General features: G+C 51.9%; 3 protein-coding genes across 4 annotated transcripts; 2 read left to right on the top strand and 1 right to left on the bottom strand.

Annotated features, from left to right (window-relative positions):
* The first annotated feature begins 7,743 nt into the window (after positions 1-7,743).
* LOC101618266 (ephrin type-A receptor 10) lies at positions 7,744-22,910 on the top strand. The gene is made up of 12 exons (XM_012722105.1): positions 7,744-7,989; positions 10,604-10,775; positions 14,296-14,404; positions 17,547-17,629; positions 17,767-17,892; positions 18,786-18,971; positions 19,336-19,397; positions 19,608-19,811; positions 20,115-20,264; positions 20,485-20,678; positions 21,222-21,377; positions 21,506-22,910. Exons 1-12 carry the CDS (start codon positions 7,744-7,746, stop codon positions 21,618-21,620), a joined length of 1,803 nt encoding a protein of 600 aa, XP_012577559.1. The 3' UTR covers positions 21,621-22,910.
* A 6,322-nt stretch (positions 22,911-29,232) lies between these two features.
* Positions 29,233-36,066, top strand: LOC101634907 (chromosome unknown open reading frame, human C1orf109). Of its 2 annotated transcripts, XM_012722779.1 has the most exons (5): positions 29,233-29,492; positions 29,657-29,934; positions 32,505-32,684; positions 34,634-34,752; positions 34,910-36,066. In XM_012722779.1, the coding sequence occupies exons 2-5, from the start codon at positions 29,660-29,662 to the stop codon at positions 34,945-34,947; spliced, it is 612 nt and encodes a 203-aa protein (XP_012578233.1). In that variant the 5' UTR covers positions 29,233-29,492; positions 29,657-29,659; the 3' UTR covers positions 34,948-36,066. The 2 variants fall into 2 exon arrangements, with proteins under 2 accessions (XP_012578233.1, XP_012578234.1); XM_012722780.1 differs by having other exon boundaries at positions 29,233-29,934.
* Positions 36,067-38,959: 2,893 nt separating this feature from the next.
* CDCA8 (cell division cycle associated 8) lies at positions 38,960-50,883 on the bottom strand. The gene is made up of 11 exons (XM_004678812.2): positions 50,776-50,883; positions 50,505-50,617; positions 50,241-50,369; positions 48,547-48,587; positions 45,206-45,278; positions 44,120-44,205; positions 42,771-42,835; positions 42,199-42,294; positions 41,116-41,242; positions 40,304-40,390; positions 38,960-39,284 (listed from the first exon to the last, which is right to left on the bottom strand). The coding sequence occupies exons 2-11, from the start codon at positions 50,599-50,601 to the stop codon at positions 39,240-39,242; spliced, it is 846 nt and encodes a 281-aa protein (XP_004678869.1). The 5' UTR covers positions 50,602-50,617; positions 50,776-50,883; the 3' UTR covers positions 38,960-39,239.
* Positions 50,884-68,460: the final 17,577 nt, after the last annotated feature.

Below are 68,460 nucleotides of genomic sequence, written 5' to 3'. Positions count from 1 at the left end.
TATATATATATATATATATATATATAGTGTAATTGTTATTGGGTGTCAAGGCTGTCTTGATATAGATGAATTTAAAAGTCATGTTAAGGAAATATTCTGCTATTTCTGTTTTATCAATAAAAAACATAAACTTCCAGTGCCTGGGTGTTGCTCCGTGTCTGGCCCTATGCAACATGATTTCTGCACTAGGTCAACCGAAGCAGAATGATCTTCATCTTTCAAAGGATGAATCTGAGGTTTGAAAAGCCAAGTGACTTGTTCAAAAGTCACCCACCTAGTGACTAGAGACCTGTCTTTGAACCCAAGTCTGTCTTTGAACCAGTCTTGTGCTTTTATTCCCCCTGGCCATAGAGTGCTTTCACTTTTTGCTGAACTTTAAAAAACAATCAGGAATGGATGCTAATTTTATAAAATGCTTCTTAAGCAGCTTTAAGAATGACCACATGTTTTTTTTTCCTTTGACCTATCGTTATGATGGTAATAATTAATGGTCTATTAATGGATTTTTCAATGGGCATTCTTTTCATTCCTAGGTTACACCCTAATAGATATGAATGTATTATTCTCTTAATATTTTACCAGGTTAATTTGCTTGTATTTTACAATTTTTACCATCTACATTTACAAGAGAGATTAATGGTTTTTATGGTATTCGCTGTCAAGTGTTAGATTATGGTAATGCTGACTTTGGAAAAAGCCTGTAAGGACCTCTTCCTTTTCTCTGTTCAGGAACAGTTTAAATAATAAAATTAGGGCCTCCCTGCTGGTGCAAGTGGTTAAGCCTCAGCACTATGAAGCTATGGGCAGCTACTGTAGCACGAGCTGGATCCCCAGCCGGGGAGCTGACCCATACATGGCGCAGCAGACCTCTCCTGTGCTCTGCTGCTCCCCTCACCGGTGTATTCAGTAGATCTGCTCTGTCTGGTGAATCTTCTCACCACCTGCACCTTTGGCCAGCTTGTGTATGCAAAAATAAATAAAATAAATTATTTTAAAAATAGCAAAATGATGCATCCTTTGAAGACATACAAAACTGGGAATCTCCCTGAGCTCTCACCTTTGGGGGCAGGGCAAATGGAAATATGTTCTCTGTCTTTTCGTTACTTCTTCTTGAATCAGTTTTGCTAATTTGAACCTCCATAGAAAACCTTTTGGTAATCTTTTTCTAATTCATTTAGCCCAGAAATGTATATTTTAAAACTTTCTTCAGTGTCTGGAGTTAGCTCTATTTTTTCTTCCTCAGCGTTGTATGCTGTGACTGCTTTTTCTTAATTATCCTTGCCAGAATTTAATTTTAGTGGTTATAACAAAATCAATTCCACTGCTCTTTACTTTTGTCCTTATTTTATGATTTTACTTTTTAAATACAATGCCTGCTTTCCAAATATTGCATCTCTGCCATCCAGAGCAGAAAAAGAATGATTTCTTCTTCCTAATATCTTTTTAAGTTTTATTTTATTTATGCATACAGAACTGAGGTACAGGCCAGAGGTACAGGGCAGTGAGAGGATTTACCAGAGACAGAGTGGGGGTCAGGACAGGCAGATCGACAAAGTACACTGCTGAGGGGAGCAGTGGGTGAGACAGGAGAGGTCTGCTGCGCCATGTGGGTCACCTCTAGGACAGGGATCGAACTCATGCTGAAGTGGCTTTAGCTTCTTAGTGCTGTGCTTTAACCCACTGCGCCACCAGGGAGGGCCCTCTTTAAGGATTTTTAAGCAATCCTTCCAAAATCCTTCCTCTCCTTAGCTGATTTATGCATTTGTTATCCAGAACAGGATTCCAAGCCCAACCCTAAATCAGTCTTTGGCAATGGGGACCAATGTACAAACATATCTTAGAACAATCAGAATTATCCTGAGTCATCTGTGAAGAAACAGTAGACCCCAAATCAAAAGCTGGGCTCAACCAGCAGGGAAGAGGGACACTGTTGTTGAATAGGTTTATTTCCATTAGTGCCGCCCTGCTCATGGCCCCACTTAAGTGCTGGCTGCCTCTCATCACAAATCTACATGGGGAGAACAGAGCCTGGGTTCAGTTTTTAGCTCTGTCCTCAGGGCTTGCTAGGCTTTCATCTAACTTATCTCTGTGGGCCTGAATGGGGCCTTCGCCCACCTCTATGTTCTGGCCATCTGATCTTTCAGCAAATGTAGTTTTCAAAAAGTGACATTTCTAGCCCTTTCCTGTCTTTGCCCCCGTCTACAAGGGACGATGTGCCACCTCCTAGGATGTTGGCTACTCCTCTCCCCTTTAGACCCATGTCTTTTCTGGGAGCTGCCATCTCCAAGTGGATTTCTGCTGAGAAGCACTCCCTGGTGGTAGGAAGAACACTTTTCCTCAAAAGCAACTGTGCAGTAGAGTGACGGCTGTGCATTGTCCACTTGGCAGAGACCTTGCTTTCTTTTAAGGGTCAGGCAGTGGGAGGAAAGATAAAGGATCTTTTAAGTTATTTTTAGGATGGGAGGCAATGTTACTCTGTGGGCAGTGTAGCCTGGGGGGGTTCCGACAATGGCACTTTTCAATCCAGTTCCACTGGCTTTATCATAGGTGGAAATATGCCATTCCACGCTCCTCCTCCATTGTGGCAGTTAGTCGTCAAGTCTCGTGTGTGGTGATGTTGTGGGCTTTCACTTCTTTCTGCATCTTTATATCTTCATTCAGATTTGGGAGCGATTGGAGGGGCATTGCCAGATGAACACCATTTAAAGTGTATCTTTAGAAGAGAGAGCTGTCAAGGCCTGGGCTCCAGTTCCTCGACCTGCTGCCACCTGCCATCTACTTCCCCTTCGTCCCCCAAGTCGCCAGGAGCCTCCACGTTTTTAGAGCCAGTGGGTACTCTGAGTCATCACCTTGCCCCATCTCTGCACGTGACCCTGCTGGCCACCAGGTCCTCATGGGCAGGCTTGTGCTGAGCACGTCCGTGTTGTGTCAGGGGTACGACTAAGCTCTTCATGGTCACGCTTCAGAAACTCCTCAGAGCACCCCGAGAGGCATCATGGTTGTTTCCTTTCTGCACATGAGGGAGCGAGGCTCTGCCTAGCAGGCCAGTAGCTGGCAACTGAAAGTGTCCAGGGAAGCTTAAATGTGCTTCTCCCTGGGATTCAAGAACTCTTGCTCCTGGCTTCCTCGTTATGTCTCTGGCTCATCCTTTTCAAACTCCCTGTCCTTTGTCCACCTCTCGAGTGTCATTGTTTCTTGGGCTTGTTTCCTAATGGCGTGTCCTCCTCTCTGTCCTGCGTTCTCCCTGGGCAGTGTCCATCCCCGAGGGTTGCTGGATTCCATCTCCCAAACACCTTTGGAAGTCCTTTCCAGCACCTCCTCTCAGAAACCCCTGTGCTCAGCACAAAAGGGAAGCCCCCAGCCTTCCTCCCAGTAACCTGTTGTCCCTGCCTCAGTGGAGGTGACCAATCACCCCTTTCGTTGGCTGCTTCTTTAAGGATCATCCCAGGTGATCTCCCCCAGTGGTCCTCAAACTTGCTGGAATCTTGGAGAAACTTGAAAGGAAATGACTACTTTCTTAGTCCCACTGAGACTTGATTTAATTGCTTGGGGTTGTGGCATGGACATCCAATCCTTTATTGTGGTAAAACATACAAAATGTACCATCTTAAAACCATGTTCAGTGTCCAGTACAGTAGTGTCAGCTACATGCACATTGTCCTGCAATGGATCCTTGGAACGTTTTCATCTTGCGAAATTGAGGGGACAATTCCTTTAAGTCCTTTTCTCGCCCCTAGCACAGCCACCATTCTCCTTTTTCGTTCTAAGCGGGTGCTCTCATTAGCTCCCTCACACCAGTAGGATCACTTGGTATTTGTCTTTTTGTGACTGGCTTGTTCACTTGTCATACTGTCCTTAAGGTTCATGCACATCGCAGGTTATGAAGGATTTCCTTTTTTGTTACTGAAAAAGTCTGAATAGTATTCCATTGTTTGTCCTGTCCACACTCCACCCACCTCCACCGCCAGTATAATTGAGCCATCATTGACTTACAACATTGTATAAGTCTGTGGTGTTCAACACAATGACTTTATATACATACATATTCTGAGATGATTGTCACTATAAGGCTAGGGGTGTGTGTGTGTGTGTGTGTGTGTGTGTGTGTGAGCGCGTGCGTGTGTAGATAACATCAAAGGTCTACTTACTTAGAACAACTCTCAAGTAAATAATTCAGTATTGGGGCCTCCCTGGTGGCGCAGAGCTTAAGTCTCTGCGCTGTTAAGCTCCCACCAGCCACTGCAGCATGAGTTCAGCCAGGGAGCTGACCCACATGGCGCAGCAGACTTCTCCTGTCTTGCCTGATGCTCCCCTCAGCAGTGGACTTCATCATTCTGCCTCTTCTGCTCCCCACTCTGTCTCTGGTGAGTCCTCTCGCCCCCTACACCTCTGGCCTGTACCCCAGTTCTTGAATACATATATAAATAAATCTTTTTAAAAATTTAAGAAATATATAGTATTGTTAGCTACATTCAGCCTCTATGTATTAGACCCCAGAACCTATTTATCTTTTAATTGAAGTCTGACTTTTTGAGAAACAGCTTCCCATCCCCCTCACTGGCCCAGCCCTGACAACTCCAGTCTATTCCTACTTCAACTTTTCTGGATACCACATACAGGTGAGATCATGCTGTGCTTGTCTTTCTCTGGCTGGCTTATTTTACTTAGCATAATGCCCTCAAGAGTTATTGTGTTGTATCAGCATGATCTTCTCTTCTGTGACTGGGAGAGAATACATAGATGTGGATGGGGTGTTGCTCTATTTAGCTTGCTAGCTATGTTTTCTCTAGTTCACATTTTCTTTCCATTCATACACTGATGGAAACTTAGGTTGTTCCATATCTTGGTTATGTAAATACTGCTGCAGTGCCAATGAGGGCATGTGCTATCTCTTTGAGGGAGTGACTTCATTTCCTTTGGATGTATACTGAGAAGTGGGATTGCTGAATCATCTGGTCATTCTAGTTTTTCTTTTTTTTAAGATTTATTTATTTATTCATACAGAACTGGGGTACAGGCCAGAGATGCAGAGGATGAGAGGATTCACCAGGGACAGAGTGGGGAGCAGAACAGGCAGATGGACGAAGTACACTGCAGTGGGCGGGTCAGGAGAGGTCTGCCGCGCCATGTGGTCACCTCCGGGGCAGGCGGGGATCGAACTCATGCGGAAGTGGCTTAAGCTTCTTTGTGCTGTGCTTTAACCCACTGCGCCGCCAGGGAGGGCCTGGTCGTTCTATTTTTAAGGTTTTAAGGAACCTCATTTGTCCATAGTGGCTGCACCAATTTACATCGCCACTGCCACTGCGTGCACAGGGGTCAGCACTTGTCTTTTTGACAATAGCCATTCTCACAGGTGTGAGCAGGTACTTCATTTACATCATGATTGCTTTATTGGCTCCCCCATCCACTGTTTACAGTTGCTTCTACCTCCAGGCATCGGGAATAAAGCTGCAGTGAACAGAGGCTGCAAATAGCTCTTCAAGATTCTGATTTCAATAGGGGGCTGTCCCCCCAGAAGTGGGATTGCTGGGTCCCATGGTAATTCTATTTCTAAATGTTTCAGGGCCCCCATGCAATTTTCCGTAGCAGCAGCACAGTCGGGCAGACCCACAGATAGCACCATGGCTTCACCTTCTCTGTCCTTGCGCATTTGTTATTTTCTGTTTCGTGTCATTTAGTTTGGTAGCGACCACCCTCCATGCCATGTAATGCTCTGACTTGTATCCCCTGACGTGTTCTTGAGCATCTTTTCAAATGCTTGGCGGCCATTGTCTGTCTTTTTGGAGACATGTTGACTGTGTCCTCTGCTCAATTTTACATCTGGCACCTGCAGATTTTTTGGTTGTGTCATAGGAGTTTTCCATAAATTCTGCATGTGAATCCCTTATCAGGTATATGACTAGTAAATATTTTCTCCCAATCCATAGGTTGCTTTTCCACTCTGTTGTTTTTGCCACACCGAAATGTTAAGGTTTAATGTCCCATTTTTCCATTTACGTTTTTGCTGTGCTTTTCACATTGTATCCAAGAAATCACTGCTAAATCCAATATTGTGAAACTTCTCCCCATTTGTCCCAGGGTGTTATAATTTCATTTTGAGTTAATTTAAATCTATAACCCCTTTTGAGTTCAGTTTAGTAGATGGTGTAAGGCAGGGGAAACTCCATTCTTTTGTATGTGGAAGCCCAGTTTCCCGCACACCATTGTTGAAGAGACTGTTCTTTCCCACTGTGTACCCTTGCCACCTCGTTGAAGATCACTCGACCGTGTAAGTGAGGGCTATTTCTGGGTTCTTTCTTCTGTTCCATTTGTCTGTATTTCTGTCCTTATGCCAGTGCAATGCTGTTTTTGGTCACTGCCATTTTTGAAGGCAGGAAGTGTGAGACCTCCAGCTTTATTTTCCTTCTCTAGATCATTTCAAATGTTCGTGGTCCTTTGAGAGACCATATATATTTTAGTATTTTTTTTTCCAATTTCTGCAAAATCTCCTATGGGATCTTGATAGGAATTACTTTGAACATGTAGCTTGTTTTGGTTAGTGTGGACATTTTTACAATACTGTCTTCCACTCAGTAAACAAGGATGTCCTCTCTAAATTCTTCCCCCCCCGAAGCAAAAAGTAAAACAAATTTTAATTGAAAATGGATTATGGGTAAGATTAATAGGCCTGAGAGTATGAAATAGCCCTCTCTAAATTCTTTCAGAAATCTTTTGTAGTTTTTAATGTAAAGATCTTTAGCTTTTTTTGGTCAACTTTCTTGTTAATTTTTTAATGCTTTTGATGCTATTGTAAATGGGGTTGCTTTCTTTCTTTCTTTTTTTTTACTTTTTTTTAGATTTATTTATTTATTCATACAGAACTGGAGTACAGACAGGCCAGAGGTGCAGGAGCAGTGAGAGGATTCACCAGACACAGATTGGGGAGCAGAACAGGCAGATCTATGAAGTATACTGCTGAGGAGAGCAGCAGGCGGGTCAGGAGAGGTCTGTGGGGCCATGTGGTCACCTCCGGGGCTGGCGGGGATCGAACTCATGCTGAAGTGGGTTAGCTTCCTAATGCTGTGCTTTAACCCACCAGGGAGGGCCCAAGGGGTTGGTTTCTTAATGTCCTTTTTGGCTCGTTTGTTCGTGTGTAGAAACAATTCATTTTGTATTTTGGTTTTATATTCTGCAACCTTGCTGTATTCATTTACTAGTTCTAACTGTGTGTGTGTAATCTTTGGGTTTTCTCCATAAAAGATAATGTCATTGTGGACAGAGATAATGTTACTTCTCTCTTTTCATTCTGGGTGCCTTTTTTTTTTTTTTTTTGTCTTGGGTATCCTTGTCTTGTTCCTGATCTTAGCAGGAACTGTTCATTCTTTCAATCTTGAGTAAGATTTCAGCTGTGATCTTTTCTTATATGGCCTTTAGAGAGGTCATTTCCTTTTATTCCTAATTTGTTGGGTATTTTACTTCTTGACATAGTTAAGTAGGTGACCTTCCAGCCTCTTGTGATCTCTAATGTCTCCAAATCACAGAAAGTATAGAAAGAGCCTGGGGGCTTGGAACCAGCCATGCTGAGGGAAGTTGGAGTGTAGGGGTGGGCAACACTTGAGGTCTGTGCTTCTCCCCACCACCCCTTTTCCCAGCCAGTGAAGTGCAGAGCTATGGGGCGCAAGAGGCCTCCTTCCCACAGTCACAGACTGAACCCCTCAGGTTCCACTCAGGGACTTCCCTGCCGGCCCCACAATCCCTGTGGCCATGCCCCCCGGGCTTTCAAGCCCCCCTGCCCTGCTCATGTCCCACTCCACTGCCCCTTGGCCCAGCCCCAAGCCTAGATCTGTGCCCAAAATATCACCTTACTTACTGTCAGGCCCCTGGGAGGAGGATGAGATCCGCAGGGACCGGGTGGAGCCCCAGAGTGTGTCCCTGTCCTGGAGGGAGCCCATCCCTGCTGGTGTCCCTGGGGCCAACAGCACGGAGTATGAGATCCGCTACTATGAGAAGGTAAGTGAGGCTGGGGGGGGGGGGGGGGGCGCAGACTCTGGTCTGCCTGCTCTCCTGCTGGGCTAAAGTTCTTCCTGAGGTGTCCCCCAGCCTCCTGAGAGGCCTCCCAGGCTCAGGCCTTCTTCCCGTGCCCTCCATACCGGGGACCCTGCTCTTCCTCTCTCCCTCTGGTCTCCAGGCACCACCAATCATCTCCATTTTGACCACTTTACTAGGTGGCTTTCTCTGGGACTGATTCAGATTTTATGTGGTCAAAGCCAAACATGCAATTTGCAGAACCCCTCTTAGGAGAAAGAATGCAGGAATACCGTGTTTCAAGTTTTGCTTAGACATGGCACAACCATGGGAGCACCCTGCTAGGTCAGGAGGTATGCTGGGGCCAAGGTGTGCTGGCAGGTGTCTGACAGACAGCTCTCCAGAACCATGCAAGTATGAATTATTGCTCCAATTTTACTTTTACATAAAGGACTTGTAACCTATCGCCTACAAGTATTAATTTGAAATATACCGTGCTCCTCACTGTAAACACCACATAACCAAGTGATTCCCACAGGACGCTTTGGCCGGTTTCTGCTGAGCTTCTCTGTTTGCCGTCAACCTCTGACTACAGATCAACCCTGATTTGACAAATGGCGTTCTAGCCCAATCTCTTTTCTCCATAAATGTATTATCTTTAAATCTGATACGTAAGCTCCTGCTTCTCACCTTGGAGCAAATTTAGTTCATTAAAGCGAAGCTTGTCTTCAGCTTCAGCACTCCACATTTCAGATGTCACTCACTCCTCAGGGATTTGAGGGATTTCTCTGCTGAATCATAGAGTGACCTTTGAAATCTGCAGGTATGTTGAGAACTGTGTATTGGGGGAGCAGCCAGTTGAACAGGAAGAAAGAGTGTCTCCAGAGTCACTGGTGGGTGCGTGACCTGGGTGCTATTGGCTGAGGTGGAGAGCCGCTGAGGAAGAGAGCAGGTTTGGGGCAAGATGGTGAGCTTGGTTTTGCTCGGGTCAGCCAGGGGGCCTCGGGACATCCAGGTGGACTTGAAAGTTTGAAACCCAAAGGAGCGGTTTGAACTGGAGAGTGAGAGTTGGGAGTTTGCTGCATAGAGATGGCAGCTAAAGCTAGAGGGCCCCAAGAAGTGACACAGGAAGGGAATGTAGGTGAGAAGGTGACAAGACAGAGCTCTGAGGAACCCTGATGTATGGGAGGCAGCAGTGAAGGGACTGGGAAAGGGCTCAGCATGCATTGTTGCTTAGAAGGGACTCACAGAATGGAGACTTAGGGTCACAGCACGGACAATTCCAGACTGAGAGGGTTGGATGCTCCAAGGCCTTAGGGGGTACGTTTCTAGGGAACCAAAGCCCTTGAGGAAAAAAGCTAGATTAAAAAAGGGCAGTATTGGGCCCTCCCTGGTGGTGCAGTGAGTTAAAACACAGCACTGAGAAGCTAAAGCCACTTCAGCATGAGTTCGATCCCCGCCCCAGAGGTGACCCACATTGCACAGCAGACCTCTCCTGACCCGCCCGCTGCTCCCCTCAGCAGTGTACTTTGTCGTTGGCCTGTTCTGCTCCCCATTTATCTCTGGTGAAGCCTCTTAACCCCTGTACTTCTGGCTTGTACCCCAGCTCTATATGCATAAATAAATAAAACCGTAAAAAAAAGAAAAGGGGCAGTATTTAGAAGACTCTTGGAGTGTCTCTCATGGAGCCCAGTGACGGCAGTATTGCAGGCCTGCGAGCACCACCCCCCTCCACCCCTCTCCCCAGCAGTCCAGCCTCCTCTGCACGGTCAAAGCTGCCAGCTTGCCAGTGCTGCTCCATCCTTTCCCCAAACCCCTTCCCTGGGTCCTGCAGCCTTTGTCTCCCCACCTTTCAGGGGGTTGTTGAGGCTCCTGGAAGGGGAGTTCTGATTGGCCTGATGTGGCTCAGAGTCTGCCCTGTCCCTGAATATCATGACCTAGGTCTGGGACCACAGGCTATCAGGGAGGTGACCTTCTGGGGACTGTGAGCATGACAAGGGCTCAAATAAGGGGGTGTGGGCAGAGTGGAAATGTTGGGCACAGCTCCGGTACACACCATGATCAGATGTGTTAGGGTAGCTTGCAGTGGCACAAGACCCAGAGGAGTTCAGGAGGCGCCACCTGACCTTTCCTTGGAAACACTGCAGGAGGCGCTTCCTGAGAGCCAGCACAGTGGCTGCCCAGGGAGCAGCCTCACTCCTGGGGCTACAGTCTCTCTGTCCCTGTCCTGATCTGTGAAAGATAAAGATACTGCCTGTGCTTATGTGCCCCAGGCAGCTGAGCACCACCTGAGGACCTGAGGACTCCTGCAGGCCCCCCAGGGCCAGGAGGGTCAGGCTCTTTCTTACTGTCCCTCTGAGGGATCAGGCCCAGCCCCATCCTGCCCACCAGCCCCTGAGGGCCATTGCCCTGTTATCCCTGAGAAGGATCTGGCGCCTTCTCTAAGGTTTCTCAGAGTCGGAGGTGGCTGTTCTGAGTGTGGGCACGTGTGGTGGACAAGGCAGGACAACCCGAGTCAGGTTCTTCCACCCAGCTCACAGACCTTCCCTGGTTCTCCCAGGAGCGAGAATCTGGGCCTCACTTCTTGGTTCCTCCCCAGGGTCAGAGTGAGCAGACATACTCCACAGTGAAGACGGGGGCGCCTGCGGTCACGGTCACCAACCTGAAGCCGGCCACACGCTACGTCTTTCACATCCGGGCGGCCTCCCCGGGGCCCTCCTGGGAGACACAGAGCTTCAACCCCAGCATTGAAGTGCAGACTCCAGGGGAGGGTGAGTGTCATGTGTGCAAGGGCAGAGGGGCCTGCACAGAGACAGGAGGCTGGGCAGGGAGACAAGTGGGTGGGGACTTATCTGTGCAATCAGAGGAGCCTGCAGAAACAGTTACACCCTAATCAATGGGCGTATGTGGAACCTACCTATCAGTACCTGCTCACTGGTGTGAATTGGGCTGGGTGCCTGTCCTGAGCTCACTGGGGGAGCAGCTGGTGTCTCCTTTCCCCCCAAGCCTCTTCCCTGGCCTTTGTCTCCCCACCTTTCAGGGGGTTGTTGAGGCTCCTGGAGGGGGAGTTCTGATTGGCCTGACGTGGCTCAGAGTCTGCCCTGTCCCTGAATATCATGACCTAGGTCTGGGACCACTGGCCTCTTAGGGCCTCTAGGACCTCTGCCAGGCCCCAGGCCTGCTCCCTCATCCCTGCCATCTTCTCGGGAGAAGCGCTAGTCTTGTTACTGTTGAGCAGCTTTCTCTCTGCCATGGTACAGACCCAAGTATGGGCTGCCATCCCCAAGCCAAGTAAGCCTTAGGGCATGAAGACCCTCCGCTGGAGGTTGGGGGACCTGCAGGGGGTGCCCCGCAGCAAAACAAGCAAACAAAATGAGAACTGTACATGCTCAGGGAGCAAACTGTGTGGTACGTGACTCAGCTCTCAATAAAGCAAAATCACACGCGAACATGAGCCCCCAGTCTCCGGCACCGTGTTCCCCCTCGTCCTTTTCCTTCCTGCCCCTGGTTCTCTTCTCCCTTCCCGCCCAAGCGGCCTATCACGCAGCCGGCATAGCAGTCAGCTCTCCCTTTTGTTGTTTTGGCTGCTGCTAGCCCAGCCCTCAGGGTCTCACCTCTATCTACCCCAAGCAGCTCATGAAAGTATTTTCCTGGACAAAGGCAGTTCCCCCTAAGAGGCATTCTGGCACCAGCTGTCAAGATAATAATTCTTTCCAACCTGCTACATGAGTCTAATCCAAGATAGGAAGAGCTCCGAGCCCAAAGGGACATGAGGATAAAATGTTGAGGGGGTTTGAGTTCTGGGAAGGAAGACAGCACTTCTTGCTTGAATGCCTGTCTGTGCCAGCGCCCAGCCAGGTGCTGGCAAGGGGAGATTAGAGCTCTGTCTTGAAGTCTGAGGACTGCTGAAATGTGTAGATGTGGGCAGGGGGCATTCTGGGTAGAGGATGTCCTTTCAGCAAAGGCCTGTGGGTGTCACTGGAGTGGGGAGGGCGGTAGGAGCCGTGCTTGCTGGAGGAGAGGGGCAGCTGGTTCATCCACTGGGTGCTTCTCAGTGCCACTGCTCAGCCCCAGCCTCCTTCCTGTGGCCTGGCTGTGAGGGATGGGTCTCCTACTCTGCAAAGCACTATTTTCAGGGCACAGTGACCCCCCAAATCGGGGTCACAATGAAGGGTCAGGCTTCCTCATGGTATTAGGTGTCTATTGCTGTTGATAGATGGCCCCAAACTTAGCAACTGAAAACATCAGGCAGGTGTTATGTCATCGTCTCTGTGGTTTGGGTCAGGGGTGCCCCTTAGCGAGGAATCACTTGACACAGGGTCTCTCCCATCGCTGCAGGTAGGTGTCCCTGGGAGGCTGTTTGCCGGGTGGCACACAGTTCCTTATGGGCTTTTCCCGAGACTACTAGATGCTTTTTCACTCAGTGAGAGAGAGCAGGAGGGTGCTCAAGACCGAAGCCACAGTCCGTTGTCACCTACTTTGGAAGTGACACCTTGTCACTTTTGTCCTATTGTGTTCATTAGACAGTAGCGACCCTGCCTGGCCCTCACTTGAGAGAATGACTGCCAGGAGGGTCATCCAGAACCATGTCAGTTGCCTGCTACTACTGCCTGATCACCATCCTCCACTTCCGTGTCCACTGGGCCACTGTCTTTCAAACAGCCCTTGGCCATTCCACCTGCTCCTGCACCAGCCACACCCTGGACACCCTGTTCCTCACCTCTGGAAATGTGGCTCTGAAATCCCCCCTTTGACCTTGGCTTCGCTGGCCTGTAGTCAACATCAGACCCTCCTCACTCGCTCTGTGACACCCTAATAACAACTCCGACAGCATCTCCCAGGCTCTCCACCCCCTGACCCCACACCCATCTCTACCCAGGCACCACAGAGCCTCTGGGCAGCCCCTCCGACCCCTCCAGTCCCTCTGGCTTCCCCCTTGCCTCTCCTCTTGCTCACCAGTACTGCCCTCACTCACTGCCCTCACTCGAGACAGGCATAATCCCCACCTTGCAGGTTCCCAGAACCCATCGCCTCTGCCCCACCCTGGGGTCTACATGCAGAGGTGTGTCTTTGTAATCTCAATGCAGCCTGCTCGGCACTTCCCCCACTCTCTGGAGTTACACCAGCCCCCCCTCTGCGAGGCTCCTCTTCCCATCTCCCCACCCAGCCCACAGGCACCTGGTTCCTTCCCCCATGCAGGCCGGGGCCCCGCCCTACTGCTCCTGGCTGGCTCCACCACCAGGAGCCGGCAAACTCTTGGCCTAGCTTCCAGAGCCATCCGCGCCCCAACTGGCTTCTGGGGTTCCTCCTGGCCTCCAGCTCCCGTCTTGCCTCTCCCCTGCGTTAGTCTGGTTTCTCGCTGTGGGATGGCTTACTGCTTCCTGGGCCCAGCACACGCTTCTCAGCACCATCCCCCACCTCTCCGTCTACCAATCCATGCAGTGGCGCCTCTTCTGAGACTCTTTCCTCCTTGGCTTTACAAAGAAAGGATTGTGCTTCTGCCGAGCTCTGCTCATTTCTCTTTCCTTTTTCATTCTAGAGTTAAGATTTTTGTCTCCCCCAACAGTCTGTACACTCCTCCAGGGCAGGAGTCCTGGCTCATTCATCACTGTCTCCCAGTACTCACATCAGCCTGGCACATATGTTGGAAGCATGGATGGCTGGGTGGGTGGGTGGCTGGGTGGGTGGTAGGTGCATGGGAGGATGAGTGGATGGATTGCGCTGAGAGCCCCGGGCTCTCTGGGCTCCTTAGCAGGGAAAACGGTTCAAAGCGAGGCTTTTAGAAGCAGGTTCATGCTCTATTAACTGTGTAACTTTGGGCAGATTATACAGTTCTCCTTGGCCTCAGTTTCTTCATTTACAAAATGGGACAATAACACCTCACAGGTTTGCCATGAGGATGAAACAGGAACATTTAGTTAAGGCAGTGTCTTGAGTGGAGTAGGTGTGCATTAAATATTCGTTCTCACTGTCACTACTGTCGCTGGTAAGGACTGGAGCCAGAGAGCTACATTCGCCCTGCCCCTGCCCATCTCAAAGGCAGGCTGAGTTCTGCCGAGCTACCCTGCTCATGGGAGGGAGGCTGCGGGGGTGGAGGTTTCCTGCCCTTCCAGAGGCAGTATCTGCAGGTGTTGCTGTGGTTGGTGCGGTGCCTGGGCACCCCTGCTGATGGGAGGCAGGGCTAGCAGAGGGGGCTGTGGGGATCGCGCTGTGGGGGGACAGGAGCCTGTCGTAGGGCTTACCCACAAGCCTGGTCCTCTGTCTGCCTCAACCTCATGGTTTTCCTCCCAGCTGCCTCGGGGTCCAGAGACCAGAGCCCCGCCGTGGTTGTCACCGTGGTGACCATCTCAGCCCTCCTCGTCCTGGGCTCCGTGATGAGCGTGCTGGCCATTTGGAGGAGGTAGGTGGCTGTCCCAGCATGACCGACCCCTGCGTCCCTAACCCGCGGCCCTGGGGATCTGCAGGGGCGCACGTGCGGATTCGCGCATGCGCACACACCGCTGGGTAGAAAGGCTGCTCCGGCCCGTCCCTCCCCCACTCGCTGCTCCTGCAGCTAGCTCAGCGCTCAGGGATGAAGGGGATTTAGCTCCTTAACTCATTAAATGTCGGAAGGCATCACTAAGGATGGAATCAAGCTCCGGCTGCACCGGTGTGATTAGGATTCTCCTGGGGTGCTCAGAGGCCCAAGCCCCTGCCCCCGAGGGATCTGGGGGCCCTAGAACACAGGCAAAGAGAAGAAAGGCAGAAATTGTTGGTGTCTGTGTGTGGGAGCCGAGGACAGGGAGGCAAACCCAGAAAGCTGGAATCCCCCACCTCCCAGCTAAAAAGCTTGCAGGAGAGTTGGGGGGGGGGTTGGGGAAGGTAATGGGAGGGTGGGAGGAGGGGAAGTTGCGGAGCTTGAGTGGCTCAGAGAAGATCGGAGCCCCAGGGCACAGTGGGGGCCTCATGGCAGGTGTCTCCCCCTTCCCTGGGCCACACTGGTGGAGGCACCTGCATGCCTGTGGCTACTTCCAGGTGGGGGATGGGAAGCATGCTTGGGGTGGAACACTGTCAGCATCCCAGAACTGCCTGTGGATTGCAGGACAGCGAGCATTCATTGGCGCTGCCTGCGTGTCTGGCCTTGAAGGAGGCCCTAGAATTGAGTGGGGAGGAGGGGGCCTTGTCCTGAGGGTCCAGGGCTGGGGCAGCGCTGCCTGTGCACGAGGAGGCAGGACAAGAGTAGCAGTAACTTCCTCACGGGGCTTCAGAGTTCATCAGCGGGGCTCAGCCGTGGCAGGAGCCAAGAGCATCTTGTCCTAGCTGTGAGCATCGGGGCTCCTGGAGGCAGAGGAAGGTACAAGAGGAGGTAAGCAAGGAACACCCCTCTGGCAGACTCCGGAGGACAAGAGCCACTGCTGAGGAGGGCCTGAGAGGAATGCACAGGGTGGGCATTTCAGAGCCTGCGAAAGTCACCTGCATGGCACTGGGGACATATCCAACTGGCGCCCTTGGGCAGACACCTCCCCCAGCCTGACTGGCCGGACTCTGCAGTCTGGGAACATGGCTCACACTGTCCCCCCCCTCTCAGAATCACTGACCTGCCCTACACAGTCTCTAACCTCTAGCTTCACTCCCCCTGCAGCCCCCCCTCCTGGAGTACCCCACTTCTCACTAGAAGGTGTCAGTCAGCGGGGGCCTTGGCTTCTCGTTTCCTTTAAGCATGCGTCTCTGCCGCTCTGTCCACTCAGCCTTGTCCTCTCATTTCTCGCCTTTCCTGGAGGTCCTGTTGTCCCCTGTCTTCTGTAGCCATTGGATGACACCCCTTGGTGCCTCAGTTCTTTGACTTCCTCATCCCCAAAGCCCTCCTCCATGTTGTCACACAGACCTGCCTCCGTCCCAGATACTCTTGCCCTGCAGACCCCGCCTGAAGCTTACTCCCTCAGCCATGTGTGGTCCCTGCTCCATAACTTCATCTCGACCCCTCCGCACCAGCCACTCCCACTTTCTGGTCTCTAGGAGGCGCTTGCCCAGCCAGGAGCAGCCTTCACTGACCGGAGCCCCATTCCTTGCTAGCCTCCAGGGACCATTACTATTTTAAATGGCTCCTCACCCCCACATAATAGCTCATCTTTATCCAGTGCTTGGCAACTGTGCTGTCAAGTGGGGGCTGTCTTTAGCTCATTTTTTTCATTTTTAAAGATCTATTTATTTGTGCATACAAGAGCTGAGGTGTAGGCCACAGGTGCAGGGAGGTGAGAGGATTTACCAGAGACAGAGTGGGGAGCAGAACAGGCTGACTGAAAAGTACACTGCTGAGGGGAGCAGCGGGCGGGTCAGGAGAGGTCTGCCGTGCCATGTGTGTCACCTCCCTGGCTGGGGATCAAACTCAGGCTGCAGTGGCTGCTGATAGCTTCATAGTGTTGCGCTTTAACCCCTGTGCAACCAGGGAGGGCCCTACCCCAACTTTACTAAAGAGAAAACCAGACTACCGGGTCCCAATGCTGCCGAGTGAGGCGGTGGGCAGCCAGTCAGACAGGCTCCCAAGCCCGCTGGTAACCACCCATTGTGACCACTTCCATGCAGGCCCCTCCCCTTTCCCTGGTCCTATGCAACCAGTGGCCTGCCAGTGCCCCTAATCCCAGTCCTGCCTCCTCCTGTGCCTGGCTCCCCTGCTCCCCTCCTTACCCCGAGTCTCAGTGTTGGGGGGTTTCAGACTTGTTCCCGGTCCCCTTTCTCAGGCCCTACCCTCTCTCTGGGCCATGCTTAGGGCTCCAGGTTTGTATACTCAGAGCAGACCTCTCTCCAATCCTGACACACACATACCTCACACCCGAGGCACTGACCCTCCTTGCCTGTCCCTTCCCTGGGGCACACTGCCTTCTTTTGGGAAGACTAAGATGTCCAGACACGGACTCTCCTCACCCCATCTCGGTGGATCACACCACCATAAGTTGGGCAGTCCCAACCTTGTGAATCATTCCTGCCTCTCCCCCTTCCTTCTAGCACCCTGCAAGACCATGGCCCTGTCTCCTGAACATCCCTGCTGTCCTCTCACTTACCACTGTGTCCACGGCCACCCATGGCCTGAGCCGCCACTGTCTCCTGTGGGGGTGCAGCAGCAGTCATCCCTGCCTCCCCAGTCTGTGACTTTGTGGACTTGATGTGGTCCCTCGATCCATGGGGGCTCTAGCTCAGGGAGCCCCTGTTGAGGGCCTGGGCTAGTCGGATTGATCAGTTATGTGTTCCCACGGCACCCCCTTCACCTCTGTAGTTAGTTCATTCTCAGTGGTCGGGTGGGAAGCTGTCCCCGAGTGTGAGGTCACCTGTCGCATTCGCCTGCGGGGGACGGGGAAGTTATGGCTGAGAGTCAGGGTGTGGACTTGGGAGCCTGTGGGCTTGGGAGGCTGTTTGTGGACATAACTGCTGGGCAGGCATTAGACCGGGATGGCTGGGGTCCTATGTGTGCTGTGGGGAGCAGCTTTCAAACCTGCAGGAAAGAAGGTCTGTCCCTGGGGCACAACTCCTTCTAAGAGGTGCCTCCTTGGGTGCTGCTGGGCTTAAAGAACCACTCTGCACACCCCTAGGCCCTGCAGCTACGGCAAAGGAGGTCGGGATGCCCATGACGAGGAGGAGCTGTATTTCCACTGTGAGTTGACTGGGCCGGGGCTGGGGGGCAAGAGCTCACTTCTCAGCCCTCTTCCTGCTGCTAGTATATAACCCCCACTCCACCTGTCATGACGGCCTCCTGCCTCAGGCCCTCCCCTTCTCTCTCTGCCCTCCCAGTCAAAGTCCCCACACGCCGCACGTTCTTGGACCCGCAGAGCTGTGGAGATCCGCTGCAGGCTCTCCATCTGTTTGCCAAAGAGCTGGATGCAAAGAGCGTCACGCTGGAGAAGAGCCTTGGAGCAGGCAAGCAGGGACTCTGGAGTCTGGTCCCTGGGAAGCCCTCCCCCCACCTGGAAGTCCCCCCGCACCCCATTCCTCCCTGCCCAGGAAGCCCCTCCTGCACGTGGAGCCATCTGTGACCCTGCCTTCCTGCCCTCTCCCTGCCCTCTCCAAGGCCACAGAGATGGCTCCAGTCAGGCCCTTTCAGAGCTGCCTCTCAGACGCCAAGGCCCTTCAGTCCCAGGCTTCAGCTGGGGGCCCACACACCTGGTCCCAGTCCTGGCTCCACCACCGCTGTGTGCTGAGGGCCATCTCCCGGTCTTCTGCTCTGAGTCTCAGTCTCTGTGTACAGACACAGTATCCACCTCAGGTGAAGCTGATGTGGGGACTGGGCAGTACTCAGCCACACCTGGAGGTCAGCGCGCTAAGGCTGCCCATGAATCAGCTGGCTGCCTCTCTTCCTGTCTCTGAGCCCTGGCCCCTGCACGCAGAGAAGGCAGCCACATTCACCAGGAGCCGGGGGCTGTTCAGATGCGGGAGAGAAGCCCGGCAGGGCAATGAGGCAGGGCAGGTGTCGTCTTCTTGGGCCACACTTGGCTCCAGGAGCCTCTGGTGCCCAGGCAATGTGCAGTGCACTCTCTCCGGGGCATTGGACCCTCCTGCTGAGGCAGACAGGGAGGGGGGACGGTCCCCACTTCACAGAGAAGAAAGTTGGGCCAAGAGAAGGAAAGAGAGATAAAGCCCTCATCTCGCTGCAGATGCTCACCTTCCCAGGACTTGAGCAGGCCTGCTGAGTCCCTGCCCAGAGAAGGCCCCTGGCCCAGGGTTGCTTTTCCCTCTGCTCAGCTGTCCAACTTGTCTGGAAGGTGACCTTGGGAAGGGGGCAAGGGTGTTGAGGTGCAGCTGTTTCCTCACAGGCCGCTTTGGGGAGCTGTGCTGTGGCTGCCTGCAGCTCCCCGGGCGCCAGGAGCTCCCAGTGGCCGTGCACACTCTGAGGGAGGGCTGCTCGGACGCCCAGAGGCTCAGCTTCCTAGCCGAGGCCCTCACTCTGGGCCAGTTCGACCATAGCCATGTCCTGCGACTGGAGGGTGTCGTCACCCGAGGTAGGGCCCAGCACCCATGAGTGAGGGGTTGTGGGGAAAGGCTGCTCCTGTGTGCCCCGGTCCTTCCCCCAGCTGTCCCACATGGGAAGGAGGCCTCAGGGTGACCCCTGATCTGGACATGACCTGTCTGACTTGTGGTGACTCTGCTGGACCTTAGCACGCTCTTCGCAGCTCCTGACCTTGCCCTTGTCCCCTCCAGAGGGCGCCGCTTTTGGGTTTCCACAAAGCTGCCTGAGCTTGAGGGTGGCAAGATTAGGGGGGCTTGACCTCGGTTCTGGACAACTTGGCCTAGCCTGGGGCCCTGATAGGGGGGAGCCTGAGGGCTGCAGGCAACTTAATGCCCACGCCTTCTCTCTGAGCAAAGGAAGCAACCTGATGATTGTCACCGAGTACATGAGCCTTGGCGCCCTGGACGGCTTTCTCAGGGTGAGTGGCCTGGCCCTGGGGCAGCTATGACCGCACTACTCTTGGCCCTTCATTTTTGGGTTTGGTGGGGCTTGGGATTGGCTTCATTCTCGAAAGAGCGGCACTCTGGTGGCTCACAGGGCAAACTGAAGCCCAGAGAGGGCCAGTGACTTCCCTGGGCCACAGCGCCGGGGCCTGAGTAGGCAGCTTGGCCTTGGTCTCCTCCCACAGCGGCACGAGGGACAGCTGGTAGCGGGGCAGCTGATGGGGCTGCTGCCTGGGCTGGCCTCAGCCATGAAGTACCTGTCAGAGATGGGCTACGTGCACCGTGGCCTGGCGGCCCGCCGGGTCCTAGTTAGCAGCGACCTCGTGTGCAAAATCTCCGGCTTTGGGCGGGGACCCCGGGACCGAGCAGAGGCTGTCTACACCACCATGGTGAGGATGCCAGTCTCCCGGGCCAGCCCTCCTGCTCTGCTCTCGCCCATTAAACGGCGCCCAAATCCCACGGTCCCAGTCCTGCCTCTTGCCTGCTGCAGCAGGGTCATTTCCTGGCCCTGGCCCTGGCCCTGGCCCTGCTCCCACTGGGTCCTGAGTAGTGCCAGTTGAGGGTGCTGCCTGCATGCCTTCTCCAGACGTGCGTCCAGGAGGATGCTGGCGGGGCCGGGGCGGGGCTTGCGGGGAGAAGCCCCGGATGTGTCTCGGTCCCTTGCTGCCTCTGACCTGCCTGCCTGCCCTCAGAGTGGCCGGAGCCCGGCACTGTGGGCCGCCCCTGAGACGCTCCAGTTTGGCCACTTCAGCTCTGCCAGTGATGTGTGGAGCTTCGGTGTCGTCATGTGGGAGGTGATGGCCTTTGGGGAGCGGCCCTACTGGGACATGTCTGGCCAAGACGTGAGTGACCTGCGGCTCCAGTTCTTTGCCTTCTAATCCTTTTCCCCTCTGACCTCAGACCCCAGCTGTCTGACCCCTGACCTCCTAGCCTCAGGCCCCTCTTTATTCTTTATTCACTTCTGGTCCTGCCTGGCCATCATCTGAGTCTTCTTTGGGAGGGGATGTGTGTTTGGGTGTGACCTAAAGCCACCTGTCTGCCTCCCCCACCCCCACGGTCCAGGTGATCAAGGCCGTGGAGGATGGCTTCCGGCTGCCGCCCCCCAGGAACTGCCCCTCCCCCCTGCACCGGCTGATGCTTGACTGCTGGCAGAAGGATCCAGGTGAGCGGCCCAGATTCTCCCAGATCCACAGCATCCTGAGCAAGATGATGCAGGACCCAGAACCCCCGAAGTGTACCACGACCACCTGCCCCAGGTACAGCTGATAACTCACTGGTATATTCCCATCTATCCCCACCAGACCAGACACAGCCAACCTCTCACCTGCCCATGAATGATCTCCCCGACCCCACCTGTCCAAGTATGACTGCTTACCCAGTTGCCCTAGATAAGTCTAATACTCCCACCTGCCCCAGGCACCTGTAGCCTTTCAACCGTCTTAGTTACTTTTACTTGTCCTGGATTTTGCTTCACATACGCCAGGTACAGTGACCACTGTATGTGGGAATAGCTGTCCCAAATGCAGGTCTCCTCCCAAACTCTCCTGGGTATGTCCTGTCCCAGATACTCCCAGTGCTTTCGCTGGCTCAGATGCCCCCCGCTTGCCACCTGCCTATGTCGGAACCCTCACCAATTCTGAGAACGCCTGGCCCCCTGAGTGACCAGGTCAGCGCTGGTCACTGGGGCTCTGTCGCCCTCCACCTCCCCTGTCCCTTTGCCACGGGCCTCTTCTCAGCAGCATGACCAGGTCGGGCAGCACATCTGTGCTGTGGGTTGAGCACAGTTCCTCTGACGCCAGGCCTCCCACCCCGCTGGCGGACCGTGCCTTGTCCACCTTCCCGTCCTTTGGCTCCGTGGGCGCGTGGCTGGAGGCCCTGGACCTGTGCCGCTATAAGGACAGCTTCGCCGCAGCTGGCTACGGGAGCCTGGAGGCCGTGGCTGCCATGACTGCTCAGTGAGTCTGCAGAGCCAGCGACCCTGCCCCAGCCTGCGTGGCGGGCTCCGGGCGGCCCTGACTCCAGGCCCTCCCCAGGCCAGGCGAGATGCTTGAGCCCCCTGGGTCTGACCAGCCCTTCTTCTCAGGGACCTGGTGAGCCTGGGCATCTCCTCGGCGGACCATCAGGAGGCCCTCCTCAGCGGGATCAGCACCCTGCGGGCACGCGTCCTCCAGCTGCAGGGCCAGGGGGTCCAGGTGTGAGGGCTGCATGCTTCCGGCCTAGAGCCCAGTGGGACTCCAAGCTCAGCCCTGCCACGGATCCTGGCAAGCAGCACGCCCCCATGTACAGGCGAGCACCATCTTTTTCCACTTGGGCCCAGAGCTTGTTTGGGGCCACAGTCACCACCACCGCCCCCCTCACCATTTCATTGCCTCCCAGCCCCATTTGCCCAGTGTGAACACCTTGGCGGACACAGTCCTCCTGGAAAACTGGTTCAAGTCCCAGGGAGCATGCCTGAGGTAACAGCCAGAGGAAATGCAGGGTCTCTGAGTCAGGGTCTGGGCGGGGACGGCAGGTGTAGCTTTAAATTACCCAGTTCATGCTCTCTGTCTTCCACATCCACTGTGGTCTGGGGCCTCCTCCACTGACCCACTGCCAGGAGGCCACACAGGTCCCTGCTGGCTCCCATCCAACCTGGTAGTGCCCACAGTTATCCTGCTGGGCCCTGGAGGGGCAGGGTCCTTGGCTACCTGTGCTGGATCAGGCTCTGTCTCGACATTGGTCCACGGTCCAGGCAGCAAAGGTGGTGATGAGCTCGGGGTTGGACCCTAAGGGCCCTAGGTTCAGGAGCTGATTTCTGCTGCCCCTGCCCTTGGGCTGACAGTTCAGGTGAGCACGAGGATCCTGGCCGGACTGCTCCATGTCCTGGGGCTCCCCTGAGGCCCCTCGACCTCACCTTAGTATCCCTTTTATAAACTCCCTGGCTGGAGCGCCGGGAAGAACATGAGGGGATGGTGGCTGTGCTTTTCCAGACCGGGAGCCCAGTTTTATCCTAGGGCTCCAAGAACTTTGCTATCCAGCCGTGGGGCATGGCTGGGTCATGGGATGGATCTTCTCTCCCCAACATGCTGATCCAGCCCTCACCATAGCACGGTAAAGGCCCAGGCCCAGGGATCCGTCAGCGTCAAGGCTGGGGCTGGAGCCCCGTCCAGAGATGAGGCTGGCTCTGAAGAGTCTTGGTCCTGCCCTGTAACACCAACACTCGTCCCTGAGGCTGCCCAGGGGACTAGAGGAGGCTTCCTCCTGCAAGCTCCCTCCCTGGGACACCACTCAGCCTCCCGTGGTGGCCTGTTCCCACTCCGCTTCTGTGGCGCTCCGGCAGAAGTGGTCTCCCTGAGCTGACTGGAGAGTTTCTCCTCCAAAAGGGCTTCCTAGAAGTGGTGGTGACCAACTGAGGCTGGGATCTCGAGGGACAGCAGCAGGACGGCAGCGGCAGCTGGATCTGCATAGGGCCGTGGGCCGCGCTGGCTCAGGTCACCCCGAAGCAGGCCTGTGCTGGGTGGCTGTGTGGGGGTGGGGTGGGAAGGAGAAGCCTAGGGGTGGAGGGTAGGGGTGAGAGCCTCACCGTGCTGGCCCTCGGAGGGTTCAGACGGGTGGGGAGATGGACTCAGGCAAACAGTACCCAGGCCCCCTGGAAGACCCGGGGGTCAGTGGGCTGGAGGGCAGATGGGTGCTATCTTGAGCGTGGAGGTGGAGTGGCACCTGTAAGTTAAACAGGGCTTTGTGGGTGTGGGAGGGTTCTTTGGTTAGTCGCAGAAGGAGCCTGGGCCTGGGAGAGCCCAGAGTGGGGTGCGGCGCCCCATAGCAGTGCCTTGGCCTTGCCCTGCCAGTAGTTGTCCTTCTCAGAGTCTCCCACTTCCCACACCCCATCCCCTGAGCACCTGCCCCAGCTCAGTGACCTTGGAGTTGCAGGAGACAAGACTCCTGCCACTCCTAAGGGGGCTGGAGGGTCCCCTGCAGGCTTTCCCCACACCCACACCCCCCAGAAGCCTGGAAAGGACCCAGTGTGGGGATCAGCATCCTGTCTTGGGTAGAGAGGCTCCGCTCCCATCTCCAGCAGCATCAGAACATCGGTCATGCTCTAAAGGTCCGAGTCACCGCCTCCTCCCCCAGCTGTGCTGCAGAGGGCCCCTTGCTGTTGGCAGGACCTCGGTGTCCAGGGTAGATCTCCCTTCCCCTGAGGAGTGAGGTCCAGAATCCTGATGGGTACCAGGCCTCCCTGCCACAGGCGTGGCGTGATGTGGGGTGAGGCACTCTGGGAGCCCTCTATAGATCTATTTTTATATGGAACTTGTTCACTGGACAAAGGGAGGTGGCCTGTAACCCCTCAGAACCCCATTCTGAGCCCATCTAAGGAGGGGCTGGAGAGGTGTTTCCTTTGACTAATTCTGGACATGTTTTTTATATTTCTTGGGTTCTATATGCAGGAAAAGGAATAAAAATTTGTCTGTGATTCGTGCCTCTGACTGACAATTAAGTCGCTGGTGTGAGAGGTTTCTGACACCTTCATCCCCAGGAGGCCTCCACAGAGGTGTGTGCTCTCTCTCTGTGCCGACAGGAGTCACACAGCCCTGCTGCCAGAGGCCTGGTCCAGCAAAGGGCACACTAGAAAACGTGATGAGATGGTATGGTCAGGGCTGCCACAGGTTGAGCACGGGGCGGCCTGGGGGTACGGAGGATGCCACCCAGTCTTGGGCTGTAAGTACATGGAGAGGAGGAGTAGGGATGTGGGGTGATGTGGGCATGCATTTAGGCTCTCGTGGGACCTGCAGGCAGGGATGTTGCGGTCACAGGTGATATCAGGTCCGGAGCTTCGCGCAGGTGCAGGTTAGGGACCGAGCTTTGGGGGTAAGGACAATAGCGGTTTTAGCCCCTGTGAGGAGGTTGCTCAGCCAGCACATGGAGAGGGGAGCTCTGGGGAAACTGACTTTGGGAGGCTACTGGATTGAGAGGAGCAGGAGAACCAGAGGGGAGACTTGACGAGAGACAGCAGGGAGTTGGGCCATGGAAGCAGGAAGAAGGGTGAGTTTTGGCACTTAGTGCAGAGGCCATGACAAAGCCCCACACACTGGGGGGCCCAACAGGAATCCAGGTGCCCCAATTCTGGAGGCTGGAAGTCAGAGATCAAGGTGCCAGCACTCCAGCGTCTGCTTTGGCTTGTGGATAGCCATCTTCTCCTGTGTCCCTTCACACCGCCTCCCCACGATGTATCTCGGTGTCCAGATTCCCCTTTCTAGAAGACCAACTAGAAGGGACTGGTCTACTCTGGCCTTATTTGAACTTGAGCACCTCTGTAAAGTGCCTTGCTCCAAACAGTCACATTCTGTTTGGTGCAAGGGTGTTTGGGGCGCAGGGGTGGGGAGTGGGGGTGGGGTTCAGACTGCATCATCTGAATTTGAGGAAGAACACAATTCAACCTGTAGCAGTGGCCTGGGGGGGGGGTTTCAGAAGCCACATGACAGGTCTAAGGCACAGAGTCCAGGAATCTTTCGAAGGGCACTGCAAAGGGAGCAGGGTGGGGCTGAGTACAGAGCTGGGGTGTGGGCGGGGTGCTGGAGCACCGAGTGCTCACACTGCACACCCATTCCTCCCCAGCACACGCCTCACATGCACACGCTCGTCTCAGGGAGCCCTTTTCGTGCTGCTGCTGGCCCCGGAGGGGCTGTTTGGGACCACAGCCTGGTGAAGGTGTCTTACTGATCTGCTCAGTCCCAGCACTGGGAAGCACTTAGTGCAGGGGACTGGGTGTCGGGGTAGTAAATAGCACCTCTTTCCTCCCCTCCTGTGCATAGAATCGAGTGAGTCCTAATTCACTAGCACAGATGGAGATCAAGATACCAGCTCTCAGATGGGTAAAGCTGAGTGGAGGATGTTGCTTACCCTGTTTCTTCACATCTAACATGCCACGAATGTAAGACATTCCTTGTGGAAACATCACAGCCCATCAAACCATGTCTCACCATCTGGTGGGAAGATGGAGCCCAGTTTCAGAGATGTCAAATGTGCAAAATGTATATCTTCCACAAATGAGATGTGGTGTGTTAGGGGCACTGTGCATTTCTCATTACTTCCCTGAATTTGGCCCATCCGGTGTCAGGCTGGGCTGGATAGCCACAGGTCTCTCCTGCAGGGACAGGGCTGCACACCAGGTTCCCGTGTGTGTGTGTGTGTGTTTAACAGCCAGCGTGTACCCGTTTTGGAAGGGCAGAATTGGAGAAGCCAGAAGGCACAGGTTATTCCTTCTACCCACTGATTGTTAGTCAAGTCCCTGCTTCCCAGTGGGGAGGGTGAATGAGGAGCGGGTTGGGGAGATCCGGAATGGTGCCTGGTAATGTCTTCCCTAGTAGAGGCAAGCAGCAGGTGGTGGAGGGTCCCCTGGGACACTTAGCCTGGCATAGAGTAAATGTTACCAGCCAGGGGAGAGGCTCCAGGTAGATGTGCGATAATATTTGGCTGTAATTTCCCGGGCTGCAAAGCTGCTGATCAGGTCTCACAAGGTATCTGCTGTTCCACAGACTGCAATGCCAGCAGCTACTGAGCAGCTACTAGGTGACCCCCCGGGGGAGTTAAGTCCTCATTGCCTGGGAGGGGGAGGGCATTACATAAAAATCACTAAGGACATAGCAGTAGGGGTCCATCCTGGGTGTGGTGTGAGCCTGGCAACTTCTGGCTGGCCTTCTCCCTGTTGGAGGCGTGAGAAGGTGCCCGAGGGAAGCCAGCTCACTGCTTTTATTAACTGGTGGCTGAGTTTGAGGATCCCCTTCTAACATCTGTCCTTCACACTGCTAGGACTTGAGAAAAACTCCTTTTCTGGGGCCAGCTCGCTTTAATCTGATTTCTACCCTTTTCCAGTTAAATTCAAGCATCTGCTATTATCTTGAGAACCCCCTGCTAATGTCCTCTGGACCTGTCCTACCCCATTTTATTAGCTGGCCCCCTGGGCCTTGGTGACAGAAGTCAGATACTCAGTCTACCCGTGACCTCAGGTTCCTACCAGCATCTAGCTTGTGAATGTCTCAAGCCTCACCCCAAGGCTGTGTGTGTACGTTTTAGAGAAATTGTACCCCCATTGCAAAAGCCTTCCATCTGCTCCCAGTTAGCTCCCAGTTAGACCCCATCTAGCTCCTTCCTTTGCCCATGCCACACATCCTGGCCATCAACTGGACACTGATAGGAGAGACCTTGAGACCCACCAGCAGCCACTGTGCCCCCAAAGTGAAGACACACATGAGACAAACAGCCATGTGTGTCATGCCGTGTATCCGGCATGATGTGTGCGTGGCTTGGGGCACTGGAAGCTGCAGATGAGGCAGGGCGCAACCTGGCATCTGCAGCACAGGCGTCTCTCAAAAATGCCATCTACAGCAACGCCAGTATCCACCGAGGGACGGATGAAGACACTGCAGAAGGCAGGCAGCACGCAGTACAGCTGGTGTGTGCGGGCAGGGAAGAGAAGGGACTTGTTTAATAGGTAAGTGACACAGGTGGAGAGGAGAGGGCTGGGGAGGTGATTAACACTGAAAAGGGAGAAGGCACCCTGGTGGCAGCACAGGGGATTCCAAACTCCACTAAGGGGTGCGCTTTGCCCAACCCCGCTCCTCAGTGTCTCTCATGCCTGCCTGTTCTAAGGCCATATGAACGAGGACTTTGAAATTTTCAGCACTTGCTGTCATTTGAGATTTAGGTAGAGATCAACAACGGTCATTTTGTAAAATCAGCTAAGATTCACTGAGCAGAACTTGTGCACATGCACATGTGGAGACCTGCTTCTTCTGCAGGGGTGGGGCGCAGTGTGGTCAGCCCTGCACAGTATGCGGGCCAGCGCGATGGGTGGGCAGGGGTGTGTTGTCCTATGCCGTGAATAGCTACCCCGTGAATAGCCGCTTAGGTGATCGTCCCCCCACCACCACTGTGAGCCCTTGGGCAAAGTACCCATCTGTGTGTCTTAGCTGTCATCTATAAAAAACATGAGCAGTATGAATAATGAACGCTGTATCTACAGGGGTAAAATTAGTTCCTATATGTGAAACACTTGGCAAAACCCCAATCTTGCACAGGAAGAACTCCAAAAGTGTGCAGGAGACCATTATTCTATTTCTTTGTGGTTTTTATGATTTTCACTAGCTAATCGTGTGTGAATTTTTGAAACAGTCCTTCTTTACTAACTTGTTAAGTTCCCGAAGGGAGACCCCGTGTTTCTTTGATTCCTCAGTACCTCTTCATTATGTAACACTGTGACTGACACATGCCCAGTGAATATTTGTAAACAGATGGATTTGCAAACAAGCAGATTAGCAAAGGTTTGAGTCAAATGATAATTAAATGCCTACGATGCATTTCTATCCAGGAAGGAAGCCACATACTAGATAACAGTAAGAAGTCAGAAAAAGGGTAACCAGGCCGAAAAAGACAGGGCCCAGGAACTAGGATGGGATTTTTCTGGCCAGGGACAGCCTTTGATTTGTCCATTTTTAATTGGCCATTTAATCAATTGCAGTTCTGCAGAAAGAGCTGGTTGCAATTATCCTTCTGCGGGCGCTCTGGTAACAAATCACGTTAGGCAATCAGTTATTAGTTTTCATATGCTTGGATAAAATATCAAAAACCAAAATATTTGGTGATACATGAAGTTTATATGAGTTTCACATTTCATTGTATCCATAAGCACATTTTATTGGAACACAGCCACACCCATTTATTAGTTTCAAGAGGTCTAATGGCAGCAGATTGACTGAAACACACTGCTGAGGGGAGCAGTGGTCAAGACAGGAGAGGCCTGCTGCGCCACGTGGGTCAGCTCCCTGGCGGGGGATGGAACTCGTGCTGCAGAGGCTGTGGATAGCTTCATAGTGCTGCGCTTTAACCTGCGGGGCCACCAGAGAGGGCCCAGGAGGCGGCTTTTTTGCTCCGTAAGGAGTTGGTCTTGGCTACCCCACAGATGCCATTCCCAGCCTGAACCATGGTGCGTGGCTGGAGGCTGTGGAGAGTGGGATGGAGCTTCAAGAGGTCAGTGGCAAAGATGGGGCAGGGGAGGCAAGGGGCCTGCGGGAGGCCAGGAGACAGCCAACTTATGGTGTCCCAGGAGGTTAGCAGGGTGTAGTCTAAGTGGAAGTTACCAGTTTTTATTTCCTGCCCTCGTGCCATTAGCATCTCTGGTCAACCCCTTTAGTCTTGTAAGGTGCCCGATGACAGAGATCTGGGGTAGGGTGTGGGCGTAAGTGAGTGGGCGCACCTGAGCAGGGAGACTGAGCACACACAGGTGGCAGGAAGGACCTCGCTGCAGAGTGCAGTAGAGACCAGCAAAGAGACCACGAGAGAAGCAGAGAGCCCAGATAAAGATTCGGCAGGGGCTAGGTGGCATGCCAGCCTCCAGGACCCCAGGCCTCCTGCCTGCTAGGCACTGGGCTGCCACACTACAAATGCTGTAGAAAGCGCTTTAAACGCGTGATGATGCCACTGCGGGTTCCAGGACTCCTTCTTTACGCATCTGCCAGGATCCATAGAGACCCTGCCCGGTGCCAGCTGGCACTACATAGGGGACCCTTGTCCTTTCTGGCTCGTGCACAGGGAGTCTCAAGGCTGGTCCCGAAATGCTGGCTCCAGATATAGCTTATAGACCCCAATGGGCTGTGCGACCGCCCCCAGCAAATTCAAGCTGCATCTAGCTAACCAATGACAGACTAGTCGCGGGCTGCAGAACCCCAGCACGCAATCACGAGGCAGCTTCCAGATCTGGCAGCCGGTCCACAGGCAGGACTACAACACCCAGGAGGCTTTGCGGCCCGACGACATACACTCGCGACCCGGTGGCCATGTTGGTGCTTGCGCGGGGAGATTGCGGTCGCGGTAGTGGCGGCCCTGGGGGATCCACGAAAGTTGGTTTTACGTTTTCCCGCGGGGTTAGGGAGCGCGACTGGCAGTCTCACAGGGAGAACACAAGGCTCCCGCTCCGGACGTCAGGGTCAGGTGCGCGGGAGACCGGGCTTGGGCCCCGGGCATCGGCAGTCTGAAGCTCCGAACGCGCCTTCCCCGTCAGGAAGCAGGGTCGCTGCCTTCTAAGTGCCTCGCTCCAGGTAAAACAACGCCTCGCGCGGGGAGCCTCTGTCGAAGCGGTAGACAGCCCCACCTGAGGAAACCCCGTTTTAACTGAACCCCTCCTGAGGCTGGAGTAACTCCCACCCTCACCTGGCACCTTTCTGCCGGCCTCGACCCTAACTCCGACGTTGTCTTCCAACAGAAGATGACTCAACACGCACCTCTGCTTGCGGTGCAGGAGGCCCTGAAGAAGTGCTTTCCCGTGGTGCAGGAGCAGCAGAGCTTGTGGCAGAGCACGCTGAAGGACTGCGGCCCCCTCCTGGGCTCCCTCAGCAACCTGGCCGAACAGCTGCAGGCCGCGCAGGCCCTGCGATGGGAGGACGTGCCGGCCCTCAGGGCCTTCCCAGACTTACGTGAGCGACTGACCCGCAAGCAGCTGGCCGCTGGTGATGCTGTCTTGGACCAGTTAGGGGAGAAGCTGTAAGAGGGTCAATGAACTCTTTTTTGGTGGAAAGATTTCAAAACGGGGCGTTTTGTGAGTAGCCGGGTAGTCTGAGGGCGCTCTTAAGCGTTCCTCGAAGGTGGCATTTGGAGGTCGCGCTTTCTTGCCTCCTGCCCCTTCGTTGCAGGCGGACTGCCCTAAACAAGCTATTATCTGGCAGGTCCCTTGTCAAGCTCCGCATGGTGGGCTACTTAGAAATTTCCAAAAGTAAAACGAAAGCTCATCACACCACCTCAGGTGTGTTCCAGCTCAGGGGTTCTATAGGTGCTCTGTAAGTCTTTCCAACACCTCTGTGACTTAGACTTCCTGAAGCCCGTTTTCCATATGAGGAAGCAAACTCAGAGAGATTGCCTGTGACCTTACAGCTAGTGAAGCTGGGGTTCCTGCCCCAGGGTGCCTGTGACCAAGGCCCAGAGCTCGTCCACACCACTTTGTCCTGCAGGCGTCTCTGCCCGTTCCCCTGATGTTCGTACCCTCTCCTTCAGAGTTGCGTAGAGAATAGACAGGGCACGTTTTGTTTTATTTTTTTGACAAAAGAGGTTAGTGTATGTTAGCTTATGCCATAAGCTAATAGGGAACTCAGAGATGGAGACCTACCTTGTATTTATTTGTACAGAATACACTTATTAAGCACCAGTGGTATGCCGAACACGGGTCCTGGGAATACAGCAATGAAACAGATTTGGTTCCTTAGTGTAGCAGAAGAAGTAGTCATTCACTGTAGGCTGTGGCGTAGCCTACAGGAATGCTCTTTTATTTCAGCTGATAAAATATTTATGTGTGGGTGTTGGACTGTCATCTTAAGTCTTGCTTTTTAACTGTGAATCTTAGACATTTTTAAAAGCCACAGTTCTAGGCAAGGGAATGCCTTGTCCTTTGGGCAGTTATAGCCTTGGTGGCTGGGCCCCTTGGAGTCATCAGTGGAATAATAGCAATGTTTACCATAAACAAGGCACTAAGCATTTCTTACAAAACAAATACTGGCCAATTTTATTGAAGAAAAATTATGTGTAATGTGCTTTTCACCTGTCTGTCCTGGCATGCTTCTAATGCCATCAGAATCACCCTGGTCTGATAGCCACTATGCAGCTCTGTGGTACTGTCCACACAGCATTGCGACTGGTGGGTGCCAGTTCTGGCCAGCATGGCTAGTGCTCTGTCTCAGATTTCCACAAGTGACTGGTTTCCTGTTGCCTTGTGTGGTCATTTTCAGACTCTGCTTGTACCCTGCCACGACTTGTCCATAATATGTTGGAACCTAAAGTTGACCGACTTTTTTCGTGTTTGTGGCTACCATCTTTCTACCTTTGTTGTGAGATGGCCCCCCCAGCCAAGAGCAGCCACCAAGATCTGGGCTTCAAGAAAACAAGGCTGCATTTTATATAACCATATAACCTCCTGCACATTTTTTTTTTTTTACATTTTATATGCATCATTGCATTTAATCTTCACTGTAACACCACTCAATGATTTATTTTTCATCAAAAAGTATGGTGTTCTGTGTGCCAGTGTTGATGTTCTAGGTACTTAGAATTTGCAGTGAGCAAAACAGACCTTTGTGCACAACTGAGAATAAGTAACTTCCGCAACCATCCTGGGCCAGGTAGGTTCATCAGCGTTTCAGGCAGCTTGAAAGAACCTTGGAGCCTTGGCATCGTCCCCACAGGCTAGGAGAGACAACGCAGCAGGCAGACAGCAACCTGGGCCTCCCTACAAGTCCTCAGATGCACCTTCCTCTCAGCCATCCTCTCATGCTGTCTACTGCTCTCACGATACTCCATGGCACGAGCCTCTGCCACCCTGCCCTTATTTGCGCCGTCTTCTGGGCCAGGTGCACCCACCCGCAATGCCCACATACACTCCATGTAACCACCCTAACGCGCATGTGTGTGACCACAGCTGTCGATCATTGATGCTAGTGGCTGGAGGGCAGAAAAACCTGGTCCCTGCAGCAAGTTTCCTAAGACCTGTTAGAGTCTGTGCATCCAGCGCCCAAACTTATTGTTTGAGAATTGACTTGCTCGGGGCTAGGTAGCCTGTGGGTGGTACTGGTTTGTGGCTTTAGTTTTCTCCTGCTAATCCCTTTCACATGTGTGGCAGAAGACTGTCTATTTGTTCGTTTATAGTTTCATGGCAACCCCAGAAAAGCCCCTGGCCTTTACTTCTTTGGCAACTAGGCCTATCACCATTTTGAGAACCTTGTGAATTCTCCAACCTCTCTATCATAAAATCATTTTGTAATTCTTGTGCTATCTCTATCTCCAAAGCACTGATCTCCTTAGACCAGTGGGTCTCATTTGGAAGCAGTTATTCTTCTTGGGACATTTGGCAGTCTCTGGAGACATTTTAATGATTTGAGGAGAGTGGGGCCGTGGTTTGCTCCTGTCATCTAGTGGGTGGAAACCAGGGTTGCTGCAAAGCATGTACAACCACAGGACAGCCTCATCCTGCACAAATTGTCCAGCCCAAGATGTCATTGTGCCGAGGTTGAGGTGCCCTGCTATAGGCCTTTCTCATGACACTGCTTAATGTCAGACTCTTTCCCCAGAGCTGTTCTCCTCAAGGTGCGAGACACAGTCAGCAGCCATGTGGAACGAGTCCTTCAGGTCTATCAGCAGCATGCGGACTCAATCGACATTAGTGACATCCTGAAGGCGTCATACATGAGCCCTTCTGTGGCGGACATGCTGGAATGGCTGCGAGACATCGAGAGACATTATCGAAATTCATATCCTTTGCATGCATCTCATAGACTGTCCATGGATAGTCTAGAAAGTCTAATTTTAGTTTTCACAAGACTATAAAACTAAATGGTATGGGTCAGTTCTCTTGGGTTTTGAATCTTGGGTTCTCCCTACCTTCCTTTGTATAGTCATTACTCAGACCGTTGCTTGTGTTGCAGTACCTGCCACGTGTCGTTCTAGGTGCTGAGAGGTAGATGCTAAAGAATGTGTAGGAGGTTAGATGGTGATAAGTGCTGTGGTGGAAACTGAAGTGAGGATGCACTCTGGCTAGGATTTAAAATGCAGTGGCCAGGGTTCAGGAAGTCCTATTTGGGAGAGACCTAAAGAGGGTGAAGGCAGAGAGCCATGTGTTACTTTTGGAGAGAGTGCCTGGCAGTGAGCCATCAAGTGCAAAGGTCCTGAGGTGCGAGGGTACCTGCTCTTTTCAGAAATCAGCAAGGACACCAGGATGGCTCCTGTAGAATTAGGAGCAGGAACCCAACAGGGAAATGAAGTCAGAGACAGCTAGACCTTGCAGGACCTTGAAGGTCTTTGAAAGGAGTTGACTTTTTTTTTTTTTTTAAGATTTATTTATTTATGCATACAGAACTGGGGTACAGGCCAGAGGCTCAGGGGCGGTGAGAGGCTTCACCAGAGACAGAGTGGGGAGCAGAACAGGCAGATCGACAAAGTACACTGCTGAGGGGAGCAGCGGGCGGGTCAGGAGAGGTCTGGCTCGCCATGTGGTCTCCTCCGGGGCAGGCGGGAATCGAACTCATGCGGAAGTGGCTTCAGATTCTCAGTGCTGTGCTTTAACCCGCTGCGCCACCAGGGAGGGCCTGAAAGGAGTTGACTTTTACTTGGAGATGGAAAGCTGCCGGAAGCCTTCTCTAACCCTTGCATTCAGTGCTTTAATTGTAGTCAGCCTCGATTATTACGCAGGTGGGATCGTAAACGTCATCTTGCCCCTTCGCCTCTGCTTTCTTTGTCCATTGCAGCAGTAGCAGTAGCTGCTGCTGACATTGCTGAGCACGCAATGCTAAAGCTGTTAAGCACCTGTGGAGTCCTTGAATCTGTTCACTGGTTCCGGTATTTTCATCCTTATGGTTTCTTTTTTTCTCACCTGAAAACTTAATTGCAGAATCCTCTTGATGGGTTGCTCTGTCTCTACTTCTTTATGGCCAAACCATTCCAGTTAGTGACCTCATTCTGTATACCAAAGAGATCTAGTCCGGTCCTGTTACTCGTACCGGAATTTTCTGTATCTTCTGTTACCAGGCACAGGAAGTGCAGAATCTCTGTGTCTTCTGTTACCAGGCACAGGAAGTGTAGAATCTCTGTATCTTCTGTTACTAGGCACAGGAAAGTACAGAATCTCGTGTCTTCTGTTACTAAGCACAAGGAAGTGCAGAATCTCTGTATCTTCTGTTACTAAGCACAAGGAAGTGCAGAATCTCTGTATAGTCTGTTACTAGGCACAAGGAGTGCAGTATCTCCACACGGTTTTCCTGACCTTACCGCTGTGGCTCAGCCTGCCTTCTCAACCGTCTTCCTGTGTTGCACACAGTTCCATGCCAGCCAGGCTTACTGAGTCCACTCCATGCTTTCCACTTCTATGCCTTTGCTCAAGCTTTTCCTGCCAGCTGGAATCTTCCTACTCCCTCTAATCTGGCTGTTTACTTGACATCCTTTGAACTTCCACAGAACGTTATCTTTCACATACTTAGATTCTTCTTTTCCTTTTCTGGTTTGTCCCTCACGTGTGAGACCCTGCAGTGCAGGGGCAGTGTGTCCCTGCGCCGCGCCCCCCCCCCCCCCCCCCATAGTGCAGAGCCGTGTGAAAGAAGACAGTACTCAGTAAGGATTTGGGCATAGGTGAGTTCTCTCTCCGAGGTGGTTTTTTTCCTTCAACATTTTTCATTTTCTTTTTGAGTAGTCCTTAACTTCCAGGAAGGTACCTGAAGAGGAAGCACCTCCTGTCCTCGGTCCAGTGGGGAGATGTGGCAAACATTCAAGGTTTGCCCAGTGCCTGGGACCGAATTTCAGAAGATGGAAATCAAGACCTTGTACATGGTACGTCGTCTTTCATGGCCTCTCTCCCTTCCTGGTGTCCCGCCTCTTTGAAAACACTTTCAAGAGGTCTTCCTGGTACCTGTGTGTCTAATAAATCTGATGTCCCGTGTTCCCTGGAGGGGCGGTATGCCATGATTTTTCTCTCTTCTAATTGCAGATATGCTGTTGAGTGTTACCTTCTTCCTGGAAGAGTAAGGATGCTGTGTGTTTATCTGGGGAACAAAACTGGAGACCCACATTGCTGCTCTCTGATACTTTCAAAGCAGTTCCTAAAGAAATGCCAGTATTACAAGCTGACATATTTAAATGTCGATGTCTGCAGGCTAAGGATTGGCTTTTGGGAAGGTTGGTGGTAGATGTTGGTGCTTTGTTCCAGGTCACGGCCAAGAATATGTGGGTCACCCTTTGTCCTTCCCTGAGACTTAGGAGAGGTTGGAGACAGAAGTCTGGAAAGGCAATGCTGAAGAATACCAGGGGCAGAAGCAACAGTCACAGAAGCGGTTGGAAGGAAAGCACAGGTGAAGAGGGCACTGAGCCTGATTGATACCAGGCCCTGGTTTTGTGTATTTGTGCCAGTGTCGAATTCCTTGACAAAAGAGAAAGTGACTCTGATCATGTAAAGACTTACGGGTGATGATTGTTGACACAAAACAGAAACTGTTTTCGATCACAGCAACTCCTTACAGAGACAGTGCCCGTCTCCAGAGCCCACCGCCAGGGGGAGGCGGTGCGGCGCGAGTGATTCTCAGAGCTTGGCTTTGACTGCTGTCCGCAGTTGCGCTTGTCACTGGAGAGTAAGTAATTGGCGATCTAGGGACTGCTGTCGAGACATGGTCTTAGGGACAAAGCTGGCGACTGACTTGCCACATTCCTTTGACCGTGGAGCAGCTGCCCGGGTGGGAGGACGCCAGCCCACTGCCATCACCCGAGAAATGGCCTGCTCCTTCCAGACCTGTCAGCTGCCTTGGCGCTTGTAAAATCTCATGTGCTGCATGGAGAAAGTATAGATTTTTTCAAAAAGAAAATGACCTTTTTCCTGACTGCAAAAGAGATCCTTTTTTCTTTAATCATAGCAGTTGTAGAAAGGAAGCTAAAATGTGGGAAAGTATGACACAAATTCTGTTAGAGTGAGCTTGGTATGTGTCCATATGCCCAAGTCTTTGAACAAAGGGAGTGCGATATTACTGAAATACTCTCAACACAATTATATGCCACTTAGGCACATTTATGTACCATTTGGTGAATGTATTATGTCTTCCATTTTCCATGTATTTTTCTAAATCCTCATGTTCTTTCTACCTATAAAGATAATACACTCTAATCATGACTGTCATATACAAGTAAATCTTTTTTTTTTTTTAAACAAATGCAGGATTAATTGTTGGAGGGGGTGGGGCTCAGTCTTGCGTCAGGCTCCCAAACACAGCAGCTGGCACACCCTACTGCTTCAGCTGCACTTCACTGGGCTGGAGGTCCATCTCATTCTCATCCTCCCCCAACTCAAGCTCCTCTGGGTTGGCTTGCCGCCAGCTCAGCCAGCTCCTCTCAGGAAGCTTTGCTCCTCACAAACAAGATCTTGCTCTGGGCCCTCAGGAGCTAGGGAGGGACAGGCTGGGCTGTGGCCTGGGCCTGTACGAATGAATCTTAAAAGATACTTGGGCATCAGGTCATAATGAAATGTTTTTGAGCAGAGGTGAAAGAGTTAGGAAGGTTTAAGTTCAACCAGTGTTTAAACTGCATATAAGCCACTGGTATCTTGTTAAATCTTAGATTCTGGTTTGTAGGTCTTGGGTAGGGCCATAGAGTTTGCATTTCTAAAGAGATCTTAGGTAACCTTGACATCAGCAGTCCAAGGACCAGATTGAATGTAGAGGTCTAAGTTGTTATACAGTAATGTGTGTTGTAACTAAGATAAAAACAACATTCTGTGGGGGAGTGGGGGTGATAGCAAACTGCTTGTGGGCATTCATCATCATTACATCAGCATGATCTCCCTGAGGCTAATTGTACTTGGACCAGGAGAGTTTCACAGGACACTCCCTGAGTGGAACATGCTCTTAGCAAAGGCATTTTGAGAGTGGAAGCTGTATGCCTGCCACAATACCCACTTCTGTACCTTGTCTTTTCCACTTAATGTATCTTGAAGATTGTTCTATATAGTCCCATAAAGAACTCCCTTAATTATTTTTTAAAGGTCCATTTCTGATGTTCAGGTATGCCGTAATTTATCCTAGTAGCTCCTTACTGATGGACACTGAAGTGGTTTCCAGAGTCTTTGGATCTATAAGTTCTAGCAGCCCTCCCTCAACTGTCACCCCTGCTCATAATCTTATGTTCCTGGAATTTTTCAGTCAGCTAATCCCATTCCAACCCTGATTAAAACAAAAAACAGGTGATTTTACTGGAACCACATTAAATTTACAAGCTAATTTCGGGAGAACCGTTGTAGCAGGAATACTTCTAGTGCTTTCCCATTAGGCGTGCAGTGGCTTAGAGCTAACAGTGAATGTGATTCTCTGAGTTGGGGATGACTCTGGGTACTCAGAATCCGCATCACTCTAGTGAGACACTGTCCAGATTCACCCTTTCTAGGACACAAACGAGCAGGGATTGGGCCACCCTGGCCCACCTGAACTACCTCACTTGAACTAGACCATCTCTGTAAAGTCCCAGGCTCCAGTCATATTCTGACTGGGGTATTAGGACTGCGTCTGAATTTGGAGGTGGGCACTTTCAACCTATAGCAGCAACCTTGATTGTGGCGAGCAGAAGCCACCTGGAAGGCCGAAGGAGTGGAGCCCAGGAATCTCGAAGGATGCTGCTGCAAAGGGAGGAGGGTGGGGAAACACATGGTCAGCGCCGCGTGGCATGTGAGCCAGGTCATGGGTGGGAATGGGGGTCTGAGGCCAGGAATAGCCATGCTTAGATGATGTCTTCTCAGCTCAGGACTGGCTCTTCATAGGTAAGTTAACTCCATGAAGCTACTTACTCAGGAACTCCCTGTGAAGCCTCAAATAGGTCTTTTGAAAAGGACAGGGTCCCTGTAAGGCAAAGGGTGGAGCTGTTAATTGGAACTCTGGGTTCTTTGAACTGGCTCAGGTACCCTAGGGAGGGGACTCCAGGCCCCAGCCTCCCTCACACGGCTGAGGGCACAAAGCAAGCCACCCACAAGGGGTGAAGGAACAGCACAGAGAAGGGATCCAGCAGGGACTGCTTTGGGGAAGGGGCTTCTCCGAGAGCCAGTGGCTGCCCTGCCTCAGCCTCAGCTGACTGGTCCAGGTGTCTAGAGCTTATTGTGCAGAGGTTGGCAGTCATTTTTGTTGTATCTCTCAATGTTTAAATTACTAACAACTAATTTGGAAAAAAAAAAAAAAACAACAAAGTATGTCAGCTGATGTCAGCTGGGGCCTTTTTGGACAGATTGGCTGTAAGATTCAACTTGTCTTTGCAAGTATTCAGTCCTGTGAGTTCAGCCTATGCTTTAAGCCCAGGTTGGTGACCTGATTACCTTCTCAGTATGGGATGGACTGATCTCTGCTGGGTGGTTGGTATTTATTAGGCACTTGCTACGTGCTACACATTCCCCACAGTTTGGTGCAGTGAGCAGATCTGCAAAGGAGAAGCATGGGGGAGGGTGGCTCTGGGCAAAGCATGTTGGGTCCTTATCCCCTTTAAGTCTAGGTTGTCTCCAGTGATTATTTCTTGAAATGAATAACCTTTATTCCAGCTGGCACTTGCCAAAGGGTCTTCATCAGCCGCCAGATGACCTAAGTAAGGACACCAGACTGTTTTCTCTTCCACAATCATTCCCAGTGTAGGAAGAACTTTTGCAAGTGGACTGGCGAGGGCCTTGGCTCTTTGGGAAGTGAGGAGCGTGATCACATTACCTGTGCCTGCTTTGTCTCCGGCCATCAAGACTGGACCATACAGGTAAACATAGATATCCAGATTTTGTCCTTCCATGTGTCTAGCTCAAGGATCAGAGATGCTGGTGAAGCTTACTTGGGTTGGTTGGGTAGGGTTGAAATTACCTAGGTCCCAGATCTTGGGGTGAGGCCTCTTCCAGTTATCAGAAATATCTGCCTGAAATAGAGGTCTCTGTATATTCTGAGCAAAGTTGTTCAAAGGCCCCTATAAAATCATCTGAGCCTCTTACTGTCTCCAGTGCAGTTAGCAGATTGGAGATGACAGGCAGGCTGTGTTCTGATTAGAAAAAACTTCACCTTTATTGAAAACTGATTATACTGAGAGCTACTAAAAGTTAACATATCGGTATACAGATAAACTTGCTCAGTGTGTACAAAAGTCTTGAGAAAGGGAGATTAAAACAACTTGGGGAAAAAAAGCTTGAGTAGGAAGAAGAGGAACATCAGACCCTGTTCTGGAACTTCACACTCAAAAAATAAGGCTGAAGGGAAAGACCTCTTCAGGGTCCCAGAAGTGCCCACTGCAATTCCACCCTGTCAGCCGGGCTCGGAAGAGCAGCCTCATCTGTGAGTCCGGATGCTGCTGCAGATCTGGGCGAGACGGCTCTAGGAGGGAAGAGGAGAGAGGTCACCGAGATGCTGGCCCTTGGCAAGGTGGCCCAGGCAGCCCTTAGCCTAGTCTGACAGCATACCACTGGCTGTCTTGAACCTTCCACTTGTGTCACAAAAGAACTGATCTCTGAATTGCCATTTTGCATTCTGAATAAGTTACCTGGCACGTGAGACGGTGAAGGCGCAATCTTCCCACATTAAGGCTTTAGGGTGGTACCGGTTTTGAGTAGCTGTGTGGGGGACTAGGCACTGGGCCCACATTCAGCGGAATGTCTTTGGAAAAACAGCCCACCCACAGGTGGGTCCTTGGAGGTACCCATCGCAACCAAGAAGGGCCAGCCTTTGGCCAAGCTGGCAATAAGTGTTCCTGTCCACTACCCAAGCTCATGCGGACTGGAGGGAGGCCCAGCCAACCAAAGCTGCGGCAACCAATTATGTTGTGCCACTTGAGTAGTTCCATTAAACCAAGAAACTAGACAGCCAGGGCAAGAAACTGCAGATACACTAGGGCTGCCCAAAGCCAAATCCAAACCAATACTAGGGCAGCAGAACCACAAGCCTTGTGGAGGCTTTCTGCTAAAGGGCCTGAAGAGGTAAAGGAGAAATGGTGTACAGGCCTCACAGACACCACTAGGGGAGCTGGTGCACAGAGCGGGGCCCCAGCTACTGTCCCTGCCAGAGGCATGGCTATCGGGCTTTCTTTGATTGTCTGCGACTCCATGTAACCAGCCCCTCCCCATGTTACACTGAGAGGTGTCAGTTCCCAGTGGACAGTGAGAGCAGCATTTGACTGTGCTGTGCCACAGCCCCTGGCAGGCACCCTGGGACAGTCAATACTTGGAATTCATCCGGGGATAGACTCGCTGCTGTGAGCAGGACAGCAGCATGCTCCCTTGGGTGGGGAAGGCACAATGCCAGGTAAAAAGCAGAGGCACGGGGCCGAAAGACAGCCCTGAGCGAGTTAAGCCAGGAAAGCTGAGAGACCTCCTGTATGCTGTGGAACTGAGACTTACGGAGAGCTTCCTGACGTTTCCCAAGGCCTCTGGATCCAGCTGTGCGATGTCCACTCTCTGCAAGTCACTGGCCAGTAACCGGATGCTCTGTGTGGAAGGGAGCGAGGATTACACTGACTCATTCCTTAGGACAGGAATCTCCATCCAGCAGCCCAAAGTGCCTCAGGGGTTCCCCTTGATAGCTCGCACTTGGGGTGTAATTGGGTAAGGTGGGGTTGTCAGCCCTCAGGAGATCGGGACATCAGTGCTTCCACTGGGCCAGGGGCCAGATCAAACAGGTACAGCGCTGCACACTAACTTAGGAATGTCATGCACACCTGCACTCAAGAGAGACTATCTCCTGTGGCTGGAGCCAAGGGGCGTGCTCCACGCTGCCCAGAAAGCCAGGCTGTGTTTGCTTCAAAACCACTGGAGTGACAGGATGCAGCTCATGCTGCCCTTGGTACACAGGATGGGCCCTGATGGTGCCCTCCTCTGGCATCTCTATTACTGCATGTGTGCCACGGCACTGAACATAAACACATCGTGACACTGAACGGCTTCTTGAGTAGCAGCCATGTCGCCTACATCTCAGGCCTGCCACAAGATGGACAGGCAGGCAAAAAAGAGCTGGTGAACAAATGGCACCCAAAGCTGGGCCATGATCCTCAGTCTGGGCCCCAGACCTAGGAGAGAAACTGGGTTCCAAGTCCTACAGAAGTACGGAGAGCAGTATCCATGCAACTGAAAGAAGTGTGGGGCAGGGAAGCAGGCCAAGGGGAAAGATTGAAGGAGCAGCATGGGGAGGCCCAGTTTCCCTCTGGGGACATTACCTCTCCGCCTCCCACTGGCACTGTGAGGAAAATCTCTCTGCTGTCTGCGAGAGGGCTGCCATTCACCGAGACATTGTAAATCCGCTCTCTAGCTGCTGGAGTACGCAGGCCTGGGGTCTTGAAGACCCTACAAAACGGGAAAATCTCTGTAAAGATGGGTTGGCAGATTGAATGACACCAGGCGCCGTTGGCCCTTCCAGTCTCCATCTGGCCTCAAGCTGCGGTATTCAAGTCACACATTTCTAAGAAGGCAAGTTCTAAATTTAAAGGGAAATTTTTTCAAGTGGTAATGACTAAACACAGCTGGAGAGAGGAGATTGTAATTATCAAACATACATTTCATGAAAGCCACGTAGACTTAGGTCCAAGCTCATGTGGACACCAGGCACCCATCAGCCGCCCATCCATAAACTATGGTTAAAGTATTTCCAAGAGTTGGCTAGGTGCTTTCATCAAGAGGAATTTTCCAAGGTCAAAAGGAGATGATTCAGATATTAATTCCCAAACTTTCTCAAGACAGTTAAAATGCTGCTACCTGTCCTGCCCAAATGGCCTTTGCTAGAAGCACATGGGAAAAAAACCAAAGAATCAGTCTTCCTTACTCTCCGCCAGAGACAACCGCTCTCAATTCCTAATGGATCCTTCTAGAACCTTCCCATGTGGGCTCCTCTGGGACATGCAGCTCTGCTCCCTCCTCCAAGATGCACGTGATCACAAAGCCTGTGCCCACCAGCACTCACAAGCCCACCTTGTTTTGAATGAAGATCCTCTCTTATGGTATGTAGCTAAACAGCCCTATGAAGGTGTTCACTATGCTGGAGCATTCTTATTTCTACAGGTTTCCCAAAATGTGTCAATTTTCTCATTTGGTCAGAAAGGACCAAGAATGTCACTGGAAGCCCCCTAGTGACTGAGACAGGATGTTTTCCTTCCATCAGATGAAGAATCATTTTGTCACTGAAAACAGGTGAACGAACCATGCTCAGAAGCCTTAGAAAAGTCTCCTCTGAGAGGGCTTCCCAGGCCAGGATTCAGGAGTATTTCCTCAGCACCCTTCTTTCTGACTGGGCTGTCAACACTCACCTTGAGTCAAACCTGGGCGTCAGGCCTGGAGTTGGTTTCACCATAGATAACTCCAGTCGACCCACGGCTGGCGTAACAGTGTTGCAATGGCTTGACCTGCAGATACGTAGTGACCATTAGGTTGCCAACTCTCAGTCCCATGGCAGCAGCAGAGGTAGGTAAAGCTTGGAGAGCACCATGTCAGATGCTGTGCTGAACAACACACCCTGTATCTAGGGGCTTCCAAGGGTCCAGCCCTTTACACAGGGCCAGAAGGAACATTTTGAGAAAAAGGCTGGGGTAGCTCTGCCCGTGGACTGTCAGTCAACTAAACACAAATGGGCCTGACTACGCTACCTTCTCGCTTCAAGTTTGGGGAAAAAAAAAAAAGTGGGGAGGACAGGTTATGGGTGGCAGGACAGGTGAAGTTGGGTCAAGTCCGTTCTAGTGGCCCCTCCAGCCAGACACTTAAGGATTCAGAGCTTAAACTACTTGGACGTGAGAACAAAAGTCCTTCTCACCTCCTGTTTCACCTTCATATGTGGGGTTCTCCAATAAACCCCAAAACATCTACATTGGGAAAACCCCACTACCTTTTGGTTCTGCCCTTCCCTTGAATGGACTGGGTTCTCTTCTTGGATGGAGGACACCGTTTGACCTAAAATTACAATAAAATGAAAGATCACATAGAGCTCTATAAAGAAGAAAGGTAAGCAAGGGTAAAAAATAGTTGGGAGGTGGAGACCAACTCTGGAAAAGAAAACTTAACACTGAACATAGGTCTGTCTCACAGAATCCAGCGACTTATAAATAATTCAGAATATAATGATCAAGTAAGGACTCCTACAAGCTGGATCTTCAAAATTGAGAATTTTGGCCAAGATTAAAGGTTTAAAGTCTCTTTAACGGATTGCAACCTGGCTTGTTCCTGCCTCCAGCCCCCACTTTACATAACGTGCATAAAGGCTTTGGGGTGCTCAATCTGAGGAATCCTCAGCGGTCACTGCCCCACCCAGAGTCCTGGGAGAGACCCCACATGGACCGTTCCTGACTCTTCGACACAGTTCCCCACTCCCTTGTCTGCTGAGATACCCGCCCAGCTTCCCAGCTCCCCTGCAGTGGGCCCATGAGCTCTTCTATCTACCTCCCTCCTAGTGTCCATCCTCAGCCCCCCTCCCCATGCTTCCCCTACACAGCCCCACTGACTCCCACAGGGACCTGTGCCTTCAGAGCAAGACTAGTGACACATTAACTGTTGCCCTTCACCCCAGCTCAGGCCACTTTTCCTCCAGGGGGCATCCCTCTGGCTAGCAGCCTGTGCTAGAAACCTATTCAGTCACCGTCACCATCTTGTCCATTCTTCCTGTTGGACACTAATCTCAAAATCATCCCTTTTTATAGGGTCAGTGCCTGAGTTCAAGAATTACATTATAAATCAACATTACCTAAAAAGAAAACACTAAAAAATTTACAGTGCCTCCCAAACGCCTTCCTTTTTCTCCCTCCTGGTTATTGTGAGCAGTGTCTGAACACTGATGTGATCATGTCACTTAGCACATAATGAAATGCAAACTCCCCAGCTTGGCACACAAGGCTACTATCTGGCTCCTACTCTCCCCAGTTGCCTTCAACGTGGAGCCCAGCCACACCAGCCTGCTCCTGTTCCTTGACCAGACACTCGCCTGCCTCCTGCAATGCCCTTCTCCAGCGCATGGAAACTCAGTCACCTTTAAAAGCCTGCCTGGGACTTAATGGGGAAGGTAAGTCCTGACAGATTCCCTTCGATGCTCCATGCACTTAAGTTCTGTGATCACTATATGTCATTGGTCACTTAAGGAGAGAGGGGATCTCCTTGATGAGTCTGAACTCTGGGAGGACAACACTATTTTACATATTCCTGGATTTCTTTGCCCCCATTCCCCACTCCAGAGTGCCTACTTACCCGCAAAGTTTGATGATTCTTAGTTTTAGTCTCTTCTTTTTCTTCTTCTTCCACTATCATTTCATCCACTTGCATTATCTTTCGTGCTATCAGAAATAGTGTAAACAGTTGGGAGCTTCCAAGAATTCACACTTCTTAGAGAAAATAAAACTTAAGCAATTATAGGCTGTAATCAAGAAATAGGCCTAGTATAAGGATGACTTTTCAAAGGATTTAGGAAAAGATAATCATGGAGGCTAAGACACCCCTGTGACCCCAAGAGGGCAGCCAGGCATTCTGACGGAATGCACGCCTGCAGCAGACAGCCTGAGCTTGGGGCCTAGCTGACCTAGCAGTTGGCTACAGTCACATGGCTCTCATCGTCGTGTCTCCGTTTCCTCAGCAATAAAAGGGAGTAGCCATTTTATAGGCTAGCAAGAGACTGGAAACGTGTGTTCCACATGCTGAGTTACTCCTTTTACAGTTCTAACCCTGCTGTCACACTAGGGGAGTCTCAGATGGCTTCCCCGAGACTAATACACTCCTAAAGCTCACTCACCTCTCTAACCCAGAGCAGCAGACAACAGTGTTGGTATCCTTTCACTTCCATTTAGCTCATTTATCAGTCTTTTTTTAAAAAAAGGCTTATTTTATTTATGCATACAAGAACTGGAATGTAAGCAACAGGTGCAGGGGGTGAGAGGATTCACCAGAGACAGTGGGAAGCAGAACAGGCAGAGCTACTGATATATACTGCTGTGGGGAGGAGTAGGTGAGACAGGAGAGGTCTGCTGTGCCATGTGGGTGCTGGGTCCTTGCAGGGGAATCAAACTCATGCCTCAGTGGCTGGAGAGACTTAGAACTGAGACTTAACTCCTGTGCCACCAGGGAGGCTCTCAATGTATGTATCAGTCTTAACAGTATCAGTTCATTTCAGTCCTGCACACAGTTAACTGAATGCAGGTGCCAAAGTTAAATGTTTAGATTTATAAGACAGAGGGCCAGATATTACAGGGAAGGGTTTCCACCAAGAGGCTCCCCCTGAGCAGCCAACCATCCTAGGCTTTGGCTCCCTCGCTTCAACAAGGGGTTCTGAAAAGTACTTACCTCTGGCAGATTTCAGGGGTGTCTGAATAGCTTCTGTTGTTAGTTTGTTTATTTCTGTGATATCCAGGTCAGCCTGTGACAACAGACACATCCCATCAAATATAACGAAAAATACCTTAAGACTTAAAAATAATTATTTGAAACATAAAAGATCAATAATTACAAGTTAGATATAACATAGTATAGTGAGATCCCATAAACGTACCACCTAGAACATTGCCAATAATTTTTCTATTGTTTTACTTCTTTGCCTCTCCAAGGAACCGGTCTCCTATTATTCCCAAGAGATAAGCAGTATCATTCTACCTGCGCATAGATGCATGCCCCACACGTACATATGCTTAAAATTTTTTGTTTTGTGGTCCCTCTTTGACTGTATTTAATTTGTTTTTACTGTTTCATAATTTTCCACTGTGACATCATCTCACAATGGATTTGCCAATGTCCTGTTACCATTACAAACACTTACTTTGAACTGTCTTGTGTCTGATGTGCAAGTTTTCTCTTGGCTGTAAACTTACAGGTAGAGTATTACAGTTATAGGGCACATAAGCCCTCAGTACTTATTTACATCCCACTAGCAAATAACAGTGTCTAATAATATGTATCTACATTTGTGGTTATGCAGACTTGTCATTTTTTTTAAGTCTAAAAAGTCTCAGACTTTCTGTTGTGCTCCTGTCCCTTTGAAAAGGCTCCCACTGCCTTTCAATAAAATTTGTTTTCTTAGTCTTGGTGGTGACACCCTGTATGCATGGGAGTAGGCTTGATTCATAGCCCTTTCCTTGTAGGTCACGTGTAAACATCAGAAGAGGTGTTACAAAGTAGGTTTGACACAGATCACATCCCTGGATTGGTGAGGACCACTTGAATTGCTCAGGAGAATTCAGAGATTATTCAGTTTAGGAAAAAACTGTTCTTTAGTTTTGGTTGAGAGAATGAAAGTGGTGGGTAACTTTCTGTACTCTCTGGAAACAACTGGCATGTTATAAAGTATCACTGGTGGCAGGCTCCTGATAACCAATGTCCAAGAGAATTAACACAGCAGCGACAAATATCTAGACTGTTATCAAGGCCTCCCTGGTGGTACATAGCACTATCAAGCTATCGCCAACCACTGCAGTTTGAGTTCTATCCATGAGTTCTACCCCTGGCCAGCCAGGGAGGTGACCCACATGGCACAGCAGACCTCTCTAGTCTTGGCCACTGCTCCCCTCAGCAGTGTTTTATTTCAGTAGATCCGCCTGTTCTGCTCCCCACTCTGTCTCTGGTAAATCATCCCACCCCCTCATCTCTATTCTACACCCAGTTCTTGTATGAATAATGAATTTTTTTAAAAAGATTTATTTATACAGAACTGGGGTACAGGCCAGAGACACGGAGGGTGAGAGGAGTCACCAGAGACAGAGCGGGGAGCAGAACAGGCAGATGGAGGAAGTACACTGCTGAGGGGAGCAGCGGGCGGGCTAGGAGAAGTCTGCCTCGCCATGTGGATCTCCTCCGGGGCAGGCAGGAATCGAACTTATGCAGAAGTGGCTTAAGCTTCTTAGTGCAGTGCTTTAACCCACTGCGCCACAAGGGAGGGCCTGAATAATGAATCTTTAAAGAAAAACTGCTGTTTATCTTTAGAAATGCCCGTTTACATCATTGATCTATGGTTGGTACGGGAGAACCGAGTATGAACTTAGACTTCGGCGTTCTTATCATTCCCTAACTTGGATGGATCACTCTCCCTAAGCTTTGTACCAACAATATGATTTATGCTAAGCATGTACTTTCCCTCTGAAGTCTGGAATTTGGTATATGCTAGGTAGAAGATGTCCCCAGTAAAATGATTTATGCTAAGCATATACTTTCCCTCTGGAAAGTCTGGAATTTGGTATATGCTAGGTAGAAGATGTCCCCAGTAAAACTCTGGCTATTGAGTCTCTAAGGAGTTTGTTGTGTTGAACTAAACAAGTCCTGCTAGGACTCCATTGATGGAGAATTTTTGGGACCTGGAACCTGGCTTCCTCTGAACTTTGTCCCATGCACTCTCTCCTCATATGATTTGTGTCCTTTCAATAGAAAATCACAGCCACGAGCATGATATATGCTAAGAACCACCATTCCTGGAAGTGGTTCTGGGAGTTTCTCACATCCTAATAAAGAACTTTGATACCAAAGAATCTTTCCTTCCCTGGGTTTTAAGTCAGATTAACTAAGGCTAGATTTCTCTAGATTTTGTGTGATAACATTGGAGATCTTATCATATTAGAAGCTGTGGTAGTTCTTTGTCTGATTAAATAACAGGGTAATGTATTAGCTAATGAGTGAGTTCATCTCAGAGGTTAATTCCTTTGAACCATTAGATCAAAATTGTGCAGGAGAAACATATAAAGAAAGAGTAAACATGGATTGAGAACATTTTACTAGCTCTTGATTTTATTTTTTTATTATGCCCACCCCGTCTATACAAATGTTCTCATTTCCCTCTGATCGAATAGCTGCCCCTGAGAGCCTTTTAACTTCTGAGGCTGAAGAGCTGCTATTCAGTACTACTATGCTTCCCTTTATGCAGTCAGACCCTTTCAAATTGTGAGGCTCCAGAGACCAAATGACCAACACATAAAAGAATGTAGATTTTGGGGTTCACTTTGTAAATCTGATGGAGGCTATAGTAAACTTTCTTCCCAGAATGACACAAATGTATGTGTGCAGATGCATTCAGGGTGCCCTGGGTCTCTGTGAATTCCTCTGGACCAGTCCCACTATGGTGCAACAGAGCTTTCTAGAGGGGAAGCAATGTTCTATTTCTGAACTACCAGTTCAGTGGCCACTAGTCATATGTGGCTACTGAACATTTGAAATGTAGCTGATGTGTCTGAGGAAATGAAGTATTTTTTTCTTTTAAATAAATTTAAGTAACTACATGTGGCTGGTGGCTACTGAATGGATATTGCCTCCCCATCTTACTGCCTTCAGTCCTGGTACTAAGAGTGGAAAGGATCAGTGAGCTGGGTGGCGAATCCCGAGAGCCCCAGAGCACTGCCATGACACTGTGTAATGTCAGTGTGTAATGACCAGTGACAAAAGGAACCTGGTTCGAGGATTTTTACTTCTATGCAGCAGTCAGGGCAAAGGGCTGCACGAAGCCTGCCCCAAATAGGCCTGTCTCCTTTCACAGAGTTTGAAACTATTTGTGCTTCATATACTCAGCATTTGACAATTACAGTTTTTCAGTTACACAGATAATGTCCCCTTACGGATCTTCCTCCACAGCAAGTACCCACTGATGGGTTTCGTGACTGGATTAAACTTAAAAACCAACACGCTGTTCAAAACTAGGACAGGCCACTTACCGTTGCTGCTTTTTCTAGGGCACCTTTGTTTCCTCCCAGGGCTTAAAAAAAGAACATGTCGTTTAGTTAACAATAGGTTTTAATGATAAACCATCTTCCCAGATACAAACATTTATGTCTCTAAAACTGGACCAACTTAAGTCCTTGCACATTCAATCTCTAGTATTCACGATCTAGTCTAACCTCGACGCATCCCTGTCATGACCTAGTCTATGCTCCGTTAAGGTTCCTTTTATTTCTCAAATGTGCCTCAGTCTCTCGTGACTTAGTGTCTTGATATTTATTAGTGTTTCCTACCGAAATACTCCTTTGTATTTGTCAAATACCTAATTCATCCTCCAAAACTTAGCTCAAACCCAAAATTCTGTTATTTTTCTACCAAACAGACTGCTGCCACTTTGAGTTAGCTGCGCACGCTCATCATACCCAATAAGTACCCAGAGCTGTTTAAGTGTCCAACGAGCTTCAAATGAATTCCTGGAGGACAGAAATACCATCCATAGCTTCTGGCAAAAATGACATGCAAAAGGTATGTAGTAAGTGTTTGTTGAATGAAGGTCTTGGCAGATTCAGATGAAGAATAAAATGTTAGTCCTCCTGCCAGGCACCTTTGTATGTATCTCATGTAACAGTTAAGAACTCAGGTTTTGGAACCAGAAAATAGACTGCCACTAACTGGTCTGTGAGCCCTTGGGCAAAGTACCAATCTGTGTGTCTTAGCTGTCATCTATAAAAACATGAGCAGTATGAATAATGAACACAGTATCTATGGGGATAAAATTAGTTCCTATATGTGAAACCCTTGGCAAACCCCAGTCTTGCACAGGAAGCACTTCAAAAGTGTACAGGAGACCATTACTCTATCTCTTTTGTGGTATTTATGATTTTCAGTTTCTTTGATTCCCCAGTGCCTCTTCATTATGTAACACTGTGACTGACACATGCCCAAGGAATATTTGTAAACAGATGGATTTGCAAACAAACAGATTAGCAAAAGTTTCAGTCAAATGATAATTAAAAGCCTACGATACACTTCTATCCAGGATAGATAATAGTAAGATAATAACTAGATAACAGTAAGGAGACAGGAAAAGGGTAACCCAGCAGAAAAGACTGGACCAGGGAACTAGGATGGGATTCTTTCTTGTGGCCAGGGACAGCCTTGGGCCCTTCCTTGCAATTCACCATTTGATTTGTCCATTTTTAGTTGGCCATTTATACCTGCAGAATCTGCAGAAAGAGCTGGTTGCGGTTATCCTTCCACGGGAGCTCTGGTAACAAATCACGTTAGTCAATCATTTATTAATTTTTATAAGCTTGGATAAAATATCAAAAAACAAAATATTTGGTGACACATTGAGTTTATGTGAGGTTCACGTTTCACTGTATGCATAAACACACTGGAACACAGCCACGCCCATTCATTAGTTTCTGGAACTCTGACGGCAAAGCTTAGTAGTGGCTACAGAAACCCTTCTGGCTCAGAAAACCTGAAATATTTAGTCTTTTGTTCTTTAGAGAAAACGTGTATCTGCCTACGGGCGAGGTGAGGATGAGCATTGTGGGGAAAGCTACCAGTGGGTGAGAGGGGCCTGGGGAAGCGGTAGGATGGCAGTTTCCCACAGCGGCCGCAGAGGACGCTAGGTGAGGGATGTCCGGGTGACCGGGGCTCGGGAAACACTGGCCGCGCTTACCGAAGTACTCCAGCCAGTTCATCTCGCGCAGCGCCTTGGGGAGCCGCATAATCTCCATTTCGTACAGGTTATCTATCTCCTTGAGGAGCTTCTCCCCGTCTGACTGAATCTGTTTGTTTCGTATTTCCACTGCGAAAAGGCAGAACCGACAGGGCACGGGTTACCTGGTGGGTAAGGCGGTTGGAGTCCGAGCCGCCAAGCCCGATCCCCCGCGGCCCCCGGCGAGTGCCCAGGCAGCAGCCTGGGCTGGGGCTCCGCCCTTACCTTCCCGGTCGAAATCCTTAAGAAAGGAGGCGAGTTTTCGGCTCCGTAAGGAGTTGGTCTTGGCCACCCCACGGCTGCCTTTCCTGGCCGGAGCCATGGCGTTTGGCTGGAGGCTGTGGAAAACGGGGTACCGAGCCACAAGGGGTCAGCGGCAGACGGCGCAGGGAAGCCAGGGACCGCGAAGGGGCGGGAGAGGGCGAACGGCGTCCCAGGCCTGTAGGGGAACCTCTCTCCTTCCGGGCCTGTGCACAAGGAATCTCACGGCGCTCACCTGCTGTCCAGAAACCGGGCCCCAGATAAAGATTGGCCGATCCCCGCCAGACGCGCTACCGCCGACACCAAATTCAAACTGCCTCTGGCTGACGAATGAGAAGTCGCCGGCTTAAGATTCCCCCGGCACCCAATCACCTGGCGGCTTCCCGATCAGGCAGCCAGTCCACAGGCAGGACTACAACACCCAGGAGGCTTTGCGGCCTGACGACATACACTCGCGACCCGGTGGCCATGTTGGTGCTTGCGCGGGGGCATTGCAGTCGCGCTGGTGGCGGCCCTGGCGGGTCCGCGAAAGTTGGTTGCCTTAGTTTTACGTTTTCCCGCGGGTTTAGGGAGCGCGACTAGCGAGAACACAAGGCTCCCTCTCCGGACGTCGGGGTCAGGTGCGCGGGAGACCGCCTTGGGCGTGCTCAGTTGTGACAGAGTGGGGCTTCCTGAATACACAGCCTTGCCGGTGAGAGTGCAGTGCCCCCAACTGGTTTGGCGACCGCACCCAGGGCACCCAAGCCTCTCCAGGAAAACTGCCACCTTGCCAGTTACCCTCCCTTCTGAGCTCATAGCCAGGCCGGCTGCAGTGAGTCCTGGGGCTATCTGCCAGCGTCCAGCACTTGCCCTTGACACCAGGATGGCGGCGAAAAAGGTGCCAGTCCTTAAGGAACGACAGGAGGGACGCCTTCCAGCACTATCTTCCCAGTCATGCCTGGAAGGCTCCTTGGTTTCCACTTAGTACAAATGAAAGTCATTCTTTCTGAGATTGGTATGAGTATAGTATATGAAGGCCCCAGTCCCAAAGACCCTGGTGCAGTGTTGGGAGCCAGGGGCAGCTACAGTCTTGCCAAATATCCCTCATTCTGTTGCTGGTGACTCCCTAAGAAATAGCCTTAGTGCTGGAAAAAAATTAGCAGACAGCAAGTTAGGTAGAGTAGCCATACAGATTGCCCTTCTCTGGGGAGGAACCAGCCTTAATGCCTTCTTCATCACATTCCTTGGTTCTTGGAGTGCCAACAAGGCACAGGACAGCTTTTCTATGACCTAGGCAGATGAGTAAAGGTGGAGGCCTGGAGCCTTGGGTGGCTTTTCAGGCTTTTAATGATCATTCTACAGCATTTGCGTGAGGCCTCCTAGTCCCGGCAAATACTTTCTGGGCTCTCTGGCTTCTCTCATAGTCTGGCCTCCGGTCTCATACTGCACTGCCCTCTGCCGCAGCGTGCTGCTGCTGCCGCCCTTATATACCAGTCTCTCCACTCAGCGCACCCACTCACCACGCCCACACGTCCTCCAGGTGCCACCCTCAGGCACGCGTGTCAGTCCACAGGTGTCAATCACTGATGCTTGTGGAGGGAGGGTGGAAAAAACCTGCTAAGTTCCTTTTACACAATAGTTCCTTAGTTGCCTCCCAGCAGCTACCAGTCTTCAGTTCCAGCAGAACCTTGGTGCTGCCCTCCCAACCCCTCTGTGCTGTTGGAACGGAGTGACACTAGCACCGGTACATGGTGCCCGTGGTCTGTCACCCATGATCATTTACTCAGAAGCCTCCCTGTGCAGCCAGTACAGAACTAATTACCGACGATGGAAAGACAAGAAGTACATGGCTTAGTAGGCCAGGGAGATGCGTACGCCCATCGCGCCACCTAGAACATGTTCAGAGAATGTGGGGGATGGAGAATGAGTGATTCTGTGGGAGGTGAGTCAGGAGAATGAAAGGTAGATCTTCAGCAGTGTCATGTCCGGGAGCATCTGTCCTCAGGTCTGTGATAGAGCAGGTGAGGGGGAGGGGCCCGCGTGGCCTTGGTGCCATCACATGAACGGGGAGCAACCCTACGAACCCCAGGCTCTTAGCTCCTGATTCAGACGTGTGCAGTGGTTCTTAATTTGCAGAGAGCCCAGACTAATAAATTCACTACTCAATTGTAATCCCCACAGTGCATTTATAGGCAGCAGCTGACTTTTATCAGCTAGTTTGTTCTTTCATATAAGCAGAGTTTTATGAGGGTCTCCTGAGCTGGCTCATAATGTGATGAAACGTCTGCAAAACTCAACCATAAATCCCCGGCACCTGCCAAGCAGAGGATGCTGTTTTCCAGGCACATTTTGTCCAGCTGGCGGCTCTGTCCCCTTGCCCAGTTTGCATTTTTGCACTTGTCTCTTTAAGCTTGGATTTGTTTTTCAGCTCTCTGCGGCCTCTTTAAAGGCAACTGAAAAATGAGGGGTAGGAAAAAGGAACTAGAAAGTTACGTCTGTGCTAAAAATTGCCCTTGGCTTATGTTACTCTGCAAGCTGGTTTTGATCCCTTAGCTGAAACAGAGACATCAGGCTTCCCAGCCACATGAACCCCAGGGCGGGGACTGGAGGACAGTGCCAGCCAAGCCCGTTATTAATACTTTGATTCTTTTCTGGGCCATCACCCTTTGTACTTGCCAAAGGCCCCTCTCCTTGGTTGTCAGTTCGGTAAATTAAAGGAACAGCTCCAGAGGCCTTTTCCCCAGATGGTCTCTAAGCATGACATCTTTTCCCAGCATTTAGAGCACCCCCAGCACAGAAGGGATATTTAAATGTCCTCCCTTCTCCAAATAAGGCAAGACCTGGATTCTAGGAGCATGTTGGTTGGTTGAAGTGGACTGTTGCTTGCAAAAGCTACCAATGCCTCAGCAGGACATGTGCTCAGCCTGGGGCTTACTGAATCCGAGGCCCCAGGCTGTGCCCTCGAAAGTATTCACATTGGCTTTAATCTTGTCAGGGACTCCTAGGCCAGGAGAAGACTCCCAAGGCTGCCCTTTACTCACTTTCCCTGACCCCACTAGGGTAGCTTCTTGAGCATGTGACTTCTACTTACAAGGGTCCCCCAGCTTGGCCCAAACCTTTGTCAACCTCTCAATAGTTTTTTAACAAATGCTGGATTTCCCCCATGTACCAGGTCCTGTAAGTTGTGCCAGCCCTGCCCCCATCCCTTGGGTACTCCTGGGAGTAGCTTCCCCACAGCTGTGGACTCCCAACTCCACGTCTGCGCAAAGCAGGCTCCTTGCTTGTCAGTGAGTAATCTGGCTTCGTCCCACTCCCAAAGGCTCCTGTTAGCCCATCTTCTAGTTACAGCCAATGCCTTTCATGTGACAGTAGCTCTAATGGCCCTGAAGTGCCTGCCAATCCCATCTCATCAAGTGTCATCACCTGCTCCTGGCCCTTTATCACCTTCCAGAAGAGGCTTCTCGCTAGTGTGTGCTGTTAGGCAGAAGCTGCCTGCTCCGAGAGAGGAGCTGAGGTCTCTGCTAGAGGAAGCAGCCCCTATAACCCCACTTCCTCCTCAGCAGTCCCACATGGTTTCCTGCTCTGGGAAAGGAGACTCACTTTATTTTCCTGGGCCCAACACAGACACCTGCCAGGTGATGTCTTATTCCCCTGTCGGAATAGCCCTTCCTTTTCTCGGCGTGCTACTAGTATGTCTGCCACTTCAGTTTTTGTATCCACCTCACATCCCAAGTGGCTGAGTGAGGGCCTCAGCCCGTCTGAGCTGCTGAAACGCTCAGAGGCCTGGCAGCTGCCTGGTCTGGGTGGGAGACCTGCCCTACCTGCTTGGGTGCTGCAGGGCTTTGGTGGAGCGGCATGGAATGCAGGTGTAAAGAGCACACCCTTAGGCCCAACCTGGCTCGACCACCTAGGAGTGTGGTGGGCTTTACCTCGCTTTTTTACCCTGTAAAAAGCACAGACCATTATGTCCCTTATTAACAGACATAGATAAGGCCCAGCTCACCAGCTCACGGCAGGCAGGCTGGTTTTGCGTACATAGGTTTTTACCCCCCTGCCCTCCCCCACCCTACTTGCTGGAGGACTTGAGGCTGTGGCCATTTTCTTCTCTGATGGGTCCTTGCTGGGCTGAGGTATGGTCCGGGCTGTCAGTGTCTGGGAGCTGAGTGGGGTGAGGGAAGTAGAGCAGCAGGAGGGGAGCCCCACCCCAATGATGAAGAGCCAGGGGCAGGCACGGCAGAGCATCCTCCCTCCCCAGCCCTGCCTGGCTCGAGTTCCCGATCCACCCTGCATTGCCACACCAGAGGAAATGGCGGTCACTGTCCCAGCCAAACCCAAGGACTGTGGGACAGCCCTGACAGGGCCCAGCCACTGCATCAGGAGCAGCTCCTCCCCTCTGTGCACCCTTCCCTCCTCAGGCTTCACTGCCCTCTCCTTCCCAGAGAGTCCAGTGCATACCTCCTCAGGGCCAGGGCCTCTGCGGTGGCGGCGGCTCTGGTTGGAGAAGCTTCTGGACATCTGCCACTCACCCCAAGGGGATCTGAGCAGGTGACTTGACCTTTCTAGACTGAAGTGTCTAGAAAGCAAAAATACAGGGCATAAGGCGTAGATAAAAAGTTCAACTTTACAGATTGCTGCAAAAATTAAATGGGTTGATACAGAAAAAGAACTTTAAACCATATAATGCAAATATAAGTAATCTTTCTCTGAGTTGCCGCAGGGTATAGGAGACAGGAGGATTTAGTAACCAATAAGAATAATACTATCACTGTACTTACATGAATTGTGTAAATATATATTGAAGTGTGCGTATAATGTACTTACACTTTTTTGAGCAAGGTTTCTACTTTATATTTGCATCGAGTGCGCTTATCTTCATGACAGTAATCCTGTGAGATAGGTATGCTATTTCCCCATTTGAAAGAAAGGTTGATTGAGGAGGCTCAGGTGACTTTGCCAAGGTCACACAGCTGCTTAATGGGACCTAGTGTTGCGTCTGCTCCCTAGTCAGCTAAGATAGACCTGGCTAGGTGTCTTGCACTTTCTCCTGTGCAACACAGACCATTATGTCCCTCTGACAACCCCTGGGATGAGCCCCTGGGATGAGCCCATGCGTGGATAGCACCTGGCATGGTTCTGGGCACCTTTTCTTACACTAGCAGCTTCAAGAGTTGCTTTGGGGTGGATAGTGGCTGGAGGCAGCTTTTGGGGGGGGGGCAGCGGTTCACAACTGAGGCCTGCACTTCCCAGACATAGGGGTTCTGGTGATGGCTCAGTGAGGGAAGCCTGTTTCAGGTAGGAGCAGGTGTGTCATTTCCCAGCTATACTTGCAAAGCCAGGCTGGCCATGTGAGTCTCCCCCACCTGGTGCAATCTGTGGCCCTGTCTCATTTCTACGCTGTCCACTGAATCATGATTGCCCCCCACCCCCGCTGCAGCGCCCTAGAATTCCGTGCCTCTATCGGGGGGAGTGTGCCCATGCAGCAATCCTGCAGAGGTGTCTGTAAAAAGAACCTGCTCCATGCAAACTGTAGAGCCTATGGCTTTGTGCCAAGGCCTAGGATCTGAGCAGGGTACGTCTTCCCAGGTGGATTGCAGCCTAACAGCTTCCTCTGTCGCTTCAAGCTCTTGGCCTCACTGCCTGACCCAAGAGAAGCCAGGCAGGACATGGAGTTGCCATCTTTATACCCTGGGTGACTCAGACCAAGACAGGCAAAAGCAGTCTGCCCAGCAGTGAGGACTGAGTGGGGCTGGGGCTGCGCTTGACTGCCGTTGGAGTCACCTGCGGAGCTGTATAAAGCCGGGAGTCCACCCCAAGACTCAGATTCGCTTACCTGAGATGTAGATTTTAAAAGCCCTCCTCTCAGTGACTTTCATATACTCAGAGGCCCAGAATGAGCCTTTTGTACATCTTGCTCATTGAGGAAGCTTTTTTGGCATCTCCTGGTATGTCATGCTCACTGCTGAGCCATGGGGTGAAGCAGAGTCTGGCCTTCTGCTAGCCTGGGGCTGGCATCCTAGAAGGAGGAGCAACATAGGCAAATACCAACATGATCATTTCAGTACCCACATGACTTGATGAGTGACTGGACAGAACGACTTGTTCTAGGGGAGAAGAAGCAAAGACTTTCTGAGGAGGTGACGTTTGCCCCAGGGCCTAAGTGAAGTAAAAAATCTGTGTTATCTGGAACAGTAGTGCTTCAAGTGTTGTCTGGGGTCTACAAGACCTTTTCAGGACATCTGCAGGTTGAAATGTTTTTTCACACCAAGATAGTTATTTGCTGTTTCTCCTCATTCTTTCCTAGGGAGTTCATGGGCTTTCCAAAGACCCCCCAATACATGATGGCATCACCACTGTGATGCTGATGGAACATGTGCTCATGTATTCTGGTGTTTAAAAACATTCTCAGATTTAATTTCCGTTTTGGCAGATATTGATTGCTGTGAAGCAGAGCTGCTCTTTCTGCTCTTCCGTGTTTAAGAGTATAGTGGAGACAGGAGACAGGTGACCGGAGAGCAGAGAGTTTGGAAGTATCTTCCACCAGATCAGCATGTACAGAGCGCCTGAGGTAAGAGGCAGGCAGCTGCTCAGAAGAGGGCAGGGAAGCAGGAGGGCGAGAGTGAAGAGAAAGGCTGGGCTGGTAGCCGATGAGAAGGAAGGGAAAGGAAGGGAAGAGACGGGCCTGTGGCTCTGTGGGTAGGCCAACCGCGGGTAACACCCAACCAGGGCAGCCACAGTGGAGATGGAGACACATTCATTACAGAGGATACTTGCGGTGTGGAATTAACAGGACCTGGCGTTAGAGAAAGTGGCTCCAGGTTGCCGGCCATTCCTCGAGGCAGAGGTCACAGGAACCAGATGAATTTTTGGGTGGGTGTTAAGAGACAGAATATGAGAAGTGTCCACATTCTGGGGGATGTCTATAGGCTCTGGCCAGGTTTGCTCACAATAGGAGTCAGGACTAGAGAGATAAGCAAAGCCCTCGGAGAATGTACAGAGAGAACAAACAGCACCTGAGGAAATTTTCTCAGGAGTCCCAACCTGTGTGATGTGGCCAAGTTCATGTCAGAGAGTCAGAGGAGAGCCGGAGGGGTCTGGGGGCAGGAACCAAGGCAGGAGAGAATGAAGAAAAAGCGTGGGTTGACAATAGAGCCAAGGGGTCCTGTAAGATGAGGGGCCCCCGTCCAGGCTGGGACCTGCATAAGCAGGGCCTTTTGCATGAGTGGGGAATGCCAGTGGATTGAGGATGAAAGGAGATGAGAGGTGGAAGTGATGAGTGTGGAAATGACTTTCCAGAAGGAAAGGAAGAAAAAGGCTTGAAGGAGTCTCTTAGGATGGAAGAGATAGGAACCTTTCTGGTAGGCTCAGGGTTGGGGAGGGAAGGACGGAAACAGTTACAGTGAGTTGGAGGGAGGGAGTGTCCTCTGGACGCAGACAAGGTGGCTTGTTAGGGGCCAGGCACCAGAAGGCTTGAAGAGTGAGGGGAAGGTTCGGACAGCCACAAGCGGTGATGGGCTCGGTGATGGGCTCAGCAGCAAGCCTGGACTTGAGACTTCCCCGCTTCCTCACCCAAGTGGACCTGGGGACTCAAAGCACAGCTGTGCCCGGAGCAGGGTCACAAGGCTGCTTCCCCATAAACTGATGAGCCTGCCATCTGCAGCAAGCAGACTCATCACCTTGACTCCTCTTGCCTGCATTTCACCCTGCCGCACCCCCTACCCCTCCCAGCACACCAGTCCCGAGGGATGGCACTGTGGATACCTCAGGAGTCTGTCCTTCCCTTCCTCACTGCCAGGACTGTTGCTGGCCTTGGCCTCCAGGCTCCCTCCACCTATGCCTCTGCCTGCCAAGAGGGTTGCTCCAGGATATAAATCTAACCATGTCATTGTCCTACCCTGGAGTCTTTCAAAGATTCCCAGGTAGAGGCCCAAATTCTCTGGTGTCCAAGGTCCTTCATGAACCTGTCAATCACCCTTAATCTCGCAGGGCTGCTCCGGTCTTCTCTTCCTCATGCCATTCTTCAAGAGGGTTCTCCTCCCCTACCCACCTGGGGAAGTTCTGCTCACCTTTCATGGCTCAGTGGACTATGATCTCCTCTGTGAGGTCAGCCTTCACCATGCATGCTCAGGCTCCTCCCTCATCTGAGTCTACATAGCACCCCCTACGGCTCCACGAACCCCCACTGGAGGACTCCACCCCAATTTGTGGCATTGACTTTATACGTCCTCTCCCTGGACAGAGACTCCAGGACAGGGACCAGGTCTGACCCTCTGTTAAGTCCAGCAAGAAACAGTTTAGAGTCGCATGGGTGCTGAAATGAATGCAGTGATCAACGTTCTTATGGATTTTGTGTCATCAGTGTGGGATCCATTGCTATAGTTGTCTTTATTTTTTTTAATATGTCTTCTGTTCAAAATGCTGAGGTATTCAAAGACCCAGAATGAGACTGTGTGGGGCATCCAGCAGAAGCCCATGGCCAGTATCTCTGCCAGCTGGACCTCTGGTCAACCCAGGCCCAAGAAGTACTGGAGACCCAGGAGAGTAGCACTCGTCAGCCCAGGCCAGTGCAGATCTGCCCTGCCCACAGCCTGGGGGTTGCATGGAGTGAGCCCCGCTCCGAGAGGCCCAGGCTCTCCAGCCTGCGTGACAGCCTGGACAGTTAAAATGGTTGTGCAGAGTCACATCTGCAGGTAATTTCTGTATCCATCTGCATTGGAACGGATCTCATTCAATTAATTAGAACAACACCCACTGTCCCAGCGCCATCTCTCCGACGGGAGGGGCCCCGTGTCCCCTGGGGAGCATGTTGCTCAGACTCTGTGTTGGAAGCCCCGTCTCCTAGTGGGCTCTAATTGCGTTAGGAGTAACCATGAGGTCAGCGGGCATGCTCGTGATGGGCGGCCTGGCCTCCAGCCGCCTGGGTGCGTGCGCAAGGAGCTCCCAGGCCGTGCTGCCTGACATTTGCAATCATTTAATGGGAATAAGTTCCATCTTTGAGCTCTGCTCAGCCTTTCATACAGCAGCCAAACTGTCCGCCCTGGACAGAACATAAATCCTGCTGGCGAGTCACTGGGCCAGCTCTCCTCCTGGAGTTGCTTCCTTCCAGAAATTGCCAGGGAAACTGTTTGCACCCCACTTCAGGAAAGGCCCCAGGAGACTGATGGGTGCAGGGAAGAGAGAATTCCTTGTTGGGAGCCACATTCCAGAGGAGCAGTGTCCAGGCTGGGTAAGTTACTTCACTCTCTGAGCCTTGTTTTTCCTCGTTTGTGAAAAGGGGTAATACCTATCTCTGACAGTGTATAGCATCAAGGTCCCCACTGTGCTGACACCCTGTGTTAGCAGAAAGGGCATCTATCCCTCCACTAGCTGTGTGGCCTTGGGTGAGTACACAGCCTCTCTGTGTTTCGGTTTCCTCATCTGTGAGGTGAGATCCTGGGAGAGCCTGTCTGTGGTCAGGACTAAGAGGCGAAGTGGTTGGAATGGGAATATTGCTGTCAGTGTGCTTGCTCCTTTGTGGGACACAGAGGAGAGAAGCCTGAAGGAAAGATTATCTAGGGTGGCTTGGAGGTTAATCCCCTCCAGTGCTGTTCTCAGCTGACAGGTTGCCGTTTGCGGGGCAAGAATGAGTGGAAGGCTGAGTTCCTGACTGACCCAGGGTCTGTTCATTTAACCAGAGTGTACTGGGGTCCTTCTGCCTACCGGGTGTGGTTTGATAGGGCTGTTTCTGGGTCACCGGCCATTCATGTGACCTACTGATTATATTTGCCTCTTTATTGGGCTATCTGTTTCTTGAAAATTGCCTATGAGAGAAAAAAGAAGACTCCTGGATACCACCCCCAGGTGAGCTTCTGGGGTGTTCTTCAGTGGGAAACAAGTCCGGAGTCACGTCTTTCTAACGGGGTCTTCCTGTTCACCACCTTCCCTTTCCTCAGTTAAGTCTCTTCCTCCAGGAAGTCACCCCCCCTCCCCCTCTAGAGTGGGTCAGGCTTCTCTCCTTATGATGCTAAGAAGTGTTATCACTAACAGTGCACATCTTGAAGATGCCCAGCTCCTTGTCTGTGAACTAGGACACGTGTGCACCTTGCCTCCTGTCTCTGCTCTTCTCCAGAATCTGGTGGATGCCTGGCACAGTCAGTGCCGACAAGAGAGTGAAGCAGGGACTTTGGGCCAGTGGCCAAGTTTAAGACCAGGGCCCCTAAGAAGTAGGCTATCTCCATCCTGGACGGCCCCCTCCCCAACGCCCCCACTCCAAGTCCCCAGGGCCAAAAGTCTCCCTGTCTTCCTCCGGCTCCTGTTCCGCTTCCTAAGCCTATTTGTCAGGAGGTTCTCTAGTGTCTCTACATTTCTGGGAACAATATAAGCCAGGCAGCATGAAGGCAGCATCTTCACCTTGCTTCCCCAGGGGAAAGACTGTAGAGAGACCCGCAGGAAAGGGGGTAGGGGTGAGGGGCAGGTTGGAAATGGAACTGACAAATGTCAGGCGTGAGTTTCCATGGGAAGAGAAGGTAGTTGTGGGGAGCAGGGATTGGCTAAGTGGGCCTGTGTCCAAGGGGCTTTCTGGCGAGGCCTTAGCAGGGAAGAGAGGTGCACTATCAGGCCACAGGCTGCTGGACCTCCTGGGCATAAAGGTGCCAGCTGGGTTCAAACTGTGGGGTGGCAGAGTCCTGAAATGCCTACTAGGGAAAGCAGAGCTGGGTGGGAGTCACTGGGTTCTCAGCCACCAGGGAGACTGGAGCTGAGAGGAGAAAGTCATTTGGGCCTGGACAGAGGACCTGGAGCCTAGAGCAGAGCCAGTGACCCAGCAGCAGGTCAGCAAGCAGGGGCCCTGGCAGGGCCACTCCAGGAAGGAAGGGCCCATCTGCAGTCCTGGCTGCCCTTAACGCAGGCCACAGGCTGAGTACAGCCAGGCCGCTCCTGCTGTCACCTCCTTCCCACCTCTGTCTCCCCAGAGAACTCTTGTCAGTCTGCTAGGTGGTGGCACCAACTCAGGGCTGTGAGGGGGCGACTCACAAGAAGTGTCCAGCTTTGCATGGCCTGGGGCAGTCTCTTCTCTCTGTTCCTGACTTCATCTGCCTGGAGTGGGCAAGGATTTTTAAATCCTTTTTGTTTATAATAGTGTACATGTTAGTTTTTGGAGAGAAGTCGGGAGGAATGTCAATATGTAAAACAAATATAAAGGGTGCTGTGCTCTTTGGAAAGGGTCTGGGAACCCACTTGCCCAGCCCCCACCCATGCCCCTGTGCCTCTGAGCACCTCCTCCAAATCCACACCCAAAAGCCCTGTGGAACTTTCTCAAGTTCAGTGGGACTTCTAAGCAGGTTAGGACCAGGGATCCCAGGACAGCGCCGTTGGCGCCAGAGATGCCACAGCTAGTTCAACAGCCGGGAGGCGAGTGCACAGTGGCCTGCCCTTGAAGACTTCTCGGCTAGAACCAGCTCCCTGGGCTGGTCCTGGCACCTCCCTCATCCAGCTAAAGGGGCAGAGCAAACTAGCGCCCTGTGGAAGCTGCTCATGGAGGGACATGGGGGCTGCACTTGCCTCAGGAGGCTGTTGGGGACAGCTGCTTAGAGGCAGGAGGCTGAGTTGATGACCTGGGGGTGCCCCTTGGGTGAGGAGAACAAGAAGCGGTTCTGGAGGAAACTGAGCCCGAGCCCCATGTGCAAGGGACTGAGTTCCAATGCAGCCTCTCTCTGTCCAGGGGGAGCAGACTCAGAGCACAGCCCAGAACCGGCTCTAGCCTTGCTCCGGAAACCCCCTCATTCCACCGTGTCTGCTTAATCCCTGTTAACAGCAGGCTGACCTCCGCCTCTGTGGCCTCACATGGAGCCCGCCCCAGATCCTCACAGGCCTCCCTTGAAAAATAAATACTTTCTCCATTATCCCATTAGCAGTTTCACAGGTTTTTCTGCTCTTAGTTCCCAACTTCATTGAAAGTGAAAACACGTGTCCTGAGGGCCTCCACTTGCCCACCAGCCACGTTGAGGCAGTGCTAACCCCCAGTAGGAGCCATGCCTGTCATCTGCTGAAGGTGGAGGTTCAAGATCCTGAGTTCCCCCTAAGCTGTCCCCCCAACTCCAGGAACTACCAGGGCCCTCCACACACCCAACACGGAGTCAGGAGATGCAGCTTTTGCACACTGCTGCTTAAGGCTGGGTGTCTTCAGGAGAAGCTCTCTACCTCTCTGGGCCTTGGGTTCTTTTTTTTTAATGGAATTTATAGTCCTTGTCTGAAAGTACTAAAAGACCAAAATAATCTGAGAGTACATGGAAGGGGGAAATAACTTACTTTCTGCCCTGCAGATTTAGAAAAGGAAGTAGCAGGTCTTCCATCACTACACCATCACAGGTCATGAGAGGGACCATGGAAGCTAGACTCTGGCATTGGCCTGTGTGCCTTCCACTCGGTGTCCACCGCATCCCACTTCCCACAGCCATCACTCTCTGAGAAGGCTCTAGGAGACCAGATCACTGACTCCACAAGGTGGATCAGGAGTCGTCCTGAGGTCTCATCTCACACCCCCACCTTGGCCAGTGCAGACCCTGGCACAGAGCAGAACCGGCTGGGAGCTGGGCTTGTCTCCCCACCCCATCGCTTGGTCCTGTCTCCCTTCTTCTGCTAGTGGCCCTGGGCAAGGGGCCTAGGGAAAGGCAAGCCCTTTCAGTACAGGTGTGCCAAAGTGTGGGATCTTCCCAGTACCCGCTGGGCACCTGGGACGCAGGAAGGCGGGCGACCCTATTAGTCTGAGCAGAGCCTGTCTGCAGCCGAGATCTGTCGACAGCACCTGTGAGGTCACCGCTCAGCCAGCCTGTCTTTAATGAAATAGGACGGAGCCCCTGCTCCGGCAGCCAGAATCCTCTGTCTCCCAGCTCCCACCTTTGTGCCCCGCCCAGTCCCCAACCATGCTTCTTTCCTCTGGTTTGTGAGCTTTCTGAGTAAGGGAGGGCATCCTTACCCCGAGTGAGCGGTGTAGCCTGGGCCTTGGAGCCAGCGTGTTCATTCAATGCCAAGTTTGTCATGGCTCTCAACTGGCTGTGTAACTTGGACAAGTGACCAGACTTCCCTGTACTTCTGATTTTCTCATCTTTAAAGGCAGGTAGCTACCTTGCTGTGAGGGTTTAATGAGGTTCCATGACACAATTACCTGGCACTTTGCAAGCCCTCCTAAGAATAGCAGCAGGCCTAGCACAGCGAGCAGATGAGCGAGGGAGTGCCTGTTCAGTCGCAGGCTCCAGCTCCTCAGCCTCCTCCCTCCAGTCAGGTAGAAGGTGCTGTTGACTCTGCCAGGTGGTTTCCGAATGGGAGAGGCTGTCCAGACACCTGGGAGCAGCAGGATGATTCTGCCCAGCCGCCTCAGGCCGATCGCCTTCCTGGGCAGACAGGACCCTGGCGCACACTCCTGGCTGGGAGCTGGCTTTGCCCACCTGCACCGCTGGCTTTGGCCCCACTCTGTCTGCTGAGCGGGCCGCAGCTTACAGCCTCACTGCTCCTCGCTGCGGAGCCATGTTGCTTGCATGCCGCCGCACGCCAGGCCTGCCTTCCTCTGCCTCTGGGAAGCACCTTCTCACCTTGCAGCCAGCACGCTCACCTTGGTTCCCCAAAAATTTGCACAGAGATTACACCTGGGCATTCTTCTACTTCCCTCCAAGCCCCCCTTGGGGTATGAGTCCAGGGCTCATCTAAATCTATTTTTTGGCCAAGGCTGGTCCTCAAGGAGCAAAGAGGGTCTTTTCCCTCCCAAGATTTTGTTTTGGGTTCTCTCAGATCAGGGCCTGGGGGGCTTTCAGGAGGGTTTTGGGCCAGCTGAACACTTTGGCATTTGGTTCCTTGCAGGCCAAGATGCATAGAGGTGGGCAGGCCCAACCCCCTCTTGCCAGGCATTGGTGGGAGGCAAGGTCCATTCTGGTGGGGAGCTGGCTTGGCCACGGCAGGGGGCTGGACTGCCTGACCTCCTGTGAGCCCAGGGGCTACAATTCCTGAGTGATTCTCCCCTCTGAGCAGCTCTCCTGGGAAAGCCATAGGTCTGGGTCAAGGGGAGGGAGTCTGGCATGGACCATATTCAGGGGAGGATTAGCTGGGGGAACTGCTCCCACCAGCAGGGAGGGGAGAGATAAAGCCTGTGAGCTGGGGAAGGGGGCCGGCACAGAGACATTCCCTCCCCTGACCCCAGGCCTGTGCAGAGCCACTGTCTGTGGTGGGGGAGGGGGCCACCCCCTTTCCCAGGGTACTGGCTGGCCATGAAGCCCAGCACTTTCTCAGGCCCTTTATTAAATTTCTCAGGATCGAGAGGGGAGGTTGTCCCTCCTCCTCTTTCCCCAGGCTCCCCTCCTTTTGTCTCCCTCCCCAGGAGGGTTGGAAAGGAGCTTTTCTCATTATTGTGGTTATTAAAAAATAAATGAGCCAGAGACAGAGACACTGAGGGAAAGAGACAGAGACGAGAGGCTGAGAGACAGCGACAGCAGCAAGCAAAGAGAGACAAAGAAAGACAGGCAGACTGAAGAGGGAGCTGGGCAGGGGCAGAAGGAGGTAGACAGAGACTTAGAAGGGTGGAGAGGAAAAGTGGTGGGGAGAGTCCAGGTAGCGAAGCGCAGTGGGCAGAAGGGAGGCTTACGGGCTTCCAGCTTCGTTCAGGTCACGCCTGGTCCATAGTCATGTGACTTTGGGTAAGAACCACAGTTTACTTATCTGCAAAACGGAAATAAAAATCCTTTCTTTGTAGTGTCACCCTGAAGCATGGAAATAAGACCCACACAATCTGGGGTGCAGTGCAGACACTCACAGCACATCTTCACGTGTGTTGTGTGATGTGTGTTTCTGGGCGCACGGGGGTCAGCAAGCACTCAGTGCTGCCTGGGGAGGTACCCAATGCCCACAGGCAGGGACAGGGCTGTAGTGTCAGAGTCCTGTCCCTGGGGAATGGCTGTTTCTGGGGTGCAGCCCCTGGTTCCACTCGCCTCACTTCTGTGAGCCGGTTCAAGGCCACTAAGTGGAAAACACACTGGAATCATCAAATGTCATCAGGTAGTTTCATTGTTTTATTTCTTTTACTTCCCAGATTAAAGGACTTGAGGAAGCATTTGGGGAGCAAACAAACCTGGCAATGAATTCCAGGATTTACTACGAAATTTTTAAGGGCAAAGAGTCAATAATGTTTACCACAGCTTTTTTTTTGTTTTTTGTTTTTTGAGCTTTCTTGAGGTCTATCATTCTAGGGTAGAAGCCACCCAGCTTAGGTGCACAACTCGGTGATCTTTAGTAAGTGGACAATGGTACAACCAGCCCCACAACCGACTTCAAAATTCCTCATGCCATCTGCTATCACCCCCCACCCCCACCCCCCATTCCTAGCCCAGATCCCAGGTACCTCCTGATCTATCCTCTCTCCCTTTGGACTCGCCTGTTCTGGACCTTTCCTCTAAGTGGAACCATACAACATGTGGTCTTGTGTGTCTGCCGCTCTCGTGCAGCTGTTTTGTGATCACCCCTCATTATTGCTGGGTGCTCTTCCAGTTATGGATACAGGGCCTACTGTGTAACCATTCACAGTTGATGGACATTTGGATGGGCAGTTCCTAGGGCATTTTAAAGGTTGGGTAAGCTGTGACTGGAAAATGGTTAGTTCATTATGTAGCAGACATTGTTTAATAGGTCAAGGAGAGACAGAAAAGAGCAGAGAGATCTCTTTGCAGCTTACCAGGTGCCGCCCAGAACTGGGAGCACTTTGTAGTAATATACTTTTCACATCACCACCCCAGGATGGCTAGGACTATAATTCTCTCTGCTTTTCTGAGGGGAAACCACAGCTTGGAGAGGCCACTGGCAGTCTGTGGTCACACCCAGTAAGTGTGCAGCTGGGGCCAAGATTGGGCAGTTGGCCCCAGGCCTGCAGCTGCCCCTCCGCTCTCCACAGAGGAGCCAGGACCCTCCCACAGCTGGCCTAGCCTGGGTGCCTGGGGCAGAACTGGAATTCTCACAAACCTAGTGCTCCCAGCACCCCTCCCCCCACCCCTACTGCTGTATTCACCAAAAAATGCCCCCCAGTCTCTCCCCTCCTCTGCCTCCCTGCAGGGCCTCCAAGTTTGGAGCACCTCCTGTGAATGGCTGCTTCACATTGCACAAATTGCTACTTTAATCCTCGGGCATCCCTTGGGTGTGGGGCATTGGCACGAAGGCTCAGAAAGGTTCAGAAACTTGCCCAAGATCATACAGTTTGTGTGCAAGTGGCAGAGCCCAGATTCTAGGGCTTACATCTGTTTGATTCCAGAGGCCTTTCTCCCCCCACCCAGAGGCTGGAGCTACACATCTGGCTCCCAAATGACCCCCCCCCAGGAGGGAAGGCAAAGGCCTGGGGACCCTGTCCTAGGGAAAGGAGGGGTTAGAGGAGTGGGCAGAGGGGCTGTCTGGCTTGGAGGCCCTCCCTGGGGCGGCAGGGTGCTCAGCCGCTCTCTCCTCTCCTCCCAGCTTCTTTTGGGAGACAGTGTGCTTTTCATCAGGCTGGCTCTGGGCTTTCCTAACCACACATCTAATTGGGAAGGTTGGGGGGGTTGAGCATCTGCCTCTCATATGAGAGGGAGCTGCATCAGGCCTCTCCTGCCTCCCCAGGTGACCCCCAGCATGCTGGAGACAGCTGTGCCCTCTGCCCTAAGTGCCCACCCAGAGGGTCAGGGAGCCCCCTTCTTGAGGGGAGAGCAGGGGCTGGTGGGGCCTGACACCAGGCCACAATGCCTTCAACTGCTTCTCAGGGTGGAAGAAGCATCTGCGCTCCAGGCCTTCCTGATTCCTCCTCTCCCATGAGGGCTCCCCATGGGCAGGACAGGGTCCCCTCAGCCCAGTCTTCCAGCACCAGGGCTCCCTCCCTCAGCCTTTCCCTGTGAGGGGTACAGCACTGTGTGTATGTGGGGGGTGGGGGGATGCTGCACCAGCCCCCTCGGTGTTGGGTTCTAAGTGGAGTAATGAGCGTGTAACTGAGTTAGGCCCACGGGAGCCTCCGAAAGCTCCTTTTCCTCCCTACCCAGTGGCTCTGCCTGAGGGACTGCTAGGGCCCAGATGCTGCCCTCAAACATCCAAAATCCTCTCTGAGAGTCTGAGCCAGGCCCCAGGCAAGGCAGAGGCCGCCTGGGAAGGGGCAGGGTGTGAGTGTCAAGCTGCACACAAACAGCCCTGCCACAGCCCAGTAGCCAGGGAAGCCCCTGTGAGACCCTCACTCCAGGTGCCTGGAATCTGCGCACACACAGGCACACGCTCCCCCGACGCACAGCCGTCTCCTCTCGGCCACACAGACAGCGGCCCCACCTAGGCACTTAGTCACTTACACACTCAAACGCACTTCTGGGGCACATGCTCAGGCCTGCACGTGTCAGTAGCCACACGTGCGGGCCGCTCAGGCGTGCCCTCATTCCCAGCGTGGGTACGTGGGGCACAGGGTTCCCCAGCAGGAAAGGGCCCTGAAAGCAGCCCTCCTCCAGCCCAGGCCTGGCAGGCCCTCCCGGCCCCCGCCCCCGCCCCCAGTGTATCACTCTGGGAGACTGAGCTCCTGGTGGTGACGCCAAGGTCAAGGAGTTCTCGCAACATCTGACTGTGTCACAGGACCTTGTGGGCCTGGTCCTTTACACACCACTCTGCTGACTCAGAACCTCAGGTGCTGGAGCCTGCGGCTGCCTCTCAAAGGGAAGGGTAGGGAGATCACCAGCCCTTGCCAAAGAGGAGCCTTGGTTTGGATTAGGGAGGACACCTTGTCCCGTCCAAGCTGAGAACATTCGGTTTATTTGTTTGCTTAAACAAAGGGAGGAGGAGCAAGAGGCCCAGGCCTCTGTCCCCATGATGCCCTCAGCAAACAGGAGAAAATGCAAGGGTGGGGACCAAGGCTGGGCAGGTCAGAAACCTGAGAGGATGGCTGATCTGGCCCCCCTTGAGTCTAGGCAGGCTGACTTTGGGGGTGGGGGGTGGG

This window comes from Condylura cristata, unplaced genomic scaffold, assembly GCF_000260355.1.
Source record: "Condylura cristata isolate star-nosed mole 26May11 unplaced genomic scaffold, ConCri1.0 scaffold00008, whole genome shotgun sequence".
NCBI classification, from domain to species: domain Eukaryota; kingdom Metazoa; phylum Chordata; class Mammalia; order Eulipotyphla; family Talpidae; genus Condylura; species Condylura cristata.
The sequence above is the reverse complement of the archived record's forward strand: the minus strand, read 5'-3'. Positions and strand labels throughout refer to the sequence as shown.

Excerpts from the sequence above, each read along its gene's own strand:
- CDCA8 (XM_004678812.2), bottom strand. The coding sequence starts at position 50,601 with ATGGCTCCGGCCAGGAAAGGCAGCCGTGGGGTGGCCAAGACCAACTCC. Across the intron at positions 42,295-42,770 it reads GGGAAGGGCAGAACCAAAAG|GTCAAGCCATTGCAACACTG; the intron begins GTAGTGGGGTTT and ends ACGTATCTGCAG. Across the intron at positions 40,391-41,115 it reads TGCCAGTGGGAGGCGGAGAG|AGCATCCGGTTACTGGCCAG; the intron begins GTAATGTCCCCA and ends CCTTCCACACAG.
- LOC101618266 (XM_012722105.1), top strand. The coding sequence starts at position 7,744 with ATGCCCCCCGGGCTTTCAAGCCCCCCTGCCCTGCTCATGTCCCACTCC. Across the intron at positions 10,776-14,295 it reads AGTGCAGACTCCAGGGGAGG|CTGCCTCGGGGTCCAGAGAC; the intron begins GTGAGTGTCATG and ends TTTTCCTCCCAG. Across the intron at positions 17,630-17,766 it reads GGAGGAGCTGTATTTCCACT|TCAAAGTCCCCACACGCCGC; the intron begins GTGAGTTGACTG and ends CTGCCCTCCCAG.
- LOC101634907 (XM_012722779.1), top strand. The coding sequence starts at position 29,660 with ATGACTCAACACGCACCTCTGCTTGCGGTGCAGGAGGCCCTGAAGAAG. Across the intron at positions 29,935-32,504 it reads GACCAGTTAGGGGAGAAGCT|AGCTGTTCTCCTCAAGGTGC; the intron begins GTAAGAGGGTCA and ends CTCTTTCCCCAG. Across the intron at positions 32,685-34,633 it reads GAGAGACATTATCGAAATTC|GTACCTGAAGAGGAAGCACC; the intron begins ATATCCTTTGCA and ends ACTTCCAGGAAG.